Source organism: Thamnophis sirtalis, unplaced genomic scaffold, assembly GCF_051295495.1.
Source record: "Thamnophis sirtalis isolate CommonGarterSnake01/CBP01778 unplaced genomic scaffold, rThaSir2_p1.2 scaffold_8, whole genome shotgun sequence".
NCBI lineage: Eukaryota > Metazoa > Chordata > Lepidosauria > Squamata > Natricidae > Thamnophis > Thamnophis sirtalis.
In genome coordinates this window covers 59643148-59715236 of record NW_028261388.1, presented here as the reverse complement: position 1 = coordinate 59715236, position 72089 = coordinate 59643148, and the positions used below count along the sequence as shown (strand labels likewise).

Sequence of the window (72089 nt, the reverse complement as noted above, 5' to 3'; positions counted from 1 at the left end):
AGGGGATAGAAGTTTAAAGGCATGGAACTTAGTGAGAATATACACCCCCAATGGGGCAAATTACTGTTTTATAAACAATTTATGGAAAGATTAACTGGTTTCTCTTATTAAAATTGGTGTTTGATGAGGGATTTGAATGGATCACAACTGGATAGAATTTCTAAGAAATAAGAAAGGTCCATGGCAGACAGTTTAAGATAAAAGGTATGGGGGTTAGAGGAACTAGCAACAGGATCAGGTAGTGTTTCAGACATTTACTACTCTATTGCTGAAGTCATTTTTCCTGCAATAAGATTAGAGCAGATTACATTTAGTTTGTATCTATTGATAGCCCTTGTGTTATTGTGGTTGAAGTTAAAGTAGTAGTCCTAACAGGTAGGATGTTATGGCAGATAATCTTGTGTACTAAACTTAGGTTGGAACGTAGACGGCATAGTTCAAAGTTATCCAGACCTAAATATCAAGCTTGGTGGTATAAGGAATTTTATTACGAGTAGAGGAATTGAGTACTTGTAAAAAACCTCTGGATCCTCTCTAATGTATTAATGTCCAAAATAAAGACTGGGTTCCAGGCAGGTGAGCAGTATTCAAGGATAGGTATGGCAAAGGTTTTGAATGCCCTAGTTAGCAGTATAGCGTTACCAGAAAGAAAACTTTGTAAAATAAGGTTGACAATTCTGAATGCCTTTTTGGCAATGTTGTTACAGTGAGCTCTGGGGCTTAGATCTTTTAAAATGAGTACTCAGGTTTTGACAGAGTGTAGGTCATCTTAGATCATTTCCCACCAGCTTGTATTTGATGTTCTGATTTTTATTGTCAATGTGTAGGACTGAGCATTTGTTAGCAGAGATTTGGAGTAGCCAATCGTTTGACCATTCAGATATATAATCTAGGTCATTTTGTAAGGTAGTAGAATTGTCTGTGGTGTTAAATAGTTTTACATTGTTGGCAAAGAGGATGCAGCTGCTTATAATATGAACACAAAGGTCATTTATGTAAAGTGGAGTCTTGGTCCTAGAATGCTGCCTTGGGGAAACACGACTGTTAACTGGTGCAGGGTTTGATATAGTGTTTCCAGTTTTGACTACTTGTTGCCTGTTTGATAGGAATGCAGCTATCCACTTGTACAAAAATCCAGAAATTTGTTATATACCACTGAATCAAAAGCTTTGCAGAAGTCTATGTAGATTGCATCTATTGCTTTACCCTGGTTAAGTTGAGAGGTCCAAATGTTTTTGCAGTGTATGAGTTGCAGATTACAGGACAAATTTTTCCTGAAACCAAATTGCTTATTAGAGAGTAGGTTGTTTGTCTCTAAGTGGAGTATGATGGATTGGTTTATGATGGATTCCATGACTTTACAGGTGACGCAGCAAAGGGAGATTGGTCTGTAATTCTGTACGAGGCCGGGGTCTCCTTTATATGAAGACAGAAAATGCATCACCACATCTCTTAACTCCTAACCTCAAGCAATGTTCCCTCTAATTTTTTTTCAGTGTGTGCGGAAAAGTATAGTGTTCGAGCGGCACATCTTCATGCCTGAGCACCTGAATTTCTTTTAGCCATAATTGCCATCAGAGCAGATATTGGGAGGGGGGCAAGGAGGAAAAGGGTCCCCTCCCTCTCCCGCAGACCCCCAGGAAGGAAGGGAGGGAAGGGAGGGGGAGGGAAAGGAAAGAAAATGGGAAACAAGAAAAGGAAAGGAAAAGGGAATGGAAATAGAAAAGAAGGAAAGGAAAAAGGAAAGGAAATTGGAAAGGAAAGGAAAAGAGAAAGGAAATAGAAAAGAAGGAAAGGAAAAAGGAAAGGAAATGGGAAAGAAGAAAGGAAAGGAAAAGAGAAAGGAAAGGAAAGGAGAAAGGAAAGGAGAAAGGAAAGGAAAAGAGAAAGGAAATGGAAAAGAAGGAAAGGAAAAAGGAAAGGAAATGGGAAAGAAGGAAAGGAGAAAGGAAAGGAGAAAGGAAAGGAGAAAGGAAAGGAGAAAGGAAAGGGGAAAGGAGAAAGGAAAGGAGAAAGGAAAGGAGAAAGGAAAGGAGAAAGGAAAGGAGAAAGGAAAGGAGAAAGGAAAGGAAATAGAAAAGAAGGAAAGGAAAAAGGAAAGGAAATGGGAAAGAAGGAAAGGAAAAAGGAAAGGAAAAGAGAAAGGAAAGGAAAAAGGAAAGGAAATGGAAAAGAAGGAAAGGAAAAAGGAAAGGAAAGGAGAAAGGAAAGGCAAAGAGAAAGGAAATGGAAAAGAAGGAAAGGAAAAGGAAAAGAAGGAAAGGAAAAGAGAAAGGAAAGGAAAAAGGAAAGGAAAGGAGAAAGAAAAGGAAATGGAAAAGAAGGAAAGGCAAAGAGAAAGGAAAGGAAAAAGAAAGGAAGTTAGAAGAAGGACAGAAAGGAAAAGGAAAGAGTTCGGTGCAGAGAGAGAAGGGAGGGAGGGGGGATATTTTTAGTCACATTTAAAGACATTAAAAAACACTGCGCTGCAGTTTGAAACTTGTGCGCGGTGTTTTTTGTTACCTGTGCAGCCGCGCAGGCGCGCAGCTTAGAGGGAACGCTGACCTCAAGGCAAAGTTTTTTTTCCTATTCTCCATATTTCAGTTTAAAACAATCCCTAGCAAACTTTATTTCAAGATAATCCCTTGAAAAACATCCCAGGCAACAGCCTGGAGCTTTTTAGCCAACCAGTCCCTTGAAACAGATTAGAACTTGGTCAATTTCATCTGTTTCTTTCACCTGGATTAAGGCACAGCCTTGAAGAGCTGTAAGGATCTATAAATAGTAAAATAAACTCATCAATGTGAGCACTGCCCTACCACTTCTGAGGCTGCAAGAAAAACCATCCATAATTAGGCTTATGTTGAAATACACCTTGTAAAAATACTGATATTTTCAAAGTCTCCGATGACTTTGAAACAGAAGAGATGGTGGTTTTGCAATTAAACAGTGTTTCCTCATGGCAATCATTCAAATATCTGCCAGGCAAGCACACATAAAATGTTCATGGAAAAAAGAGATTACAAGTTGGCTTCATTTTAAACCTCTTTCTGACAGAGTGGAGAGTAAAATAGTGATGCTCCTCAGTAAGATGGACTAATGAATTAACTTAACATAATGTACTTTGTCATGTTCTTAAACTATATATCATTTAAAAAGTAAGGGAGGAAATTTTAGCACTATATAAAATGGGATATTTAATGAACACATTCCCATGGCATTACCAATTTTTAAGACAAAAATGTGGAATCAATGAAAAATACAAAAAAGATTACAGGGCAGTGACAATAAACTATGATATGTGGCAGTGGCGAGATTCAAATTTTATAACAACTGATTCTGTGGGCATGGCTTGGTGGGGCTGACTTGGTGAGCATGGCTTGAGGGGCATGTGACTGGGTGGATGTGGCTTGAGGGACATGTGATTGGGTGGGTGTGGCCAACTTGACATCATTCACATTGAAGGATGCCTTGCCTCACCCCACTTGCCTGGCCTCCCAAGCTCTTTTGGTCTTTGTCTATTAATTTGTCTACTACTGTGTCTGGTTGATTACCTAATGCCTGCCTGTCCTTTTGGATCCAGAACCCCCACAGATTCTTAACTCTATTATTCTCCACCATCTTCTATGGAAACTCCTTGATGGCTGGCTGGAGAATTCTGGGAGTTAAAGTCCATATATCTTTCAGCTGAGAGACACTGATCTATCCCGGGTTCTATCTAGTGTAGTAAAGTCCTGCTTCTATGGATCTGGTACTTAGTGTCTGTTCTTGTGCTATTATGATCAGTGATCAGTGCAGCCTTTTACACACACATCACTTTAGGAATAATTATAAAAATGTTGATTTCTCACTCATTTCTTTACTAGTAGTAGAAACAAAATAAGCAGCCATAAATGTCATCTAAAGTTGGAACCCTATATTTGGATTCTGATGCATATTTATTGTTGTGAATACTTTTGCAAAAACAGTGGTTGGGAAGATTTGCAACAGTTACAGTTGCAAGAAAAAGTATGTGAACCCTTTGGGATTACATGGAGTTTTGCATTAATTGGTCATAAAATGTGCTCTGAACTTCATCTAAGTCACAACAATAGAAAAACACAGTCTGCTGAAAATAATACTACACAAACATTAGATATTGACATGGTTTAATTGCACATAACATGTAAACATTCACAGTGCAGGGAGGAAAAAGTATGTGAACCCTAGGACTTAACAACTGGTTGACCCTCCTTTGGCAGCAATAACATCAACCAAACATTTCTTGTAGTTGCAGATCAGACCTGCACAACGATCTGGAGTAATTTTGGACCACTCCTCTTCACAAAACTCTTTCAGTGTAGCAATATTCTTGGGATGTCTGGTGTGAATCGCTCTCTTAAGGTCATGCCACAGCATTTCAATCGGGTTGAGGTCAGAACTCTGACTGGGCCACTCCAGAGGGTGTATTCTGTGCTGTTGAAGCCATTTTTGTGTTGACTTACTTGTATGCTTTGGGTCATTGTCCTGTTGCATCGCCTATCTGCGGAGCTTCAGTTGGTGGACAGATGGCCGTACGTTTTCCTGCAAAATGTCTTGATAAACTCTGGAATTCATTGTCCCATCAATGACAACAATCCGTCCAGGCCCTGAGGCAGCAAAGCAGCCCCAAACCATGATGCTCCCTCCGCCATGTTTTACAGTGGGGATGAGGTTTTGATGTTGGTGTGCTGTGCCTTTTTTTCTTCACACATAGTGTTGTGTGTTTTTCCCAAACAACTCCATTTTGGTTTCATCTGTCCACAGTATATTTTGCCAGTAGTGCTGTGGAACATCCAGGTGCTCTTTTGCAAACTTCAAACGTGCTGAAATATTTTTTGGGGACAGCAATGGCTTCCTCCGTGGTGTCTTCCCATGTACTTCATTCTTGTTTAATCTTTTCCTTATTGTAAATGTGTCAACAAAAAATGTTAGCATGTGCCAGAGATTTCTGTAGGTCTTCTTTACCTCATGAAGCATTCTGCACTGTGCTCTTGCAGGCATTTTTACAGGATGACCACACCTAGGGAGAGTATTAACAGTGCTAAACCTTCTTCATTTGTAGACAGTCTGTCTTACCGTGGACACATGAACATCAAGGCTTTTGGAGATACTTTTGTAACCCTTTCCAGCTTCATGCAAGTCAACAATTCTTGATCGTAGGTCTTCTGAGAGCTCTTTTCTGCGAGGCATGGTTCACATCAGACAGTGCTTCTTGAAACCAGTAAACAGCAACAGCAACAGCAGTTAGACTTATATACCGCTTCATAGGGCTTTCAGCCCTCTCTAAGCGGTTTACAGAGTCAGCATATTGCCCCCAACAACAATCCGGGTCCTCATTTTACCCACCTCGGAAGGATGGAAGGCTGAGTCAACCCTGAGCCGGTGAGATTTGAACAGCCGAACTGCAGAACTGCAGTCAGCTGAAGTAGCCTGCAGTGCTGCATTTAACCACTGCGCCACCTCGGCTCCACAAACACAGGTTTGTGTTTTTAAAGGGCAGCTGTCAGCAACACATCCAATATCATCACACTGATTGGAGTGAAGGTTGGCTCACTCCTGGCTCCAATTAGCTCTTGGAGACGTCATTAGGCTAGGGGCTCACATACTTTTTCCTCCCTGCACTATGAATGTTTACATTTTATGTGCAATTAGCAACATCTAATGTTTGTGTAGTATTATTTTCAGCAGACTGTGTTTGTCTCTTGTTGTGACTTAGATGAAGTTTAGAGCACATTTTATGACCAATTCATGCAAAACTCCACGTAATACCAAGGGGTTCACATACTTTTTCTTGCAACTGTAAGTTTACAAAGCACCTATTTCAAATAACTTTTCTTAATTGTGTAATTTTACTTGTCCTCCTCTACTGTACCACTACATTTTGGATTCAAATGCAAAAAATATATATTTTGAAGAACACAGAGAAAGGAATGCTGCATCTGTTTGCAATTCTTTAAGACAACTGCATGTTTTCCTGGGATTATGCAGTTTCCTGGGATTATGCAGCTGCCTTTCTTCCCCAGAAAAGGCCATATTTTGTTTAAAGAATTGCAGAAAAATGCATCTCTGTCCACCATAGCAATGCACAGTCCTACGTGTAATATGTTTTATGGAAATATAACCAAAATTTGACAAAATCAAAACAGTGAAAGAAGTAAAACAAGATCCTTTGAAACCTCACAGAACCAAACAACAGTTTTCATTCGAAGAAACAAAGCCATAATCTTAGAAAGACCAGACACATTAACAAAAGATGTTATATTTAATCACAAAAGGAAACCTAGTACAAGATTAAGATTAACAAAACAAATGGAAAGCCCCGGAAAACTGCCAGAAGCACCCATTAGAAATAACAAAAGCATAGATTCCAGACAATACAAAAAAAACAAATATTTACACACAATTACCCCCACAAACTTCTCCTCGTCGTTTTGACAAGATTAACCCAAGGACAGGAAGAACCCAGGAGAACAAGCAAGATTAAACCAAAAGACGGGAAAACCAAAATCAGAGCAATCACCATAAATAAACTCTTATAATCCTTAGCCTACATGAAAGCTTCACAGGAATAAAATGTATAAAATGAGACACAGTACCTGTATAATTTGTCTGCAAACCCAGGAATGCTCGAACTGTGTCTCCATCTTTCTTGCCTTCCTGAATTAAAATCCCTGATTTCAGGCAGCTCACTTCTGTGTAATTCTTTCTTCAAACATCAGTGAGAACTCCCAGCCACGACACAAACTGGGGAATTCCTTCTGACAATTGGCGACCACAAGGGGACTCCCAGCCAACCCAGCCACTAGACTGGGCCCAGAGATGATAACCCAGCTGGCATGGACCTTCTTTGTCCGAGGGAAAAATCCACGGACCCTGCCCGGGAGGCATTGGGTAATAAAGGGAGTCTTTGAGCCTTGCACTCAACACCTGCCTGAAAGTAGGTAAGTACTACTTTAAAATCCCTAGAATTGACAGGAGTGAAAGGTCTGTGTGTGTGTGGGGGGCTTTACTCTTGATAGCAGCTGGATCCGACCTCTCCAGTTCACCTCTAGTCGCACCTCTACCTATTGCTAGCTCCTCTGAGCCATGACTAGGAATAGGGAAAGCCAGATTTGAGACTTTCTGTTTAAAAGAAAAAAGCTGAGTGGGATGCAACTGCAGGTATAGGGGGAAGGAAAACCCTGTGTAAATTATGAAAGCAAAACCCCAAACTTTAGGAAACTTGAAGGAGGGCCAGAACTTGTCTGCCAGGGAGAAGTAAGTCCTCCTGGATTTTTTTTTCTTCAGTCCGAAAACCGTTGGAGTGGGTTCCCTTTGAGGGAAGTGCACATACTCTGTAAGGGAACCAGAGTCTCCCCTAGACATTTTTTTGTCCGCAAACTGATAAGCTTAGTGACCCAGATAAGCCAAAGTGAACCTCATATCAGAGAGGGAACATGGGAAGCTGTAGCTCAAAGGTCTTGATAGGAACCCTGTCAGGGTTCTAAATAGCATCCAAAAGTAAATCAGAGTCCAAGGCAAAGTATTGCTCAAAGTTCCAATTTATTAAGAAAACCATGTTGTCACACCTGGAAAATCTGAGTCTGAAAGTTTCCTGGTTTTCCCCACCCAGTTGAAAGTTCAAGATCTTGCTGCCACACTCATAAGTCCATCACATAGTCCAATCTTCCACTGCCTGCTAGCAGTTCCATCCATCCAGTTTCGGTCAGGTGCAGAGATGCAAAGACAAAGGATGACCTTGCCTTTCTAGAAATAATTTTGTTATGGCTACATAGCATCTAACTCCATACAACCCCCCCTCCCATTTTCCCACAATAAAAAATGCATAGTATCAACTTGTAAAGCATTTATATGCCTGTTATCAAGTTGACATTGGAGGAGAGGGGGTAGAGAATTCCATGCATACCTTCAGCTAGGATCGGATCTCAGATTTCTACAGAGGCATGTGAGGCATGAAATTTTACAACCCCCCTCGCTCCTGCAGACAGCTATAAAGCTTCCTAGGGTTCACAAACTTCTACAGACAATTCATCCCCTCTTTTGCGAAGATTGCCAAATCCATGACAGACCTCCTAAAGAGAGGGAGCCCAGGAACAAAACTTCTCCTGGGACAACCTCTACAGTGGGACCTAACCTGCCAAGAGGCATTCGAAACACTAAAAGAAATGTTTGCAAAGGAGCCAGTGCTGAAGCATCCTGAACCCAAGCAACTCTTCGTGATCCAGGCAGATGCCAGCGACATGGCAGTTGGAACGGTGCTACTCCAAAGAAACAACCAAGGAAACTTACAACCCTGTGCCTACACCTCCCGCAAGCTAACAGACACAGAGAGACAATGGGCCACATGGGAAAAGGAGGCTTTCACGGTGGGATGGGCACTGCTAACCTGGCAACACCTGCTGGAAGGGGGCAAGAAACTGTCAAAGTCTGGACTGACCACAAAAATCTGGAGGCCCTCAGGACCCTGTGGAAACTATCACCCAAACAAGTCCGCTGGGCTCAATACTTCAACTGTTTTGACTTTGTTTTAAAGCACATCCCAGGAGGCAAGAACTTTCCAGCTGACACCCCCGTCCCACAAGCCCCAGTACAAATGCGAACGGAACCGGCAAGACCAACTCACAAGTGACCTAACCACAAGACTCAGCCGAACTGCTAGCAGACCCCTGGATCAGTTGCTGCTCCGACATTATGGAACAACCTCCCCGTGGAGATCCGTACCCTCACCACAGTCCAGGCCTTCCGCACAGCCCTTAAGAACTGGCTATCCCGTCAGGCCTGGGGATAGGATTACTCTCACCCCGCCCGAATGTTGAGTGAATGTTGTGTTTTTATGATCAATTTCTTTTAATCACGATTTTTTTTTTCTTTTTAAGTCCTGTCTTGCACTCCCTTCCCTTCACTGTTGTAAGCCGCCCTGAGTCCCCTCAGGGAAAAGGGCGGCATATAAATTTTCAATAAAATCAAAATCAAATCAATCCCAAACAACCAAAACATTTTGACAAAAAGATATGACCTCACATGGAAGGGAGTAATAGAAGGTGTGGCAGGCCAAAGATCCAAAAGAAAAGATGGCTGCAGACCTGACATTATAATTATATTAATTCTACTTCATTTTAAAGACTGGGAAAAATGTCTCCCTCAAAGAAGCATATTATGAGAGATGAATAAACAATTCTGACATCCTGTTGCAAGCAAAATTAATGTGCCTAACCAATGGACTAATCTATGCATCCTATAGGATTATGTTTCTGATACTAAAACAACAATATTTCTATTTGCTTGAGATTTGCTTGAGTTGTGGGACGAACGGCAGATGCCAGTCCTAGCCAGTATGAAAAAGAAGAGAGCAAAAAACATACAGTATATAGGAATTGGGCTTTGCTGAGAGATGACACAAAGAAATAAATTTGGCCGGAAGATGGTACTTTTGACTTTCAAACCATAAAAGCACTTTAAAATCAAACCTAGCCAAATAACCTTTTTTTAAAAAAATTAGGATTTGTATGCCCCCACTCCCTAGAGACTCTGGGCGGCTTACAGATAAAAATGGGGGGGGGACATATAAAAATTAAAAAGAACAAACATTAAAATTTTACAACATACATACAGCTTAGAGTGGGGCTGGATAAAATCAACAGCCCCAGGCCTGCCGGAACAGCCAGGTCTTAATCGCTTTGCGGAAGGCCGGAAGAGTAGTAAGGGTCCGGATCTCCATGGGGAGATCGTTCCATAGGGCCGGAGCAGCTACAGAGAAGGCCCTCGCCCGGGGAGTCCCCAGCCGACATTGACCGGCAGATGGAATCCGGAGGAGGCCTAATCTGTGTGATCTTATTGGTCTCTGGGAGGTAAATGGCAGGAGGCGGTCTCTCAGGTAGCCAGGTTTCTGTGTTTCTGTTTCTGTTTATTAGGATTTATAGGCCGCCCTTTTCCCTGAGGGGACTCAGGGCGGCTTACAATCATTAGGAAGGGGGTGCAATTCAAAAATAAACAGTATGTGAACAAAGTAAAATAATAAAAACACAACTTGCATTCAACACTCAACACTCGGGTGGGGCAAATTAGAAGCTTATCCCCAGGCCTGTTGGGATAGCCAGGTCTTGAGGACTGTGCGGAAGGCCTGGATGGTGGTGAGGGTGCGTATCTCGACGGGGAGGTCGTTCCACAGGGTCGGAGCTGCAACAGAAAAGGCTCTCCTCCGTGTAGTCGCCAGTCGGCATTGACTGGCGGATGGGATTCGGAGGAGGCCCAGTCTGTGCGATCTTATCTGTCGGAGGGAGGTAATCGGCAGAAGGCGGTCTCTCAAGTACTCAGATCCACTACCATGAAGGGCTTTAAAGGTGGTCAACAACACCCTGAAGCGCACCCGGAGATCAACAGGTAGCCAGTGCAGCTCGCGGAGGATGGGTGTTATGTGGGCGAACCGTGGTGCGCCCACTATCACTTGCGTGGCCGCATTCTGAACTAACTGCAGTCGCCAGATGCCCCTCAAGGGCAGCCCCATGTAGAGCACATTGCAGTATTCCAGCCTAGAGATCACAAGGGCTCGAGTGACTGTTGCGAGAGCCTCCCGGTTCAGGTAGGGTCGTAACTGGCGGACCAGGCGAACCTGGGCAAATGCCCCCCTGGTCACAGCCGACAAATGATGGTCGAGAGTCAGCTGTGGGTCCAGGAGGACTCCTAAGTTACGAACCCTATCTGAGGGGTATAAAATTTGACCCCCCCAGCCTGATAGATGGAACATTAGCCAAATTGTTGGGAGGGAAACACAACAGCCACTCGGTCTTGTCCGGGTTGAGTACCAGTTTGTTAGCACTCATCCAGTTCTTAACAGCCTCAAGACCCCGGTTCATCACATCCACTGCTTCATTGAGTTGGCACGGGGCGGACAGATACAATTGCGTATCGTCCGCATATTGATGGTATTTTATCCCGTGCCTCCGAATGATCTCGCCCAGCGGTTTCATGTATATGTTAAATAGTAGGGGGGATAAGACCGAACCCTGCGGCACCCCATATTTTAGGGGCCTCAGGGACGATCTCTGCCCCCCGACCAACACCGACTGCGACCTGTCCGAGAGGTAGGAGGAGAACCACTGCAAAACAGTGCCTCCCACCCCCACCTCCCGCAGTCGTCGCAGAAGGATACCATAGTCGATGGTATTGAAAGCCGCCGAGATCAAGGAGAACCAGGATGGACGCATGGCCTCCATCTCTGGCCCTCCAGAGATCATCGGTCAATGCGACCAAAGCGGTTTCTGTGCTGTAACTGGGTCTGAAGCCGGACTGGAAGGGGTCAAGGGTCCTAAACCATGTAGGGCTTTAAAAGTAATGACTGGCACCTTGAAGCCAATGGGGAGCCAGTGCAGCTCGCGGAGAATAGGTGTAACGTGGATGTACCTAGGCACCCCCACTATCGCTCGCGCGGCTGCATTCTGGACCAACTGCAGTCTTCGAACACTCTTCAAGGGCAGCCCCATGTAGAGCGCATTACAATAATCCAGTCTTGAGGTGACAAGGGCGTGAGTGACCATCCGAAGAACCTCCCGGTCCAGATAGGGTCGTGACTGGTGCACCAGGCGAATCTGGGCAAAGGCCCCCCCTGGTCACAGCCGACAGATGATGTTCTAGCATCAGCTGTGGATCCAGGAGGACACCCAAATTGCGAACCCTCTCTGAGGGGTGTATAATTTCACCCCCCAGGCTAAGAGATGGAACATTTTTTTTCAACATTTTATTAAGATTTATAGGCCGCCCTTTTCCCTGAGGGGACTCAGGGCGGCTTACAATCACAGGGAAGGGGGTGCAATATCAAAAACAAACAATATGTGAACAAAAGAAAGAAGATAATAAAACACAACTTGCATTCAACAGTCAACACTCGGGCGGGTAAATTGGGAACCTATCCCCAGGCCTGATGGGAGAGCCAGGTCTTGAGGGCTGTGCGGAAGGTCTAGATGGTGGTGAGGGTACGGATCTCGACGGGGAGGTCGTTCCACAGGGTCGGAGCTGCAACAGAAAAGGCTCTCCTCCGTGTAGTCGCCAGTCGACATTGACTGGCAGATGGAGTTCGGAGGAGGCCCAGTCTGTGCGATCTAATCGGTCGGAGGGAGGTGATCGGCAGAAGGCGGTCTCTCAAGTACCCAGATCCACTACCATGAAGGGCTTTAAAGGTGGTCATCAATACCCTGAAGCGCACCCGGAGATCGACAGGTAGCCAGTGCAGCTCGCGGAGGATGGGTGTAACGTGGGCGAACCGTGGTGCGCCCACTATCACTCGCGCGGCTGCATTCTGGACTAACTGCAGTCGCCGGATGCACTTCAAGGGCAACCCCATGTAGAGCCCATTGCAGTATTCCAGCCTAGAGATCACAAGGGCTCGAGTGACTGTTGCGAGAGCCTCCCGGTTTAGGGAGGGCCGCAACTGTCGGACCAGGCGAACCTGGGCAAATGCCCCCCTGGTCACAGCCGACAACTGATGGTCAAAAGTCAGCTGTGGATCCAGGAGGACTCCTAAGTTGTGGACCCTATCTGAGGGGTATAAAATTTGACCCCCCAGCTTAAGAGTTGGAACATTGGCCAAATTTTTGGGAGGGAAACACAACAGCCACTCGGTCTTGTCCGGGTTGAGTACCAGTTTGTTAGCGCTCATCCAGTTCTTAATGGCCTCAAGACCCTGGTTCATCACATCCACCGCTTCATTGAGTTGGCACGGGGCGGACAGATACAGTTGCGTATCGTCCGCATATTGGTGGTATTTTATCCCGTGCCTCCGGATGATCTCGCCCAACGAGCGACTGGACCATCCTTGGGAGGGAGCATCAATAGCCACTCGGTCTTGTCAGGATTGAGTGCAAGCCTGTTTGCTCCCATCCAGACCCTGACAGCCTCCAGGCACTGGCACATCACTTCAACTGCTTCGCTGAGTTGGCATGGGGCGGACAGATACAGCTGCGTATCGTCCGCATATTGATGGTATTTAATCCCGTGCCGGTGAATGATCTCACCCAGCGGCTTCATGTAGATGTTAAACAGGAGGGGGGACAGGACCGAACCCTGCGGCACCCCATAATTGAGGGGCCTAGGGGTCGATCTCTGCCCTCCAACCAACACTGACTGCAACCTGTCCCAGAGGTAGGAGGAGAACCACCGTAAAACGGTGCCTCCCACTCCCACCTCCCGTAACCGTCGCAGAAGGATACCATGGTTAATGGTATCGAAGGCCGCTGAGAGGTCAAGAAGCACAAGGATAGAGGAGTATCCTCTATCCCTGGCTCGCCAGAGATCATCGATCAGCGCGACCAAAGCAGTTTCCGTGCCGTAACCAGGCCTGAAACCCGACTGAAAGGGATCCAGATAATCTGCTTCATCCAAGGTCCGTCGGAGTTGAGAGGCCACCACCTTCTCCACAACCTTCCCTATGAAAGGGTGTTGGAGACTGGACGGTAGTTGTTCAAAATGGCTGGGTCCAGGAATGGTTTCTTAAGGAGGGGTCTCACCCCCGCATCCTTTAAGGGGTGCGGGAAGGATCCCTCCCGAAGAGAGGTGTTAATTATCCTCTAGAGCCAGCCACGTATCACCTCCCTGCTGGTTGAGACCAGCCAGGAGGGGCACGGGTCCAGTATACAGGTGGAGGCACTCACCGCTCCCATGGCCTTGTCCACTTCCTCAGGAGTGACAAGTTGAAACTCGCTCCATAAAATCCGCTCAAGACCTTCCCCCGGTACCTCTGCTGGTACCGTCCAAGTCGAGTCCAGGTCCATCCGAATCCGAGCAATTTTATCCGACAGAAACTGGACAAATTCCTCAGCTCTGCCCTGTAAAGGGTCGTCTGCCCTGTAAAGGGTCGTCCGTCCCTTTCAAGAGGGAGCGGGCTATTCTAAACAGGGCGGCTGGGCACAATTCTGCAGATGCAATAAGAATGGAAAAATGTGCACATTTTGCCACCCGTATCGCCACTAGATAAGTCCTAATGAAGGCTCTTAATTGTGTTCAGTCGGATTCAGAGTTACTGGCCCTCCAGCATCGATCTAGGCGTCTCTTTTGGCGCTTCATCTCCCGGAGTTCCTTGGTGAACCAAGGAGCCCTCCTGGATCCACTGCCATGGAGAGGCCGTAAAGGCACAATCCGGTCTAGAGCCTCTGCTGCCGCCGAATTCCAAGCAACGACCAAGGACTCCACCGGACTGTGGATGAGAGAGTCAGGTATCTCCCCAAGTGCCATCTGAAATCTCATAGGGTCCATCAGGCGCCTGGGGCGGAACCACCTAATCGGTTCCCCCTCCCTACAGTGGGGGATTGGTTTCCGAAAGTCAAGCTTCAGTAGGAAGTGATCAGACCATGACAAGGGCAAGGTCTTAATGCCCTTCAAACCTAGATCACGACTCCATGCTCCGAGAGAAATACGAGGTCAAGCGTGTGACCCGCTGTATGAGTCGGACCCCGAATTACCTGAGTCAAGTCCATGGCTGTCATGGAAGCCATGAACTCCTGCGCCCCATCAGAACGTTCCCCGAGCGAAGGCAGATTGAAATCCCCCAGCACTATAAGCCTGAGGAACTCAATCGCCAGCTCAGCTATTGATTTGAGGAGCACAGGGAGGGCTGTTGTAACGCTGTTGGGAGATAGGTACAACAAGCCCACTTGACCCCCAAAGTCCAACTTCACCAACAGGGACTCACACCCGACAAGCTCCGGAGCAGGGATCCTACGAGGAACTAATGACCTTTGGATGATGGCAGCCATTCCCCCACCCCATTCTCTGGTGTCGTGGCTGATGGAGCACCTGAAACCCTTCTGGGCACATTTCAGTGAGGGGGACTCCTCCCTCCTGGCCCAGCCAGGTTTCAATAATACATGCCAGGTCTGCCCCCTCGTCTAATATTAGGTCCTGGACGAGGGGAGCTTTGTGAACCACAGACCTGGCATTTAGTAACAGCAGCCTGAGACCAGGGCCCTGACAACTCTTGCCATCTGGTCCTGGAGTGGAGCTAACAGGGCCGAAAGGAGGGATCGCTGTGACATAGTGAACCCTCCTTCCCCGGTAATGGCTAGCCCTGAAGCTCCCGTCGTACCTGCCCCTCCCAGTCATGACCATAATGCTCCAGCCCAACCCCGCGCCCGTAGACCCCCCTCTATCTTCCAAAGCCCCCGTTCTCCTCAGCAGGCCATACAAATCATACACTCCGGACTGGGAGGCAGAGCTGGGCCCCCATCCACTTCTGCTTCTGCACTCAGTGGAGGGGGCACCAGGCTGCACTCTCAGTCCACTCATATACACCCCCCAAAACTTTCTCAAGCATATCCCACTGTAATCATTAAAACATATAAAATACAATAATACAATAATATAATTAAAAGTGGGTACATTCATCTTCATTTGCATAACACACACTCCACAAACAGAGTTTGGCGCAGGTCTTAATTCCGCAGGGGTGGGTCAGCGTAAGTTTGGGTAGCCGGAGCTAGTAATGGTGCAGAAGGGAGAGTTCCTTGATCTCTCTTCCCTCCTGTGAGTCCGGAATGGGCAAGCGGGCCAAAGGGCCAACGGTCCAGAGTCTAAGGTGACCGGAGCGGTTTCAGGAGGGGTGGGTGGGTGCCAGTTGGAAAATGCGGTGAGTCCATGCCCGCGTCTCCACCACTTCCCGTCGTTTCCTTCCGCCTAAAGTGTGTAACACGAACCAGTCGCAAAAGTTGTCAGCAAGCCAGGAGATCTCTACAGCCGCTACAGCGCTGGCACTGCTCAGAAGATAAACCGGAGAGAAGAAGGCGAAGAAGGCACCAGTCAGGGCCAAAAATGGCAGCCGCTGGAGGGAGTAAACACCTAGTCCCCAGGCGCACCGCCTATCCAGAATAATGGCGCCAGGAATAAGATGGTCCAGAGAAAGGCGCTGTCTGAAGCGGCGCTCCTGAGGCAGCAGCAGCAGCAGATGACACTGGCCACAACAGAAGGCCAGTCGCAGAGCTCCCGGAGTCACAGTCCAAGCAGCAAAAAGTAGGGCAGCGCGGAGCCCCACAGCGGCAGCAGCAAGGTAGAAGAAACGCCGTGCCAAGAGGGAAGGAGGGGGGGTCAGAAGAACTGCAGTGGCGGCAGGAAACCAGCCCCCCAGTCAAACCAAACATTCCTGTAGAGCTCCCCACCCCCTCTTCGGGGCATAAACTGACACACCGGCACCACCCAGCACAAGTCCAACGCCCGGCACAAGTCCAATGCCTCCCAGGGTAATGAGGCCGAAACGGTCGCCACCCGTGCAATGCCGTCTCTGCCGCCGCCGACCAGCTGCAGCACAAAAGTACAGAGAAGCCGCCGAGGGAGGTAACACCATCCAGGAGCCACCCGAAGGCAGCCCCCACCAGGTAGTTGCCCCCCCCCCCCGGATAGCCCAAACGCTGGCCTCTTGCAGGAACCCCTCCTTTACCATATCCGAGGTCCTGGTCCCAGAGTTTATTCCGTTATTATTTTCAGTGAGCCAGAGCGATGAAGCTCGGCAGTCATTTCCCATTCTCACACATGTGCATACCTTACTGGTACTGCTGGGCTGAATTGTCCCAATCTAAAGAGCTGACAGGAAAATAGGAGACGGCCACAACAGATAATCCTTCCCCTGTAGAAAACATACATGAGGCAAAAATCACGGCCCCCTTACTGAGCAAACCAGTCCCAGGAAGAACAAGAGGTCAGCTGGAATACGTTCTAACACACATGCCATTCTCAGCATCCGACCTAGTAATGGCAACTTGCAAAGCATCCCTGGCCTGCTTCTGTCGGAACCCTGACAAATAATTTGGAAAACAGACACTCTAACTTTTAGGAATACCCCCTAATCACCATCAGGACAACCAACCCTGACCCCCTTAACCAAGAAATGATACTTTTTTGCCACAGAGATAAAGGAGACACAATGAGACCTCATTGCAAAACCTGACAGGGAAAGCAACTCACAAAACCTGTGACTAGACAAGGAAGACTTCAAAGCTACCTTCACTAGCCATGCCATTCCCTTAAAGAATGGTCCAGAAGGGGAGCCCATGCTCAAAATCTCAATAGGAGGAAAACCATATAAATGCTTAATAGACACAGGGGCAACCTCATCACTAATTACTACCCCCCCCTTTAAAGGTGCAGTAGCAATAGGAGCTAGGGATAATATAATGGGGGTGGGTGGGGAACAATGTAGAATATACCAACAAAATGAGGGTGGAAATTGGCCCCTTCTCATTTAACCATACATTCACAGTGTGCCCCCAATCTCTCCTATCCCTTTTGGGGAGGGATGTGTTATGCAAGCTGGGAGCCAAAATTTCTTGTAATAAATCAGGATTAACTCTGGATATCCCAGCGAAACACCTACAGCTGCTAGTAATAAATACAGAACAATTACATGATGACCTCAGGACTTTACCAGCCTTTCTATGGGGATGGGATAATACTAACATAGGATTATTAAAAGGAGCAATCCCAGTTAAAATTCAAGTGAAAGATAGATCACCTCCTTGCATTCCCCAATACAAGATCCCAGCAGAGGCAGTCCAACCCATAAGGAAATTAATAAAAGCCTACTTAGAATAGGGAGTCTGCAGGAAATGTACCTCCCCCACAACACCCCCCCCCCATTTTCCAGTAAAGAAATCAAAGATAGACAATGAAGGGAACCCCATCTTTAGATTTGTTCACGATTTAAGGATCGTGAACCACCACGTGATCCCTCGCAGCCCTGTAGTGCCAAATCCAGCAACTATAATTACCAAAGTGCCAGCTTCAGCTACGTATTTCACTGTGATAGACCTATGTTTCACTTTTTTAGCATCCCAGTATATCACGGATCCCAATATCTCTTTGCTTTCATTTGGAAATAACAACAGTATACATGGACTCGCTTGCCACAAGTCTACACAGAGTCCCCCACCTTATTTCTTCAAATTTTCAAAGCATACCTCTCTGTTCTGTCCCCCCTTCACGGCTCTTAATAAACAGCAAGATGAATAAACTTAAAAGGAACTTTCTTTATCAGTTCTCAGTTCAAACTGGCTTTGAGCCCAAAAATAACAGAAATACAGTCTCTTTCAAGCAGATAACAGAATACAAAACAACTCTTACAAGCAATGCACTTCTTCCAAAGTCTCCACGAATCAGGGTTACATGAAACACCAAAGCACTTATCCAAGTGTATCAAGCAATGTTGTACGAACCCAGGAACGCATGAAGGAACGTTGACTCCTGCGACTAGGGCGTGGCAGCATCCGTCCTTTTATCTCCAAACCTGCCTCTAACAAGCCCCAGCGGCATAATGAATCTTGTATCCCGAAAAGACTTAGAGAAGACATCTGCTGAGTCACAACACCTCTCCTCCATCTCCCTCCCACAATAATCAACTTTAATCCAATACATTGATGATTTCTTGCTGTTATCTCAGACTGAGCTAGCATGTAAATTAGACACACTACACTTGCTTAAAGCCTTAGCAGAAGGAGGACACAATGCTTCACCTTCTAAATTACAGTATTTAAAACAAGAAGTAACATATTTGGGCTACATCATCACACCAGGAATCAGGAAATTGGCACCCAGTTGAGTACAAACTATTTTAAGCATGAAACCACCTCAAACAAAATGGCAAGAGCCTTATTGGGCGTGCTAGGCTTCTGCCGCCCATGGATCCCCTCATTTGGGGAATTAGCCAGACCACTAATATAACTGACAGGAAAAAGCATGCCTGACCCATTGACTGGTCAAAATCTCTAGATCAAACGCTTTAAATAATAAAACAAACTTTAGCATCAGCCTCTGCACTTGGCCTCCCTGACTATAGGAAATCTTTCATCTTGTTCATCCATGGAAAACTGGGTGTCGCTTCAGGTGTCTTGTCAATATTTTTTAAAAAAATTTGTTACAAATTTTTAAATTCTTTCCCCCCCTTTTATATTCTCTCTTATACTTGATTTGTTTTACATCATATTACCATTCCAATTTCAGCCCATTAATTTCTTCCCATATTTCCATCTTAAGTTTAAATTTTTCTTAACACATAGACATTTTTCACCCTTTCAGAAAAAATATACCAAATTTATGATTACATTTTCCATTTGTTTTTCTAATTTCTATTGGTAGCATATATCATCACATTCAATTTTACTATGTGGGAAGTTATCATCCAGCCCTCTCCCAGAAAAATGAAATATCCTAGGAAATATTGAAAAGGCCGAATATTTCTCTCGATGTGAAACGAAAGAAACATGTTTTAAAAGACAGAATAGTTGCCTGTAGCTTCCTGCCCATCCCCACTGTTAATGGGCCATTAAGACGGCCAAGCTAGTCCACTTTACATAATAAAGACTTCACCAGCAGCTACAGGAAAGCATGATAATATTGGCCCTTTACTCAACTGACCACATAGCATCTGAGAACTCATCCATACCTGGATTCAAAACACAGCCTAGAGAGTAGCCCCTGCATGGCTCCATGGGAGTCTGACAACCAATCAGAATACATTTCTTACACAGGAACAGGAAACAGAGCGGTGGGACTGAACAGGTTATAAAAAGCCTAGCAAGCCCCTCCCTCAGCCTTTCTCTTCTTCTCCACCAACATTGAAGCATGTGATCACCTTTTCTATTCAGGGATCAAGCCATGTGGCCCTGTCCAACAATAAACCATCTTTCCAAGCAGCCTCCATGTCTCCAGTGTCTTTTTCCCTACTTGGAGCCGAACCCAGAAGGACATTTCTTTCATCAACTCTAACAAGCATTTTACTTAATTGGTTATCCACAATTAACAATGTTATTTTTTAAACTATATACACTGCTCAAAAAAATAAAGGGAACACAAAAATAAGACATCCTAGATCTGAATGAATGAAATATTCTTATTAAATACTTTGTTCATTATATAGTTGAATGTGCTGACAACAAAATCACACAAAAATTATCAATGGAAATCAAATTTAGCAACCCATGGAGGTCTGGATTTGGAGTTACACTCAAAATTAAAGTGGAAAAAAACACTACAGGCTTATCCAACTTTGATGTAATATCCTTAAAACAAGTCAAAATGAGGCTCAGTGTGTGTGGCCTCCACGTGCCTGTATGACCTCCCTACAACGCCTGGGCATGCTCCTGATGAGGTGGTGGATGGTCTCCTGAGGGATCTCCTCCCACACCTGGACTAAAGCATCCCCCAACTCCTGGACAGTCTGTGGTGCAACGTGGCATTGGTGGATGGAGCAAGACATGATGTCCCAGATGTACTCAATTGGATTCAGGTCTGGGGAAGGGGTGGGCCAGTCCATAGCATCAATGCCTTCATCTTGCAGGAATTGCTGACACACTCCATCCACATGAGGTCTAGCATTGTCTTGCATTAGGAGGAACCCAGGGCCAACCGCACCAGCATATGGTCTCACAAGGGGTCTGAGGATCTCATCTCGGTACCTAATGGCAGTCAGGCTACTTCTGGCGAGCACATGGAGGGCTGTGCAGCCCCCTAAAGAAATGCCACCCCACATCATTACTTTTTTTTTTACAAATTTTTTTTATTAGTTTTATTACAGAAAAAACACAAAAAGAAAAGCATCATCTTTCATTACATCTTGTAGAAAGCGTATCCATTGGTCACAAGTACATTTCGTGCGTTCTGTCCACAATCACATATATTCATTCAGTTTAAATTGTATATGTTAAAAATTTATTTATTTTACTCTCACCATACCACAATCATTTAGTTAAGATTTCAAAAACACAGCCACCTGCTGGCATTTTTTTCCCTTCCCCCAGTTCCAGTAAATCTGCCATATCTTTGTATCTTTATAACATATTCTAAGAAAAAAAAGTCAATTAGTAGGACATCTAACATTTCCTCTCTCTAACATATCTTTATTATTATTATAGTTAACTAGGGGTTATTTACATTTTTCTCTCCTCTTCTCTCCACAAACGCAAAAAACAACAATCTCTAAACAACAATCTATTAATATGTGTTAACAAAATGACCATTTAAAATCTAAAACAATCTAAAGAGAAAAGGAAAAATGTTGACATTTTTAGTTAATAATCACCAAAATATATGTTAACCTTCCCTTTTGTTTTTATAGTTGAAAGACAAAAAAAAAACAATTGTTTGCCATTTTTAATCCAAATTAAAATTTCTAGTTGATAATCTCCAAGATATGCATTAACATTCCCTTTTATTATTGTAATTAGAGAAAGACAGAGAAGAAAAGAAAAGAAAACAATTGTTTGCTATTTACATCACATCACCTCTTATTGTAATCCAAATTATTTATAGCTTCATAACAAGGTCTGAAACACAAATTTATAGGCTTTATCATTCCACCAAATCTCATTTGCAATTTGTGGCCTGGTTATTTATCCTAATTAAGGTTATCCTTTCATTGTTAATATCATGATATATTATATGTTAGCGACTAAACATACAATGATAATCTATAAGAATCTACAAAATACTAAAATTCCTACTTATTAACCATCAAAAATTAGCTAATTTTTATCATCAATTGGCATTATCAGCCAGTGCCTTTCCAGTAGCAAAATAATCCTTTCTCTCTCACCAGCAGTTGTGTCATTTCTCTTATTAGAATCTTTTCAGAGTTTAACATTTCTCTCTGCACTCTGTAGCTGAAAGGATCTCTCATGTAGTTTTGTTGCTCTTTAATTGTTATTAACGTAGGCTTAGCTTTGGTTATCAAACTTTTTTCTGGATATATTTGTCTTCTTAGTTCCATTTTTTCACTCTTTTTTTCCCTCCTGCATCTTGAAGTTGAAAGAAAGGCTCCAAGTTGTCAAAAACACTTTTCCAGCTTCCCTTCTTTTCACTTTCGCTCGTATTTAGTCCATTGATGGATTCATCTGACATCTTATCTTTATTTTCTATGTTTCCATTCTCTTCTTTGATCTCTGGGGCTCCAACCCCCTCCTCTTTAACTGTAGCACTCCATAAACTGACCGAGGGGGGAGCCAACGTCGTGACGACACATCGCACGGACCCGACAGTCCTGGTCCGTCGATGAAACTTTTGTCTTTGGACGGTCTGGTAGGACCTAAACTGTCCCGAAGAGATGGTGACAGGGAAGCCAAAGCCTTGCTGGTCACAGGGACATTGCAAAGTCCCTGTTTGACCCAAGGCTAGTGCTTCCAACTGAGGACAAACAGGCAGCCCCCAGGCTGGCATAGTCGGAGACGGCTCCTGAAGAAAGAGACGAAGCGAAAGCATTCCATCTGGTCAGGTTTTTTTTCTTTTTTTACTTTCAGAAGTTCTGTGTTAAGAAACTTTTTTTCTTAAAAAAAATAATTTCCTGCTCTAGTTAGTAACGATGTTTTGTGGATTGAAGTAATTGCAACATTTCCTGTCTCCCTGCTTGTAGTCTATGGACTGATCTTTTTTTTCTATTTTTTCCTTTTTACTACCCTAATTTTTTTTTTGTTGGCTAAATTAAACTTCTTCTCTTACTTCAACAAATTTTTCCCTCTATTGGTTAAAACTATATGAAAGATATTTAAGGGAAAGGAACAAATAACAATTGACTAATTATTGAACCTGGAAGCCAAAGTCTGAACTTTGTTTCTGTTTTGGATACAATGTATCCTTTGTTCTGCTTCACTTGGTTTCACTGACCTTGCAATGGAAGGGTTTGGAATTCGCTTATAAAACCTGATAAGACTTAAAGCACGAAACCTGTTTTGTTAGTGCTTCTGGTAAATATTTTGGCAAGAGAAGGAAAAGACAAGCAAGAATAAAATCCCTCCTATTTTAAAATCTTTGAAAGAACTGGTGTTTAAGATTCAAAATAAATACAGACACATTTCCTAAAATTTTGACAGGCTAGAGTGGCAGATTCCTTTTCCTATTTTTTTTCCTTTATATTTCTTTGCATTTTGAAAAATGGATCAATATTCAGAGGAAGAAAATCTAATAATCCAAAACATCCTGGCTGGACTTCAAAATATTGCAGAAAGACTTAAGAGATTTGACCCCACACCATTACTGACTCACTGCCAAACCGGTCATGCTGAAGGATGTTGCAGGCAGCAGAATGTTCTCCACAGCGTCTCCCGACCCTGTCACGTCTGTCACATGTGCTCAGTGTGAACCCACTTTCATCTGTGAAGAGCACAGGGCGCCAGTGGCGAAGTTGCCAATCTTGGTGCTCTGGCAAATGCCAAACGTCCTGCACAGTGTTGGGCTGTAAGCACAACCCCCACCTGTGGACTTCATACCACCCTCATGGAGTCTGTTTCTGACCATTTGAGCAGCCACATGCACATTTGTGGCCCGCTGGAGGTCATTTTGCAGTGCTCCTCCTGTCCCTCCTTGCACAAAGGCGGAGGTAGCGGTCCTGATGCTGAGTTGTTGCCCTCCTATGGCCTCCTCCATGTCTCCTGATGTACTGCCCTGTCTCCTAGTAGCGCCTCCATGCTCTGGACGCTACACTGAGAGACACAGCAAACCTTCTTGCCACAGCTCGCATTGATGTGGCATCCTGGATGCGCTGCACTACCTGAGCCACTTGTGTGGTTGTAGACTCCGTCTCATGCTACCACTAGAGTGAAAGCACCATCAGCATTCAAAAGTGACCAAACCATCAGCCAGAAAGCATAGGAACTGAGAAGTGGTCTGTGGTTACCACCTGCAGAACCACTCCTTTATTGGGGATGTCTTGGTAACTGCCTATGCTTTCCACCTGTTGTCTATTCCATGTGCACAACATCATGTGAAATTGATTGTCAATCAGTGTTGCTACCTAAGTGGACAGTTTGATTTCACAGACGTGTGATTGATTTGGTGTTACATTGTGTTGTTTAAGTGTTCCGTTTATTTTTTTGAGCAGTATATTATTAGCAGTATTAACATATTTCATTTTCTAGTAATACATCTCTTCTTTCTCTTCCTCCTTTCCTAGCCATTTTCTTTTAACTCATCTCTTGCTGTCCTTTATGTTCCATTTTTCATCAGTTTTCTGTTTGTCCTTCTAACCCCTGCTCTTACATTCCTTTTTTTCTTTTTTTCTTTTATATGTATTATATCTTTTCTTCAGAATTTTCCCTATCATTCTTCTTTGAATTATTTGAGTAACCCTCCCTAGGATTTCCCTTTTTTGCTTCTCACTGTTTCTCTCTTTGTTTTTGAATTGTTCTTTTTTTGGATAGCATTTTCCTTTTTCTCTCTTTGTTCTTTTTGTGTCTCTATAAATCTCAATAGAATTATCTAACTGGTTTTTATTTTCAGCTTTTTTTTCACCCATGTTAACCTCTTGCCTCTCATTTGTGTTATCTGTGGGAGACAAGCCATGGTAGATGCTATGAGGAGGGCATGGTATGCACCAGGAGCCTATAGCGAGGCAACAAAGGTGGCAAGCACCTGTAAAACCTGCCAGGCAAATAACATCACCTTGAGAAAATCCATCCATGAAGGGGGAAGACCCTGGGCACAAAGGCCCTTTGAAAAAGTACAATTGTATTACATAAAGCTACTAAAGGCAAATGGGCACCAGTATGCAGGGACCAACTAACTCACTGGGTGGAGGCCTTCCCATGCTGCCATGCAACAGCCCTTGAAACATCCAGACACCTCCTTAAAGATATTGTGCTCAGATTTGGGGTCCCAAGTGTTCTGGACATGGATAGGGGCAAACATTTCATAGCTCAAGTCCTCACCAATATATGTCAAGCCCTTGGCATCACACAGAACCTCCATGTACCATATTCCAGACTTCTTCTGGGGGCACAGAGAGCGAACAAAGAAGTGAAGACCCTACTGGGCAAACTCTGCCAAAAGACACATCTCTCTTGGCCACAGGTGCTACCAATTGTGCCTTTTACATTAGAACTAGATCCTGACAAGATATAGAAATCTTACCTTTTGAAATCCTCTTTGGTCTCCCCCCTGACACACTACAAGGCCTAGACCCACAATCCCGCAGTTTAGATAGGGGGGATATGGTTTTCTCTTCTCTTACAGCCCTACAAAAAAAAACCTACACATCCTTTGGACCCAGAGTGCCCTGACACGCCCGCCCCCCAAGGAGGCTCTGCATCCATTTGAACCAGGAGATTGGGTGTGGATCAAATTCTTCACCAGAACCTCACCACTGCAACCCAGGTGGAAAGGGCCCTATCAAGTTGCTAACCATGCAGATAGCCATCAAGATTGCAGAAAAAGACTCCTGGATCCACTTGACACATGCGAAACCTGCTGTGGTGGATCACAGTCCATCTCCAACTCTACCTCCTAAAGTGCCACCAATGAAAATAAGAAGAAACCCAGAAACTGAACAGTGGACCCTAGAAACTTTATTTAATATTCCACAAGTTGGGGAGAGAGAAAATGATGGGGATTGTACTTTGTAAAACTATTTTTATCTTTATGCTTGCAACTTATGTAACACCTTTGCTAGAACCCAGCCTTTTTCCAGACAAAGGAAATATTTGGGAGTACTTAGTTACTGAAGTTCTCAACAATACAGATTTTTGCCAACTGGAGGAAAATCTGTAACAGATATCCTCACAACATGTTTCATGGGAGTAGTTTCAGCACCATGAGCTATCTTCAATCACACTAGACTCAAGGATTTTCAATTGACAAATTTAGACTCTAGTATATTCAACTGGGGACCCCCCCTCTGTCATGAAAGACCACACTATGTACACACTCCAAGTTACTGCAACCACTGACACAGCCTTATGATTTAACCTCAGTGGATGCTCCTTCTCGAAGGTCCAGGAATGCACCAACCTAAGCCAGACTTTATATGCAACCACACAGAAAACATTCCATTTTCTTACAGCTACATAAAACTTCTCCTGGTTGGTTTATACTCTGTGGATTAAAGGCTTACTCCTACCTCCCAGCCAATTCCATAAGGGAACCTTGTACCTTAGGCTGATTAGCCATATTAATGCCCTCATTACAGAGATGACACAAGAACTCTTGTGTTTTTCACATCTTGGCTTCAGATGGCAACTTCAAAGTCTCTCACAAAAGCTGAGTATGTAGCATTAGCAGTATCACTAGTGGGAGTGCCAGGGCTTGCAACATGAAACTCTAGAAACTTGAATAGTCTGGCATGTACCCTAACAAAACGTTTGAATTCAACTTCCCATGCCCTAGATGTCCCGAGTAAAGAACTGAGGCAAGTAAGGCAAGCAACCCTAGAGGACACAGCAGCCATAGATTACCTCTTATTAAGACACAACAGTAGATATAGTTCATACCTTTTTTAATGAAAATTATCAGTACTTTTGATCAGTAACGTCATCAAAGTAAACAAACCCACGTGCTGATTACGTCACCAGATCATGCCCCCTAAGCGGAAGTGACGTGCACAGCCCCCACCCTCCGGATGTGACGTGCATAGCCCTCCTCCCTGGCTGAGGTATGCATAATTGACCCCACGTGGTGCAGGTTTCACAAGATCATAACCCTAGCTGGATATGTGTAATGGCCTAAGCCCATCATGATGAGTAGCCCTAACAGATAAGGTGTTGTGCAATATCCTAGCCCTATTTTTCAGATAAGACATGTTGAAACTTACCCCATCAAGAAAGATGCCAAGACGCTGTGTACATGATTAGTTTAACCCTAGATTAGTTCTATGGACATTCAAGGGTGGTGGGAGGGGGGGTTGTGAAATAAAAAATGTTTTTTATTTGTAATCAATCTCCTAAGGGCTGCATTTAAACCCACTTTTTTCCCAGGTATTTATTTCTAGGCAATGTTGGTTTTAATTTTTGTTGAGACATGGGGTCTGCATTTAACCATTTTTTCTCTAAAAGGTATTTATTTCTAGGTAGATTGAAGCCCACCAACAGGAAAAGACAAGGACTATTAACAGGAATTAAAATGTTCACAATAGGCAACCCCGCCCGGTTGCATGCAGTGGATAAGCCTGTTCATTCATGCCTGGGATATACCCTGACATGCCTTACTTGCCCACCCACCCCACTCCTCTGTGATTCTGGGCATGCGCAATAGACATGTGTGGGGCATGTCCGGACATGCCATACCCGCCCCACCCCTCCCCTGTGATTCTGGGCATGCACAAGGCGCGCTTGTCATTACAAGAGCTGGTTAGTTTGCCTTAATTTCAGCAGTCTCTTGAAGATGGCAACCTCTGATTCCAAAGATGTTTTTAAAACAACAGCAAAAGACAGCATTAAATGCTCTGACACAAGATCCCTGCCACCAGAATGCAACAAACCCTATATGGCAACCTCAGGGGGCAAATTAATGTTTAGTTTGTGCGCAACCTGCACAGAAAAACTGCAAACCTCCCCCTGTAAACACAGTGATGAGGAAAGAGCTCTGACCGGAACATGGTGCACTGTTGAATTGAATGTAGCCTTAGAAAAAGGTTACAGAATTGTTGAAATCTATGAGATCTGGCATTTTGAAAGAACTTCAAATGAGCTATTTTCAGGATATATGAACATGCATCTCAGACAGAAACAGGAGGCCAGTGGTTACCCTGAATGGTGCAAAATAGATCAGGATAAAGAGCAATATATTCAGGATTACGAAAAGATGGAAGGGGTCCATTTACGATGTGACCACATTGAAGTAAATCCTGCCAAAAGACAGATTGCCAAACTCTTTTTAAATTCATTGTGGGGCAAGTTTGGCCAGAGCACCAATCACCTGACCACATCAGTGGTGTCAAACCCTGAGGAATTATTCAAATATCTTTTTGTGCCCTATTATGATGTTTCTTCATGTGAGTTTGTGGATACAGAGACAGCTGTCGTGACGTGGAAAACAGCCAAGAACCAACCCACCAAATCCTCATGCACTAATGTATTCATTGCCAGCTTTACGACCGCTTATGCACGGCTAGAATTATACAGACTACTGGAGGAGCTGGGCGATAGGTGTCTGTACCATGACACCGATTCAGTCATCTTTGTAAGTAGAGAGGGGGCGGTTGGATGATGAGATGCGCAACATACTTCAGAGGCATGATTTGAGTGAGGATGTCAAGATTAAGCTCTACAATTCTGTACTGCAAAGGTATCTAAGAGTGACCAGGCAAAATAAGTCTGAAAAGGACAAACTGAATCTCATTTATCCACTTGGGGAGCCTCAAGCACTTCCAACATTACCAGAACAGCCGCCACAAACAACTCCACAGACCACCGCTATGGATGATATCCTAAGCGGTGTGAGCACTCGTTATAGGAAAAATGCAGAACTTTTGCTGAACAAAATGAAACAACACCAGGACGTCTCAACCTGGGATGATCGGGGTACCTTTTTATACAAAGGTGTACCTATTCCCGGTACTAATATTTTAGACTTGGTGAAAGGCGCCTTGCAACACCGAGCCCCTACTAAGAAGCGGAAACCTAAAGGATGGGATGATTTTATGAATGCTATGGCTGAAGTGAATGTTCCAACTTCTGTGTTGGGGTCTACTGCTGTTAAAGAGCAAATAGAAAAGTTGAAAGATACTCTGGTTGTTAAGGATGAAACTACTGCTAGCCCCGACTCTGTTATGACAGCACCTTTTGGGGCTCAGAAGTTTATGTTTACAGGCACACCCACTAACCCTTGGACAATAAAACCTAGAAGTCAACTCAGATTTGGTGACTGGCTCAATTTTTAAAATGAATAAAAACACAGTGAACATTAAAACATTTAAGTCTTTTTCTTTATTTTACAGTAAGGCATGCATACCTGCATGCACTGGTGACGGTTACAGGGTCCAAGCCCCCTCCCCACCTTTATAGTTTTTACAAACAGCTTTACCATTTGATCATTTTTAATATCTGCATTGGAGTACATCTTTAAAATATTTTTATAGGTCACTCCTTTAGTACGGTTCAGTAGAAAAAATGCACAGTGTTGTCCACAGGTCACAGCACTGGGGTGTTGCAATTGGCGTTGGTGAAATGTGTACTTCTCAGCTTGCTGCTCCAAAACATCACTATGTTGTCAGGAAAGTCATGGCTATCCGGAGGTCTTCCATAAGAATCAAAAAATTCACCATATCCTGGAGATGGAAAGTAGAGGGCCAGCCAGTGCTCCCCAGGAAGAGTGTGATGATGGGTATTTATGATTAATCCAAAAGGTCTTTTGGTGATCTGTCTCTGGGGTAACAGGTCACAAGGGTAGACCCCTAGAAAGGCCTTATTTCCAGAGAACAAGTGGAGGAGCTGCTGTGTGTCCATACTAACATATAATCAAAAAGTACATTCTGTGTGTGACTTATTTCAATAAGGTTTTCAAAGATTGCATAGAGTATCATGTTAACGGTGTTGGGGAGGGGCTATGCAAATCTAATTTCGGCTCTGAGGTTGCCGTTCTTGATCAATGAATAGTGCTCAGAGCATCCCTGATCAGGACTCAAGTCAAAACAATACAAAGTAAAGACAGACTTCCGGGGAAGGACTTGGCCGTCGGCAGCGGCTTAATTGAGCCGCTCCCAGATTTCTGGTCCGTTATCTAATTAAACATCCTTTAGATAACTCAAACTTCAGGCAAGAAGATTGCAGTGAGCGGCTCAGCCGGTAAGAACTTTTCCTTGCAGTTTGCAGCTTTTTTTTTCTGCTGCAAACGAGGGTTTGTTTTTTTTTAAGCTGAGTCATCCCCGGCCAGATTTCTCTGCTGTATTAACGGCACAAGGCGAAGAACCCCCTCTTAGGACAAATTATTGAATTTTTTTTAATGAAATTAATACAAGCAGAGCTCATATTTGAGAACTTTACGTCTGTTTTTTTAGGAAAACTCAAGCTTCAGTGTTAAAAAGTTTCTTTTGTGTATTTATTTTCAAGATGGCAATTCCCCAGCTTTTGTATTTGCAATGATGGTATATTTTGGCAGCCTTTCACGATCTAATTAGCCTCATTCCTTTGAAGACTCTCCCTTATCTAATTAAAAGTTCTCAAAGGCTCTTTGTTGACACAGAGACATTCCAAACAGGGTTTTTCTCTGTTTTTTGTTTTGTTTCGTGAACTGTTTTGGTGTAATGCCAGCCTTTTGAAATCCTCCGTAAAATTCTTGGCAAAAAAGGGAGAATTTTTTTTCTTTTCTCTTCTCGGCATAGTGGTTTGATTAAGTGCTTGAAGCAAAGATATTATGGCATCCAAATCGAATCCTGCGAAATTACTTTCTAAATCTGCCTCTCCCATACCTGGCACAAAGTCGCAGCCCCCACCTTCTATGCCCCCTAGTGGAGATGTATTAACGAAAGAATTTTTGCTGGAAATGTTCAGAGAATCAAGGGAACAGAATTTGGAAGCTCTCAGAGAGTTCAGAGATGAAATAAGGAATGAGATAAGCAATGAGATAAAAGTCTCATATGATAAATTTGATACCAAGATTAGCAAAATGAATGATGATATGATGGGAATTGTAAATGTACTGACAGAATATATTTCTGGAATGGAAGATAACTTAGAGATTCTCAATGAAGCTAAAACTAATTTGACATCTAAAACTGAAGAGGTGGAACGAAAAGTTGAAAATGCTGAAAAACAAATGATTATGATAGAGTATAACCAGATGGAACTTGCATTAAGAGTTAGGGGGCTGCGCGAAGAGAGACAGGAGAACTTAAAGCAGATGTTTTCTGAGGCCTTTGACTGTCTGGTGGGAAGACCGGGATCCAATTTTGATTGGCAGATTGATAAAATTTTTCGCGTCAATTCTTGGGCGGCAAAACAAAAGCAACTCCCCCGAGACGTGGTAATATATTTTGTTACAAGAGAATCCAGAAATAAGATATTACAAGAGTCCTACAATACCAAGCTTCAAATTGGCGGACAGGATTTGATGGTTTTGAAAGAGATACCACCTCAAATGCTAAGAGCCAGAAGAGATTATGCTTTTTTGGTGGAAGAGCTCAGAAAGCGCCAGATACAGTACAGATGGGATGCCCCGTTTGGCATTATAGTTACATTTGATAAGCAAAGATATCGTCTCAACTCTGTATGGAAAGCTCGAGATTTCTATCATAAGATTTTGAAAGTGGGGCACCCTGAACCATCGGGATATGGAGAAAAACCACGAGCAGGACAAGAGAAACAGCAAACTACACAATCACCAGACAAAACGTATCATCTCCCCCTCCCGGAAGGGCAAGGGGTTAAGGAACAAAGATCTAACCATATGACCACCAGACAAACAGAAAAACAAGCCACAACGCAACAATCTCCACAATCATCGGCCATTGATCAAGGAGCTACAGCAACAAGCTCAGAAGCTGTGGGAGGAGCCAGACCAAAGGTGAGACAGGCCATGCGGAAGGCTCTAAAAAAGCTTCAGGCAACCAAAAATGACAACTAAGATTTTGACATGGAATGTTAATGGACTGAATTCTCCACAGAAGAGAAAGAAAATATTTCATTATCTTAAACAGTCTAAGAACGACATAATTTGTTTGCAGGAAACTCATATCAAAATAACTGATCAAAAATATTTGTTCAATCCCAAACTTGGTCAACATTTTGTGACCTCTGCTACGGAAAAAAAATGGTATAGTAGTATACTTAAGGAAAGACATTAAAGCCGAGCTAATCGAAGCAGATCCCTTTGGAAGATATATCGCATTAGATTTAATCTTAGAAGGGAAAAAGACATTGCTTTTGGGAATTTATGCTCCTAATCAACAACAAGATGGATTTTATAGAAATCTCCATGCTAAATTAGTACAGTGGGACTTTAAGTTGTGCATACTATTGGGTGATTGGAATGGCGTGATTGACACCAAAAGAGATAAGAAGACATCTCGCCCGAATACTAAATTCCGAGCTAAATTACCCAAATCCTTTTTTGACATGATGGACGACTTCGAACTGCGAGACGTTTGGCGTGAAAGGCATGCAGAAGAATATGACTTTACCTTCTTTTCCGACAGACATCAATCTTTTTCAAGGATCGATTTTATATTAATTACTAATGATTTACTTTCTAGGGTGAAGAAGACTAAGATTATGGCCAGAGTCCTTTCGGATCATAACCCAGTTTGGATGGAGCTGGGAAGGGTAGTTCAGGCAAGAAGGTCTTGGAGGCTGAATGAAAATTTATTCAGATATGAAAAGTATGTTAATGATTATAAAAAATTGTTATCTGAATACTTTGTTTTTAACATGAATAAGGGTACACCTATGGAATATGTATGGGATGCAAGCAAAGCCTATATGAGAGGAGTATTGATAAATATAAACAAAATACACAGACATAAACAAGGGCAAAAATGTAAAGAATTGGAAGAGGAAATTAAAGGGAAAGAGCAGGAATTAATACTGAACCCAGGTGATACAAAGACTAAAGAAGCAATTTCCATATTAAAATCTCAATTTGATATGCTGATCTCTGACCAGGTAGCCACCAGTTTATTATATGCCAAACATAATACTTTCTGCAATGCAAATAAACCCGGTAGGTGGTTGGCTTATCAGATTAGGAAAAAAAGGAAAGCTCGAAATGTATCCAAATTGTGTTACAGAGGGAAGGAAGTGTTTCAACAGGAAGAGATCCAAAAGGGATTTCGAGAATTTTTTACAGAGTTGTATAAAGGGGACAAAATTAGGGACTTAGACATAAATAAATACTTAGATAAAGAGAAAATCCCCCTAGTTAGCGAAGAACATAGGTATAGATTGAACCAACCAATAACCTCTGGGGAAATCCTGCAGGTAATCAAACAATTAAAGCTAGGGAAAGCACCAGGTACAGATGGCTTAACAGCTGTTTACTATAAAAACTTACAGTTAGAAATGGTAGAACCTCTTAGAGAATTATTTAATAAAATTCAATCGGAAGGTAAAGTGCCCCCTTCATGGAAGACAGCGTTCATATCGTTGATACCCAAAGAAGACCAAGATCTTACTCAGCCAAAAAATTATAGACCTATTTCATTACTTAATGTAGATTATAAAATTTTTACTAAAATATTAGCAAATAGGTTAATGGTGGTTATCCAACAACTGATACATACTGACCAAACAGGTTTTATACAGGGCAGACAGATGAAGAGCAATGTCAGGTTAATTATTAATGCTTTAGAATACTTGGGAAAGAATAATCAAATCCCTGCCGCATTCATATTTTTGGATGCTGAGAAAGCCTTTGATCGAGTCAATTGGCAATTTTTGTTGAAGATACTGCAAAAAATGCAGATAGGAGATGGCTTTTTAAGGTCAATTGGTGCAATATATCAGCAGCAAAAAGCCCAAATTATAGTCAATGGAAGTTTAACAGATTCCTTTCAAATAGAAAAAGGTACAAGACAGGGTTGTCCTTTGTCCCCACTATTGTTTATTATAACTTTGGAAGTATTGTTGAATAAGATACGGGGCTTGGATGCTTTAAAAGGGATCAAGATCAGACAGCAAGAATATAGAGTCCGCGCTTTTGCGGACGACTTGGTTATAATATTGAAACAACCGCAGGAATCCAGTAAGGTCTTAATGAATATGATTAATCAATATGGTCAAGTCTCTGGATTTAAAATTAATTTAGGAAAAACCAAAATATTAGCAATGAATATGAATATCAAACAGAAGGAAGAATTGGGAGCGATGTTAGGATGTGAGGTTGTTAAAAAAGTCAAATATCTTGGAGTTAATATTTTAACTTCAAATAGGAAATTATACAAGCATAATTATGAACCACTCTGGCATAGTATACAAACGGAGATGAAAAGGTGGGAGAAACTGCATTTATCTTTGCTGGGAAGGATAGCGGCAGTGAAAATGAATATTTTACCAAAATTTTTATTTTTGTTTCAAATGTTACCAATACTCAAAAGAGATGTGAATCTTTTAGAATGGCAGAAGGGTATCAACAAATTTGTATGGGCAGGAAAGAAGCCGAGGGTAAAGATGAAAATAATGCAAGATGTACGTGAAAGAGGAGGATTGAAATTACCAAACTTAAAATTATATTATGATGCAGTGGTCTTATCTGCAATTAGTGATTGGATCAATTTAACCAATGACAGAATATTGAATATTGAGGGACATGATTTGGTATATGGTTGGCATGCTTACTTGTTATTTAACAAAAAACTGGATAAGAATTTCAAAAATCATATTTTAAGAAATGCCTTATTGCGGGTTTGGAAAAAATATCAACATAAACTAAATGATAAATTGCCCATGTGGGCAATTCCTAGGCATGCAATTGAAAATATGAATATAGAACAAAAACACAATAGAACCACTTATAGACAACTCCTTATTATAGAAAGAGGGGTGTTGCAATTAAAATCCTTAGAGGTACTTAAAAAAGAGAAGGTAGTTCAAACGTGGTTTCAGTATGGCCAATTACAGGCCAGGTGGAAAATAGACCAAAAAACAGGCTTTGTAATAGCTGAGGATAACTTGTTTAAACAAATAAGAGATCAAAGTTTAATGCACATAAAGAGGATATATAATGTATTAATACAGATGGATTCAGAAACGGAAATGGTTAAAGACTGTATGATAAAATGGGCTCAGAATATTGAAGAACCTATAATGCTGGACACATGGGAAAAAAATATGGGTAAGAAATGTAAAATTTACACAAGCACAAAATCCGAGAGAAAATTTTTATAAGATGTTCTATAGATGGCACTTAGATCCCAAAAAGCTTGCTTCTATGTATTCAAATGTTCAGCCTAAATGTTGGAGATGTGGTTCTTTTGATGCTACGTATTTTCATATAAGGTGGACATGTCGTAATGTTAAGGCATTTTGGATAAAAATTTGGTGGATCCTGCAAAATATCTTCAAAAAAAGGATAAAATTCACTCCCCAGCTGTTTCTACTAGGTATATGTATTGACTTTGTAGCGGTAGAGATTAATTTGGTTCTGTACTTAATAACGGCAGCAAGACTCTTGGTGGCGCAATACTGGAAGAAGAAAGACCTGCCTACAATTCAAGAATGGACTTTGAAGGTTATAAACGTAGCCGAAATGGCAAAAATTTCAGCATATCTTAAAGAACATTCAAACGAGAGATATAAACGAGACTGGAAAAAATGGATTGATTATATACAAAGCAAATACGGGACTAAGAAACTCCAGATAGCTTATGCTTAAAATCAGTAATAACTTAAACTGTTAAAAATTTGGGTAACAGCAAGAAGCTGAGTTCAATGTAGAGATATTTTAGACTGTGATTGTCAAAAAGTTATACCATGTATGGGCTCTGGGAAGTCGGGGGGAGGGAAGGGAGGTGGGGATCTAGGGGGAGGGGGGGAGGGGGAAATATAATATGTGTTAAATTTTAAAGTATGATTGCACTTGTGTACTGTGGCTTTTTAATGTTAGTGTCAAAACAGAACAAATTGAATATATTGGAAGGTAATAGAAGTATACCGAAGGGAGGAGCTGAGTGAAAGAAGAAGGAGGGTGGAGAGGGTGAGAGAGAGGAGGAGGAGAAGGAAGGGAGGGAATGGATTAAGAGAGGGAGTGATAGGGTTAGGGTTAGATGGAGGGGGAGGGGAAGTAGGTGTAGAGGGGTATGAGAGAAGGAAGAATGAAAGTTGGAGGGGGATGAAAGAGGGTGTATGGTGGGCTAAGGCGGTATATTGGGTTTGTATTGTAGGGGGCATTTTCTATAAAAGTGAGGGCTGTGTTTATTACCCAATGTTATATGCCTCGGTTATGCACAGTAAACATGTGATTGTATAGAATGAAATGGAAATAAAAAGACTTGTGGAGAAAAAAACAATACAAAGTATACCTTCAGTTAAACTCTTCCCGGCTGATTAATATCGGTCTGTCTTTCATGCCTTTGCCTGTTGCTTGCACCATCTGCATGTACTCTCTCACAAAAAGACCATGCTTATAATCGGGCTGAAGAGGCTTTGCGGGGATCTGTTCGCAATCACAATGCAGGGTGCAGAAATTGACATTGCAGTGTTGAAAATTGAATGGATTTCTTTCATAATCCCCAATAAAAGCGGCATTGTTCACAAACCCAATCACTAATTGTTTAGGCAGTTGACCCAGAAATAGATTTTCCTGATTACACACAAGACTACCTGCAGGAATGCTGTAAACCTTTATCCCTACTCGATCAATGGGGTATTTGGCATTGGCGGTTAGCAAAGCTTCTGCATGGCCAAGGCGCACTCCCGGGGCTATTTTCACACATTTTACAAAGAGAGAAGCTGCCAGGAGTTGCACTTTGTAATTCTCATTGCCATCCTTCATCAGGCAAAATTCATTTCTGCTTCTTGTGAGTTTGACTTTCACATCTATGCCATTAATTAGCAGTCTGTCTTGAAAAAACAGATCACTATGCAGAGGCCAAAGCAGGTCCCATTTTTGACTACCGACTGTGTGTCTCGCTCTCGCTTTGAAACCAGAGTTCCCAGCCGCTGTCAGTAGAGTACTCTCCATGAGATCTGAGTCATCTTTGTAAAATCCCCCAGAAGTAAATTGGGTGCCCAATGCATCACCACCAAAGTTGAGAATCAGTTCAATTACAGCCCTATACGAATAGCAATGATGGCTCTGGGTAATGAGTCGATCTCCCAAGGTAACATCCAGTTGGTTAAACAGAGATGCTATGGAGTAGTTGGCCAGGGCCACCCTTGCCCCGTCATCAATATCCGACCCGTCCGCTTTTACAATCTTGCAACTCACATACAGGAGGGTGTTGTTTAAATCCATGTAATGCTCACCATACCCCGTGATGAAAAATTCCAGGGGTCCATTGGGCGTTAGCGCTGATAAAGTGGGGATCTCGATATAGGTACGATGTCAGCCTCTGCTTTGCTGTTGCTTCGGCTGCCATGAAACGGGGAGGGAGGGCATGATATTTGAGTGGGGTTACTAATTGTGCTGGAGGAAGTTTCTGGAGCTCAGCTGCCTGTCAGACTACGCATGCGTAGGAGATTCCCGCCAGGACTAACGGCACCGACATTCCATCTTCGTGATGCCTTTTGAAGTTATCTCACACCTGACACTTGGGAGAATTATGATTGGACTGTAACTGTGATGCCAAGGGGTGGGGAATGGGCTATTCTATATATCAATCGCTTTCGCGCCTAAATAATCAGACTTCGCTTCGCTATGCCTTTAATCATTTATAATTAGTAAAAGTACACTTGATTTCTATTCATGGAGTCTCGTGGTCTTCTTTCCTAATTACCTAATGGAGAGGTCCTGACAGTAAGCGAAGTCTCACTCACACCCCACTAGGAGATTTCAACCTTCCGTGGGGGGTGTACTTACAAGAAGGAATGAGAAGGATGTCTTTGTGAGCAAGCGATGAAGAAGAGATTGAAAGGGAAACTGCAGACCCATCATTACCTGGGAGAATGGCTGGCCTAGGAATAACGGACCCTGCGATTCCCCCTCGATGGACCTTAGGTGTGGGGCAAAAAGAGGACAGCAAAAGTTGGGATGCTGGAGTTACTAGGAGAAAACAAAGGGCAAAGCCAGCCGACTTGGAGGAAACCTTGCCCGAACGGAAACCCCGAGAAAGAGACCAAATGGAGGAGATTGAACAAAGGTACTCTATGCAAAAATTTAGGGAGGGTGAAGAGGCCGAGGGAGGATGGGAGCAAACAAACCCAGAAACAGCTTCTCCCCCCCCAGCCAGGGTGGCTGCCAGAGTAGGGGGGCCCCTTAGAAGACGCAGAATGGCAAAAGTCCCTCCCTTACCTGTAAAATATGACGGGAATTCTAAGAAGCTGGGTCTCTTTGTTATACAAATTTGGAACTATATGGAAATTTATGGGCCCGATTTAGAAACAGATGAAATGAAAGTGCGAATGGTGTTACTTGCTTTGGAGGAAGAGGCGGCCGAATGGATGATCAGCTTGCACCAAAGCAATTCCCCCCTCCTGAGGAATTTTGATGCTTTTATGACTGCGTTTAAAAGACGATTTGATGACCCTCTAATTGAGAAACGGGGAAAGATGAAATTTATGGCCCTCAAGCAGGGAGATAGACCAGTGGCTCAATATATTCAGGAGTTTCAACAGCTTTCTTGTTATATGAGAGGCTGGTCTCAGGATGCCCTTTTGGACCAGTTTGCATTAGGATTAAATGAGGACATTTACCAACAATGTGTTCACCTTCCCAAGCGAGTTACAGCTTGGTATAAAAATGCAGCAGACGTTGAGCTCGATTTGATTAGACTTCAATGTGCGAGAGAGGAGAAAGCAGGAAGATCACCCCCCCCCCAGCTCAAAAAACCCCTTTCCGAATCAGGAGTGAGGGAAAGGGAAGCTCCACCGGCAAGGGCAAGCTGCTCACATGCTTCCGTTGCAGGAGGGGAGGCCATCGTGCCACAGATTGCCGCGTTAAACTTCCTGCAACCGCCACGCCCCCTGCCAAGAGGGAAGGGAAGACGAGCAAGGCCCCAGAGAAGAAGAAGAAAGAGGCTGCTTTCGCTGCCGATAACACCCCCCAGCGCTTCAGACAGGAGGTGGAGGAAGAAGCAGACGTCACCCCCAGCTCCTCTGATGACTCCGATGACAACGCCTCGCCTTGCTGGGTGAGTTCAAATAAAGGCCCCATGTTGATCCCAATAGAATTAAGGGTACCACCCGATGGGGTGTCAGAACAGCTTCCTGCCCTCCTTGACTCGGGCTGTTCGAGATGTATGATCAATCCTGCAATGGTGGAAAAACTGGGCCTGAAATTAAGAACTTTGAAAACCCCTATTGTGTTTTGCCAAATCGATGGATCCATTGCAGGGGGTGGCCCAGCCCATTTCTATACTGAACCTCTAGAGATGAAAATGGGCACCCACGTAGAATTGATCTCTTTTATTGTGGCTCCTGGAATGGAGAGACCCCTGATTTTGGGCCTCCCCTGGCTTCGTAAATGGAACCCTCGCATTAATTGGAGGGAGGGGTGGCTGCGCATTCGCACCAGCACAGCTCCAGATGGGGAGGGCGATACCCCAGAGCCTACTGGCTCCAGCCCCGCACTGGCTGCCAGGGGCCAGGAGAGAATTGAGGGGGAAGAAAAGATTCCAAAAGAGTATTGGGACCTGAAAGGAGTTTTTAGTGAAAAATCTTCAGATAGGCTTCTACCCCACAGACCTACTGATTGCTCCATCGATATTTTGCTGGGGGTTAAACTTCCAAAGCCCCAAATATATTCAATGTCCCCTAGGGAGATGGAGGAAATGAGAAAATTCATTGATAAAAACTTGGAAAGGGGTTTCATCGAGCCAGCACGACCCAAGGTAGCTGCACCCGTATTGTTCAGAGAGAAGAAGGATGGCTCCCTGAGATTATGTGTTAATTTCAAAAACCTGAATTGTATCTCAGCTCAAAACCTATACCCGTTACCGTTGATGAAGGACATGTTGGCCCAATTGGGAAAGGGCCGCATTTTCACTAAATTGGACCTCAGAAAAGCGTACTATAGAGTCCGCATAAAGGAGGGGGATGAGTGGAAGACGGCTTTCAACTGCCCCCTCGGTTGTTTCCAGTTCCGGGTGATGCCCTTTGGCCTGCAGGGGGCGCCTGCAGTCTTCATGCAATTAATTAATGAGATTTTGCATGACCATCTTTACAAAGGCATTATCGTATATTTGGACGATATCCTTATTTACACTCAAACTTATGACGAACACGTCACGTTAGTCCGCACTGTCCTGAAAAAGCTCCGGGCCACTGAACTGTATACCAAGTTGTCCAAGTGTGAATTTCACCAGGAGAAGATTGACTACCTAGGGTATCGTATCTCCCCCGCTGGTATTGAGATGGACCCCGCTAAGGTGAAGGCGGTCATTGAGTGGGAGGCGCCCCGTACATTCAGACAATTGCAGAAATTTTGGGGTTTTGCCAATTTCTATCGTCAGTTCATCCCTTCTTTTGCCAAAATTGCGCTTCCCATCACTAACTTGTTGAAGTCCAAAGGTGGGCCTAAACCTAAGCCTAGCAAGCCGCTGGACTGGACCATGGAATGTCAGGCTGCTTTTGAGAAGTTGAAACGACTCTTTGCGGCGGAACCGGTTCTGAAGCATCCGGACATGGACAAGCCTTTCGTCGTTCAAGCTGATGCCAGCGACGTGGCTGTTGGGGCCATCTTGCTTCAGGCCAACGACCAAGGTAATTTGCAACCATGCGCATAGACCTCCCGTAAGCTCACGGACACAGAGAGGCGTTGGGCAATCTGGGAGAAAGAAGCATTCGCAGTGCGTTGGGCTTAGGCCACGTGGCGCCAATTTCTAGAGGGCGCTAAGCACCCGTTTGAGGTGTGGACTGACCATAAAAACTTAGAGGCTTTGAGGACTCCAAGACGCCTCTCCTCTAAGCAGATGCGCTGGGCTCAGCATTTCAATCGTTTCAATTTCACACTCAAGTACATCCCGGGAGGGAAGAATTTCATGGCTGATGCTTTGTCCAGGCTCCCTCAGTACAACTGCTCTAAGCTGAGTATTGTTCAACCCGTAGTTCCCGCATCCAGCCTTGCTGCTCCGGTTGTCACTCGGCAGCAGGAGCGCTCAAAAGTAGAAGTGCCTCAAGATTTTCTTTCTGACCTCAAGCGGGCCCTTCCCCAGGATGACTGGTTCCAGCAGCATCAGAGTGAATGCACAATGAGGGACGATTTACTGTGGATTGGGGCTAAACTTTACATCCCTGCCTCTCTTCGTCTCGTTGTTCTCCAACGGGCTCACGATTCCAAGTTGGCAGGTCACTTTGGATTTGTGAAGTCACTACATTTGGTGAAGAGGCAGTTTTGGTGGCCCTCTTTGAAAAAAGACATTGAACTTTATGTTGCCAGTTGTCCGGTCTATGCAGCCGCTAAACGGCCACCAGGGAAACCACAAGGCCTCCTCCAATCTGTAGCCCACCCTGTCGCCCCTTGGAAGGAAATTTCTATGGACTTTATTGTCGAACTTCCCGAGAGCCAGGGGCACACCGTCATATGGGTGGTTACTGACTTATTTTCAAAACAAGTTCATTTTATTCCATGCCACAAGATTCCTTCTGCGAAGGCACTTGCTAAGCTCTTCATTTCTCACATTTACCGTTTGCATGGGGTGCCTGATCGCATCATTTCCGATAGAGGTGTCTGTTCACTTCTGTTTTCTGGAAGGAATTTCTTAAGCGCATTGGCTCCGCCCAGGGTCTAAGCTCCGCCCACCAAACTCAGACTAATGGGGCTTGTGAGAGGACTAATTCTGTTCTAGAACAATATTTATGTTGTTTCATCAATTATCAGCAAGATGATTGGGTGGACTTGTTGCCGCACGCTGAAGTGGCCTATAATAATTCTGTCCATAGCAGCACTCGGTTCACTCCTTTTCGTGTTGTGTTTGGTCAAGACTTTGTTCCTATTCCTGAAATTCCCCTTGAGCAGCCACAAGTTTCTTCCGTCTCTGAGTGGAGTGAGCGATTGAGCCATGTTTGGCCTTTGGCACTTAGTACTTTGGATGCTGCGCATCGTGCTCATAAGAAACAGGCTGATAAGAAGCGTGCGCAATCTTACCAGTACAAAGTGGGTGACCAGGTTTATTTGTCCACGAAGTTCCTTCAAACTACACAAAAGTCTAAGAAATTGGGGCCTAAGTACGTGGGCCCATTTCCCATCATCAAGGTCATCAATCCTGTTTCGGTTTGTTTGCAGCTACCCAAACATCTCAACCGTGTTTATCCAGTTTTCCACGTTAACCTCATTAAACCGCTTCGTGTCTCCTCTTTACGTCTGCCTGTGGACCCACCGCCTGCCCCCCTGTTGATTGATGGTGAACGACATTTTGAGGTTCATGAGATTTTGGACTCTAGACAGCGACGGAATCGGATACAGTACCTAGTAGCTTGGAAGCATTTTCCTCCATCTCATACCGAATGGGTGGACAAGTCCCATGTCCGCGCTCCCCGACTGCTTCGACAGTTTTATTCTGCTTATCCTGACAAGCCTTGATTCCCCCCCCCTCTTTTTCTCTTCTGTTTTTTGTTGTTCGTCTGTTTGTTTGTGTTTTGTCGTTTTCCAGGCCTGAACGCCTTTTTCCGGAGGACGGCCGGATGTCAGCCTCTGCTTTGCTGTTGCTTCAGCTGCCATGAAACGGGGAGGGAGGGCATGGTATTTGGGTGGGGTTACTAATTGTGCTGGAGGAAGTTTCTGGAGCTCAGCTGCCTGTCGGACTACGCATGCGTAGGAGATTCCCGCCAGGACTAACGGCACCAACATTCCATCTTCGTGATGCCTTTTGAAGTTATCTCACACCTGACACTTGGGAGAATTATGATTGGACTGTAACTGTGATGCCAAGGGGTGGGGAATGGGCTATTCTATATATCAATTGCTTTCGCGCCTAAATAATCAGACTTCGCTTCGCTATGCCTTTAATCATTTATAATTAGTAAAAGTACACTTGATTTCTATTCATGGAGTCTCGTGGTCTTCTTTCCTAATTACCTAATGGAGAGGTCCTGACATACTGTTTTCAATACTGGTCTGTGTAGGTGCCAGTTGAAAAAGATCCAGTTCAGATTTGACACATTCCTCTGAAGCAGAATGAATAAATGACATAATGTATTAGAATATGTCTTCCTTGTCACAAGGTTTCCTCTTCTGCACACGTCTCCTCTTGGTATGACGGGGCTTTTTCACAAGTCTTCTCTTTTTAAATGGAATAGGCGGTCCCGATGCGTAATTCTTCCTGGCTATGGCCAGCCCTGATCCATCCTGCCCATTCTCAACAACACGGGATACAAGATGCCTCGCAACATCTCTGGCGATGTTTTTGGCAGCAGATTTCACATGCGGTTTTATGATTTCTAATCCTCGCCTCAAAAAAGGCATTGCTTTTTGAAAAAGTCCACGGAACAACCCTCCTAAACCGGTCCCATACATAATGGGGGCTCCTCGGAGGCCTGGAAGGCCAGCCCCAGCTTGTGCCCTGTAGTAAGCCACATAGTCTTGAGGTCTCCCGTGCTCCTTGTTTACAACTATCCTTCACTTTTCCGAGGCCTAAAATGAAGCTTGACAATCACCTTCCCGTGATAAAAATGCACATCTTTGTCCTGGTCATTTTTGATTTCTATAGTAACGGTATTGATGTGATGTTTGCTGACTGGCACATAATGTTCAGTTCAGTTCAGTTCAGTTCACTTTATTTGTATGCCGCCCTTTTCCCTGGGGGGACTCAGGGCGGCTCACAGTTCAAAAGGGGTGGGGGAAGGACAAACAATTTACAACATAAAGCATTACATCATTTAAGAACTCAACAGTCATACAATTCGAGTAGGGGTTAGAATCTTTAACCCCAGGCCAGCCGGGATAGCCAGATTTTAAGTGCGGCGCGGAAGGTCTGGAGGGTGGTGAGGGTCCGGACGGTCATAGGTCATAGTTATGAAATCATTGTCTTGCCCCTGCACAGGTACACAGCATAGTAACGGCACATAGAAGCCACCTACTATCTGGAGCTCTACAATGTCTGTGTAAACGTATAAGGTGCTGAATCCAGGGAACATACCTAACAGATGTCCAAGTTCACAGCTAACTAGAATGGTATGTGGTTCATCTCCTTTAAGATTAATTTTCCGACCCACTGAATCATAATGTAGGGTTGTCTTAGGTCCATCCTTGGCATTTGATATAAGTTTGTTCATATTTTCTAACAGTTGTTGGATGCTATTATAGTACCCGCTTCACAAAGAAAAATGCCATTTCTTTCTCTCATTAGCAATTTCAAAATATCCAGGAGATGTTAATGTTTGCCAGCTATGTGGATATTGTATCTCTGCTAGACCTACTTCCCACGGCCCTGAAAGATCCAACGATCTCGCTAATTGAATAGTAAAATTAGAATTTTTGTTTTGGGGGAAAATTGCTGCTGATGCATTGCTGGGGAGGGTGATGTAAAAATCTGACATTTCAAAGATGTTGTACTTCAGTAGCCTTAACCCAACTGTTGAACTTCTCTGGCCAGCCATTCCATTTGACTAGAAACTCTCTGTGTCTCCCCCACCCTCTTTTTTGGATAATTTTCTCTATTCTGTATATACGCTGTTGGTCAGCTGGAACCTTTTGGAGCTCCTCAAAATAAAAAGCCCCCTCTACTGGGTCACCCGCGTAATCATTTAATCTATACACCACTCTTTCCCCCCTTGTCCCCAGTTCTTTGACGACAAATATCTCATCCGTATAGGTTTGCTGATACCCCTTTTCAAATTTACCCTTCAGTCTAGATACCCTGACATGATCCCCCGCCTTAAGACATTTTTCCTTTCTTTTACTTTTTAAACTTACCCCATAAAGTCTCAGCCACACATCCCTTTCGTTAGGCAAATTTACGGTTTTAGGAGCAGTCCCAATGCTACGATGGTAAGTGCTATTGTACCCCTGAAGAATGTCTGCCAAAATGTCCACATACCGATGGGTATTTCTAGCTGTGAAATATCTCCAGAGTTTGTTTTTTAGGGTTCTATTAAACCTCTCTATAACCGCTGCTTTAGTTTCACTATGTGTGACAAAATGCTGAATGCCATAGCGTGCTAAAAGTTTCTTCAGCGCCGTATTCAAGAACTCTTTTACCTGAATCTGTTTGTATTTTTCGGGGTGCATGTCCTGTTTTAAAGATATTCTGGAAGGCGGATGTAACTTCCCTCCCTGATTTATCAGATAAAGGGGAGGCCCAGGCATATTTAGATAACACATCGATAACTGCTAAGATGTATTTTTTTCCATGGTTTTCTTTAGAAATTTTGGAGACATCTATGAGGTCGGCCTGCCATTGATGATCTAAGCCGGACATTACTGTTTTATTTCTAGGAAAATTAATTCTTGCAGGCTTATGAAGCCTATAAGCATCTTGCCCTGACAGCCACGTCTTGACTTGCTTCATGGTCAGGTTTTTATCATGTTTTCTAGCTTCCTGGAAAAGGGTATTTACTCCTCCATAACTCCTTACATATCTTGGAGTATAATAAATATGGCTTAGAACCTTTTCATGCTTCATTATATTGAAAGAACACTGACAAATGGGGCAAGCATTGACATTAACACAATCTTTTATTGGCTATACAGAGTTCAGAGGGTCATGCCCCCTCCATCAGAAAAATATCCCTCATCACCACTATCAGAAGCAGAATATAGAGGTGCATAACATGCTATTTTACAATTCGTTGAGTCTGTATCCCACAAATCATGTCCGCAGCCGCAAGCAAACCAGTCTTTACACAAATTGCAGCTCTTTAACTCACTGTTTAGATAGCGTGGTCTCTGGGATAGCTCAGAACCCCAGTTATAGTCTAGATCATAAGAATCTGCAGAAGCTTTATGACCGCGGCAAATAGCACTGGAATATAAAATCGGGGTGTCTTGAAGAGTTTGCTGTCTAGGAGTTATTATTTTGGAGTCTGCAAAATATAAACCACATCTTGTTAGTGAGTTATCCACTCCAGTGTCATTTACAACATCATAAATAAAAAAACATATTTACTTACCATTGCAGGGCGATAATGAAGCATCATTCGCTGTTTCACATACTGTCCGGTAAGTACTCTGCACATCATCGTTAAAATTACAACACTCCATGCTGCAGCCATGCAAAACAGGTCTGAAGAAAAAACTTTCTTTATCATACCCCTTGCAATAGGGTTTGTTGCATTCTGGTGGCAGGGGTCTTGTGTCAGAGCATTCGATGCTGGCTTTTGCTGTTGTTTTAAAAACATCTTTGGAATCAAAGGTTGCCATCTTCAAGAGACTGCTGAAATTAAGGCAAACTAACCAGCCTTGCGCATGCCCAGAATCACAGGGGAAGGGGTGGGGCGGGTATGGCATGTCCGGACATGCCCCACACATGTCTATTGCACATGCCCAGAATCACAGGGGGGTGGGGGGTGGGGCGGGTAAGACATGTCCGGGCATGCCCCACACATGTCTCTTGCGCATGCCCAGAATCACAGAGGAGTGGGGTGGGTGGGCGAGTAAGGCATGTCAGGGCATATCCCAGGCATGAATGAACAGGCTTATCCACTGCATGCAACCTTGCAGGGTTGCCTATTGTGAACATTTTAATTCTTGTTAATAGTCCTTGTCTTTTCCTGTTGGTGGGCTTCAATCTACCTAGAAATAAATACCTTTTAGAGAAAAAAATGGTTAAATGCAGACCCCATGTCTCAACAAAAATTAAAACCAACATTGCCTAGAAATAAATACCTGGGTAAAAAGTGGGTTTAAATGCAGCCCTTAGGAGATTGATTACAAATAAAAAACATTTTTTATTTCACAACCCCCCCTCCCACCACCCTTGAATGTGCATAGAATTAATCTAGGGTTAAACTAATCATGTACACAGAGTCTTGGCATCTTTCTTGATGGGGTAAGTTTCAACACGTCTTATCTGAAAAATAGGGCTAGGATATTGCACAACAACTTATCTGTTAGGGCTACTCATCATGATGGGCTTAGGCCATTACACATATCCGGCTAGGGTTATGATCTTGTGAAACCTGCACCACCTGGGGTCAATTATGCATACCCCAGCCAGGGAGGAGGGCTATACACGTCACATCCGGAGGATGGGGGCTGTGCACGTCACTTCCGCTTAGGGGGCATGATCTGGTGATGTAATCAGCACGTGGGTTTGTTTACTTTGATGATGTCACTGATCAAAAGTACTGATAATTTTCATTTAAAAAAGGTATGAACTATATCTACTCACAACCATGGCTGTGAAGAGTTTGAGGGGATGTGTTGCTTTTTGCAAGAAAACTCAGGGCTCATAGAAAAAGATATTTAGTACCTCAAAGAGCTAGCACAAAACATTAAACATAACCAACTCTCCCTAGACCTGTCTTGGCTACCTGACTTACATTGGCTGAAAGTCCTCATTATAAGCATAATCGCAGTCACAGTCCTTGGACTTCTCCTGTGCTTCTCCTGTGGCTTAAAAACTATTGCCCCACTAGCTCAAAACAAATCACAAATGGAAAATAATTGGCTCTAATGATGTTTCAATTTGACCATGAATACCAAGTATACTTGGATACTACATTGTCCCAGCCCAAAATGAGGGATTGTAGTAAGTTTTAGAGAAATATAACCAAAAATGGACAAAATCAAAACAGTGAAAGAAGTAAAACAAGATCCTTTTAAACCTCACAGAACTGAACAACAGTTTTCATTCAAAGAGAGGAAGCCATAATCTTAGAAAGACCAGACACATTAACAAAAGATCTTACACTTCATCACAAAAGAAAATATAGTACAAGATTAAGAATAACAAAACAAATGGAAAGCCCCGGAAAACTGCCAGAAGCACTCATTAGAAATAACAAAATCATAGATTCCAGACAATACAAAAAAAAAAAAAATTACACACAATTACCCACACAAACTTCCCTTCGTCTTTTTGACAAGATTAACCCAAGGACAGGAAGAACCCAGGAGAACAAGTAAGATTAGACCAAAAGACAGGAAAACCAAAATCAGAGCAATCACCATAAATAAAGGAACTCTTATAATCCTTAGCCTACATGAAAGCTTCACAGGAATAAAATGTATAAAATGAGACACAGTACCTGTACAATTTGTCTGCAAACCCAGGAATGCTCGAGTGTCTCTCCACTTTTCTTGCCTTCCTGAATTAAAGGTCTCTGCTTTCAGGCAGCTCACTTCTGCATAATTCTTTCTTCAAACGTTGGTGAGAGCTCCCAGCTGGAAAACAAACCACAGAATTCCTTCCGACATACGCTTATAATTTTTCTGCTTTTTCAATGTTGAAAGAAATGTCCTTCTGGGTTCAGCTCCAAGTGGGGAAGAAGACACTGGAGACATGGAGGCTGCTTGGAAAGATGGCTTATTGTTGGACAGGGCCACATGGCTTGAGCCCTGACCAGAAAAGGTGATCACATGCTTTGATGTAGGTGGAGAAGAAGAGAAGGGCTGATGAAGGGAGCTTGCTAGGCTTTTTATACCCTGTTTAGTCGCACCTCTCTGTTTCCTGTTCCTGTGTAAGAAATGTATTCTGATTGGTTGTCAGACTCCCATGGTGCCATGGAGGGGGCTACTCTCTAGGCTGTTTTGAATCCAGGTATGAGTTCTTAGATGCCATGTGGAGACCTGAGTAAAAGGCCAATCATGCCTTTCTGTAGCTGCTGCTGAAATCTTTATTATGTAAAGTGGGCTAGCCTGGCTAGTCTTAATGGGCCTATTGACAAAGTGGGGGTGGGCAAGAAGCTACAGGCAACTATTCTGTCTTTTAAAACATGCTTCTTTTCACATCCAGAGAAATATTCTGCCTTTTCAATATTTCCTAGGATATTTCATTTTTCTGGGAGAGGGCTGGATGATAACTTCCCACATCAAGACAGGTGGACACACTTTTAAACAAAACAGTGGTTACAGATAGCTCTCTTTTTCACATTGCAGGAAAGTTCAGAAATGGCTCAGTGAGTTAACAAATGACTAGCTGATTTTGAGCCAGTCATTCCTTCTCTCAGCCAAGCCTATCTCACAGGACTGGAGTGGGGAAAATAGGAGGAGGAGGGATATTTGGAATGTTTGCTACATTACTTATACAAATAATGATGGAAAATAAATAAATAAATAAATAAATAAATGATTTTTCTGGAGGATGTTGTTTTTCTTTGTGGCAAGTCAGCTTCCCATTTTAAAAAGAAGTTTAAACATATTTTGAAGAATGTATAAATGTGGAGTAGATAAACAGCCAAGCAACTAGCGAGGTATATACAGGCATACATTGGCCATTGAGTGATACAAATGGGGACGTCAGATAATTGGTAGAGCATATAAATAAGTCATTAAATCATCATTCTTTATCTTCTTTCTTAATACTGAAAATCCACCTTTCTCAGCGGACCCTTTCTGCAAATTCAGACAGCTTATCAAAATAGTCAACATGAACAGTTTGTAGGAAAAATTATCACATGAGCTTATTTAAATAATTGGAAAATACAGTACAAATTAATTGTGTAGAAACAAGGTCCAATATTTTTATTTTCATTCTGAATTCTAAGGTACTGCTAGGGATAATGCAAGACGTGAACAGCAATTTCAGTGCCTCCAAATTTCCCACCCCCTACTTATTTCTTTGTTAATAGAATTTGTTTCTACTAAATAATAAAAGGTCTACTTATGTACTTATGCTACAAGTATGCAATTTTAAAATTTCTAGTTGTGGGAAATATGGGACATAACATTTGGGTACCTTATGATCAAACTGGTTTCTGTATGCTTTTCCTTCTAGACAAAACTTCTGTCTCACAGGGAATCCTCTCTTCTGACACTAGCCAGGAAGGTGAGTAGCCTCCCAACCAGAGGGGCAAATGTCCTCCCAACCAGCGTGGCCATGCAGCTTCCAGGCCAGGCAGGCGAGCCTCTTCCTGCCTAATGTGGCCATGCAGCCTCCCAGCCAAGGGGAAGAACATTCTCCCAGCCAGCGCAGCCATATGGCTTCCCAGCCAGCGGGGAGAGCATTCTCCCAGCCAGAGCAGAAATGCAGATTCTTATCCAGGGGTGCGAGTGCCTTCCCGGCCTGTGTGGCCATGCAGCTTCCCGGCCAGGTGGGTGAGCATCTTCCCGGCCAGTGCAGAAATGCAGCTTTTTATCCAGGGAGGTGAGTGCCCTCCCAACCAATGCAGTCATGTGGCTTCTCAACCAAGCAGGTGAGTGTTCTGCCGGCCAGGTAGGCGAGTGTCTTCCCAGCGAGTGCAGCCATGTGGCTTCTCAGCCTGGCTGGCAAGCATCCTCCTGGCCAGGCAGGCGAGTGTCTTCTTGGCAAGCACAGCCAGCACGGCCAAGCATCTTCTCAGCTAGGCGGGCAAGCGTCTTACCAGCCAGTGCAGAAATGCAGCTTCTCATCTGGGGGGGAGGGGCGAGCGTCTTCCCAGCCAGCATGCCCATGCGACTTCTCAGCCAGGCAGGTAAGTGTCCTCCTGGCCAGGCAGGTGAGCGTCTTCCCGGCCAGCACAGCCATGTGGCTTCATGGTTGGGGGAGGCAAGCATCCTCCCAGCCAGTGCAGCCATGAGGCTTCTCACCAGGGGGTAAGCCAAAGCGGCCATGTGGCATCTTGGCCAGGACGGTGAGCACCTTCTCGGCCAGTGTGGCTATGCAGCTTCTTAGCCAGATGGGCCAACGTCATTCTCAGCCAGGCAGGTGAGCGTCTTCCCGGCCAATGCGGCCATGCAGCTTCTCAGCCAAGGGGGCAAACATCCTCCTGGCCAGTGCAGCCATGTGGCTTCTCTGCCAGGTGGGTGAGTGTCCTCTCAGACAGATGGGCAAGCATCTCTCCGGCCAGTGCAGCCATGTGGCTTCCTGGTCAGGGAGGTAAATGTCCTCCTGGCCAGCGCAACCATGTACCTTCCTGGTCAGGGGGAGGGCATTCTCCTGGCCAGTGTGGCCATGCAGCCTCTCAGCCAGGTGAGCAAGTGTCTTCCCAGCCAGGGCAGCCATGCAGCTTCCTGGCCAGGGGTGGCGAATGTCCTCACGGCCAGTGTGGCCATGTGGCTTCCCGGCCATGGGGGCAAGCAGCCTCTCAGCCAGGATGATGGGAGTGAAGTGGCTTGGTGGGGGGAGCGATGGCAATGAAGTGATGGAGTGCAGTATCTAAGGTGGTGTTGGTGCCTGAAGGCACTCTCTTGGGCGGCCGGAGAGGCTCCCGAGGATGTGTGAAGCCCTGCTTGAGCTGCTTGGGAGTCCCAAAACTGCCACAGCCATCTCTGATTCCCAAGTGAGTCCCTCTATCCCGGGCCAATGGGGCACCACCCCCTCTCCCTCAATCAGCATCAAGAACCTAGTCAAAACCATTGTTTTGACTGGGCATATCAACATATCAACCTCATCTGAGGCGAGTGGCTGGGAGGGGCAAAGAGCGTGGCTAGGCATGGTTAGCTATCAGCTTGAATACCGAGTGAATAAGCAGGTTAAGTAATTGCTGGAGTGCAACCAATGGGATTTTGATGGCATTTCTCTACTGCAATAACACTTAACAGAACTTCAAATACACATATTCCATCCATCATTCAGGTTAAGACCTCCTGCAAGTACCAACTGCTGTCCACAGAACACACCCTTTGGTTTCTCTTATTAAGTATGACTGGTTTCCCCATCCCAGGTGTGCATAAACTGACAAAAATGAGGTATGAGGCCAACGAGAGAGAAAGAGAGAGAGATTAGGTGGTTTCGTGTCTACGGCATCTCCCTGTTTCTAGCCTGATGCCTTAACCACTAGCCCAATTTGACTCTTACTCATATTTCTTTGCAAATATGGCAAAGGCTGGTTAAGAAATCCTCTTTCATATGCGTTATCGCTGCGTGCAAATGTGTCAAATAGCAGCTTCCCTGTCTATCACTCGACCTTCTCTTTATTCTCTTTCAGCCCTACAGTCAATTAGAACGCTTGTGCCGAATATTGGCCATCCAGCTATCTCAGCCTGTCCCTCCGCAAAAATTTAGGTCTGGGAGAGTGCCCGATGTCTCATCACTAGATTGCACTGGTCCCGCTTTTCCTTCCTACACCCAGATCCTTGCAGTATTTCCGGTCGATGTACAGGAACTTCATGGTCCTACAATGTCCTATGATCCTCTTTTCCTATGAAATTTATTGAGCTTGTCTTTAAAACTCCTTCTTTATCGTGAATGGCCAAGCGATCAATCACTCGAGCTAAATCTCCTCCCTCTTCCGCATGACAGTTTGAAGTCACTGCGATGGCAGGGTTTTCACCAGCACAGATAGTGCCAGTACAGACTTGACCTTCAGAAAGTGGCCACACCTTCTTTCCGCTACCGTCATGATATCAGATTTCTGAGTGGTTGGTAATTTGGTCAATTACGATGAAAGGCGGGACATTTGGCATGTAGATGCCGGATGCGTTTTCTTCTTCCTGACTTGAACAGTGGTCGGGGCAAACGTGAGGATGATGGCGCCTCGGTGGGGAGTGCTGTGGGTTGTCTCGGTGGTTCTGGCAGGTAAGGTTCCAGGCTTGTTTTCATCAGAACGGGGGACTGGAAAAGTGGAGGCGGCGGTCCCATGAAGCTTAGTCGCCCTCCGGGCAAGGGGGAAGGCGGAAAGGTCAGACGCTGGATGTGGATGAAAACGGGAGAGGGCGAGCGTGATCAGTCATGGGAACCGGTGAGAAGGCGAAGCCGGCCTGCAGCAATTCGAAGCGTCGCAGAGTGTTTAAGGGGAGGCCCGGAGGGTGATTGGTAGCGAAAACTCGGGGGCCGATAGCCGAAGGAGACCGTTTTTTCTGAGTTGTCATCTCCAGAGTTGATGGCAGGAGATGATGGGAGTTGTGGCTCCTACTGGTCGGCCTGGATAAGGGCGGCGGCTGTGAGGGCGGCGACGGATGTTATAGTGGGATTGCTTTGCCGTGGTAATACTGCTGTTCTAAATTATGCAGTTGTTGGGCACATTTGGCGTTGGATTTGTTTATTGTCAATAAACTGAACTCTGTGTCATGGTGACTTTATTAATTTGTTTCGTACACATGAAAATAGATGCTGTTGCTTTGTCATTAGCTGCTGCTTCGTGCAATTCTTTGAAGCCATAGACTCTATATCTGTTTCGCAGCTTCTGTGGTTACAGTTTTGAATGCAAACAACGTGAGGAAAAAATTCCTGTACTAATTCCCACCCATTGAGAGATGGGTCTTATTTTAAAAGTTATCAAACCAAGCTGATTCTTGTAGATTATACATAGCAGTCTAAAATTATACTGATCAAGATTTAAATTATAATTTTTCCCAACAATCAAGCTTAAAAAAGAAATTTTCAATTAAGATACAACTCAGAAAGCAAATACAGTTGTTTCTCTATGTTGGATCAAGTGCTTTTACACTATGTTAGAGGACAACAATGTTTTAAATTAACAGATTAAATGTGGATAACCCGTGATTACCTTTTCTAAACACTTATAATAGTTTAGCAAGCTGAAGCTTTTAAGAATATAAAATGGGACTGGAACTCATAGTCTCCTGGTTTCTAGCCTAGTGCCTTAGTCATTACAGCAAACTCTATTTTTTGTGGACACTCTGAAATGGAACCTTTACAAATTGAAATGACATATTAGCTAGCTAATATTTACTGATGCTGTGGTGTTGGTGTAAATTTGTTGGTGTAAATTAGTATCATAGAATCCCATGTGTTTATTGTCAATACTTATTCTGTGTAATACAGCTTTGGATGTAGTTTTGACCTCCCTCCAAGGTTAACATGGTCAAAATTACAATAATTCAATTATACCAACTGCAAGTTTGTGTGTGGAGTAAAAACATGATTCTGAAGGAAGATCCATTTTACACTCATAGCAGGTTAACAAGAATAATAAAACTGAGCTTTGGGCCAAATCTTCCCCATTGAAGTATGTAAATTAGCATTTAAATTGCCAACATAGAACTAAAATTCTTGAACAAATATTAGAAGATTTTCTATATTTTGTCTATCCTAACCTATTTGTACTTTTTTGCAGATGATTAAAATGCTTGTGGCCAATGGTATTTTCTAATGAAATTAACGAAAGTGCTTTAGAGTAAATCTGAAATTGTTTAAAAAAATTATATAATAAATTATACTATTTAGCCATGGATCCTTTTCTGAAATGCGTGATGTAGAAACCACTTGATAACTGGTCATTCAGTATGTTTATATATATATGGGTGCATTCTGCACCTTGAGTATACGTTTAGGAACATCTTGTGCGTAGATTATTTAAAATCATAACATTTACTGTAACTTTCTTCTTGTCTTTTCCTGTATCAGAATGCTGTAGTAGCATTTTGGAATCCGGGTGGGAATAGCAATTGTCATTGTTCTCTCAAATAGTTAAAATGTACACAGATATAAAATAAATAATTATTTTCCAGTAGACATTATTCTTTTAATGGCACTATATTCAAGTTATTAAATAAATCACTGTAGTTGTTAAGTTAGTAACACAGTTGTAAACTTATCTGGCTTCCCCATTGATTTTGTTTGCCAGAAGGTTGCAAAAGGTGATCAGATGACCTCAGGACATTGCAACCATAATAAATATAAACCAATTGCCAAGTATCTGAATTTTAATCACATGACAATGGGGATGCTGAATGGTCTTAAGTGTGAAAAACAATCATAAATCACTTTTTTCAGTGCTGTTGCAACTTCAGATGGTCACTAAACAAATGGTTGTAAATTGAGGATTACCTGTTCTGCCTTATATATTTGTGGAAATGACTTTATCATATTGCATTCTTATTTCAGTTGTTTCTGCCAATGAATTCAGTGTATTAAGAACTCCTGAATCTGTTATATTTCGAGAAGGAAATTGGCCAATTCCTGGAGAACGAATTTCAGATGTGGCAGCCTTATCCATGGGCTTCTCTATTGAGGAAGTATGTGACTCATTACTGTATATCTCTTCAGCCACAGTATTCCTTGCCTTTTTTTTAAGTGATGCAGATCTGTGCACTATCTAGGGGAATTCAAAATCAGATTATAAATTTATTTATAATTACCAGTATGTCCAACATGTTTACCAAAATCATGAATTGATGAATAGTACTGCATCTGTTCTTTTCATTTAAATAGTGTAATAAATTCATTAATACAGTTTCTAATGTCCCATATTAAGATACATAAATTCACCTAAAACATTTTTTTGAAAAATATATAATGTTTTATAAAAGAAAATTTGCATTGTTACAGGATCTCTCTTGGCCTGGGTTAGCAGTAGGTGATCTCTTTCGGCGTCCGCGAGCTACTGTTCTTGTTACTGTAACTGGGATAGACAAGCTAACAATGCCTAAGAATGGAATATCTTACCCGGTTGAAAATGTAAGTACATTATAGATTCTAGTGTATTAGTAGCAAAACTTCCATATAGAAGAACAAGGAAGTATGGTTTCGAGACTGCATGCTTTTGTTATGAGTTGGTGTACAGAAACAGAATGTAAATTTTGGAAGTCACATAGAAGATACTTTTTTTCTTTGAACATTTAGAATGTTCAGTAAATTTATACAGCAGTTCTTTCTAGAAGCTCTGTATGGAAATGATGTACTGGTAGAGGTTTCCATCTGAGAATGAGAATGTATAGAAATTTTCCCATTCTTTTCAGAAAGTAGCAGAAAGTATTTTTTTTATCTTAATAATTAACATATTTTGCTTTCTTTTTCTTCCCACATGAATAAACTATTCGTGTACTGGGAGGAATATAGTAAATTATGCCATTTATATACTGAAGTGAAAAAAATCAATCTGGCAAATGGAAATATAATATATTGAGGTTAGATAACCTAGGGCCCTCCAGATGCTTTGCAGTTTCCAGGAATCCCAGCAAATTTACTTAATTGGGGTGGGGGTTGGGGTTAGGAACTGTAATTCAGAATCTTTGGAAAGTTCTCTATTGACTAATGCTGCAATAAATCAAAGGGGAAAAAAGCTAGACCGGAGGTATATATGAGCTAATGCCGATTTAAATAATAAATTTTTATTTGAGTAAAATTTCACTTTCTTCCTTTAAAGCAGGTGTTTTTAGATTATAGAATAATAATTACCTCTTAAATAGAAAGATCTATGTACAGTTAGAAGTAAAGCTTCATAAAAACACAGGTTTATGTAACTTGGACATGCTTTTTTCCATAATTTCTAACCACTTTAATCTGAATGTTAGTACTGTACACCTTAATTTGTATTACCTTATTTGAATATGCATTATTTCTCATTGTTTGTTCTTCAGTTTCATCAAAATAAATTGCTTGAAGATTCTGAAATCTTCATTATTTTCCATGAAAGAAATGTTTGGCTAATCTTAAAAGATCCTAAGATAGCCCTAATGAAAATATAACTAATGTTTACTCTACTTACTTCAGAAAATTACGCCTTTATTCATTCTAGTCTGTAATGTAACCCATTACTTTTTAGAACTACATGGTTCTTCATTTTGGGGAAAGCTAGTAGTTACAAGCAATTGAAAGTCTTCCTAAATATATTTCATATTGATTTTTGTTTTTCTTGGGACAATACAGGTAGTCCTCGACTTACAACAGTTCATTTAATGACTGTTCAAAGTTACAATGGCACTGAAAAAAGTGACTTAGGACCATTTTTCACACTTTTTCACACCATTGCAGTATCCCCATGGTCACATGATTTACATTCAGATGCTTGACAGCTGACTCACATTTATGATGATCAGTGTCTTGTTATGATTGACTTTGAGAGTCAATGGGGAAACCAGATGTACTTAGCCATGTTACTAATATAAACTAATATAAATTGATTCACAACAAATGTGGCGAGAAAAGTTGTAAAATGGGGCAAAACTCACTGAACAAATTTCTCACTTAACATAAATTTTGGCCTCAAATGGGGTTGTAAGTCAAGGACTGCCTACACAGAAACAATAATATATGCTGAAAGTTATTATTTTCCTGTTTTCTATAGATTTCAATTTCTTTTATTTTAGGCAGTTCCCTTCAGCCTGGATGGGGTTGCAAATGCAATACATACTTTATTTTCTGAGGAAACGCCTGTAGTTGTCCAATTAGCTCCTAGTGAAGAAGTAAGTTCCATATTTTTTTTTACAAAATAATAAAAAAATATGACCTTTAAATGCTTCTGAGTAGAGATTGTTCTTAGAAATTTCAATATTAGGAGAGAGTTGAAGACTCTTTTAACAGTGCAAGATTATAATGCATAATGATGGTTCTTTCAGAGAGTTTATATGGTGGGAAAAGCAAATTCTGTATTTGAAGATCTTTCTGTCACACTGCGGCAGCTTCGGAACAGACTTTTCCAAGATAACTCCATTCTTGCTTCCCTTCCCCTCAACTCATTAAGCAGAAACAATGAGGTAAGGCAAGACTTATTCAAATTGTCTTGCTTGACAACTATTTTAATTGATGTTATGTATGTTGCGGAATCCCATTTTGTCAAATCTATATTTTAGATAAGATCTGTTTTAGGACATGGAGTATTTATTAGTTTATTTCAGTTTCACATTTGCCTGTTTAACATTTTTATTGAGTTATAAAGTATTATAAAATACAAAATAAATAGAAAAGCAGTGGGAGTGGGGGAAAGGGAAAGAGAACTAAGGAAAGATAAGAAAAGAAAAGAAAAAGAAGCATTGATTTCCGACTATTTCTGTTACAGTAAAATAAGCCATTAACATCAAATCACAACTTTTTGCTTTTTCATAATAATATGAACAAGCCATTTCTATAAAGATATAAATTTGATCGGTAAAACCAAAGTCTGAGTTTCATTCTTTTCCACATAAGCACGAAGTTCAGAAGCGGTGTCCATACAGAAACAAAAGTATTTGTGTTCTTTAATCAAAGTGGTCAATTTTGCCATTTCAGTCAACTCCATCAACTTCTGCAACCATTCGCCCATAGTAGGAATTGAAGTGTCCTTCCATTTTTGGGCAGTTTTTGATAGGTAAACCATTGGGAAACATAACCTTCTAATTCAAGTTCTTATCTCGGATTTAATATTGGATCACCAGAGTTGAAAGATAAAATTTTACCGTACATCAACCAGTCTGGCTTTGCTATAATTTCTTTTCTAAAAAAGGCTTCCTGTGGTGACACACAAAGGGGCAACTTCGTTCAGAGCCTTATTTTATATTTCTTCCAAACTCTTAGTATGGCACATCTAACAAAATGTTTATTAAAATCAACATTAACTCTACTTTTATCATACCATAAGTAGCTGTGCTATGCAAATCTTAATGTATGGTCCTCTAGTTCAAGTAACCTCTTATCTGGAGGCTCACCCATTCTTTTGCCCAGGTCAAACAGCATGCATCAAAATACAATTTCATATCTGGTAGACCTACCCCCCCCCCCTTTCCTTAGCATATTGCAGTAGCTTATATCTAATTCTTGGTTTTTTCCCTTGTCACATGAACTTAGAAATATCCTCCTGCCAGTGTTTAACTAGATTGTCAGTTGTAAGTATTGATAACATCTGAAATTTAAAAAAGCCTCTTTGGTAAGAAATTTACAGAAATTCTACCCACTAATGATAAATGCAATTTATCCCATTTTTGTAAATCCCGTTTAATATCCCTCCAAAGAAGGACATAGTTATTTTGAAACAGTTTTATATTTGTATTTGTTAACATAACCCCTAGGTATTTCACCTTTTTCTCAACCCTAAAACCTGAGTTTTTATTCAATATATCACTATCCTGAGAAGACATATTCTTGATTAGCATTGTTTTCTGTTTATTTATTTTTTAACCTGCCAAATCCCCAAACTCATTCAGTTTCCTCATCAAGTATTCTATATTATTTTTGGGTCCTGTAAAAATATAACGAGATAATCAGTGAAGGCTGTCAATTTATAAATTTATTTCTTAATATTTATACCCCTTATTTTATCATCTTGTCTAATACTTCAATTCAGGATTTCAAAACCAAGATAAATAGCATAGGGAACAAAGGACATCCTTGTCATTTATCCTTTGGAATTTCGCATTAGTCAGTTAAATCACCATTTATGATAATTTTTGCATTCTGTGATGTGTAGCTCATTTTAATTCCTTGGATAAAATTAACTCCAAAGTCCATTTCTTCCAGCACCTTAAACCTAAAAGCCCAATTTAGGTTGTCAAAGCCCTTCTCTGCATCTAAAAATATTAATACAGCCTGTTTTTCGTATGGTATTGTAAGTATTCAATAATATTTAAGGCAGTCCTCTAATTACCTCTTAGCTGTCTTTTCGGTAGAAAGCCTGTTTGGTCTTCACGTATAATATACCTGTAGAATCTTTTTTAGCCTTTCTGCCAGAATGGCAGCGAAGAGTTTTTAATCTTTATTTAATAATGAAATTGGTCTATAAGTCTTTGTAATATCTTGACTTTCCTTTTGAAGCAGCACAATATTGGCTTCTTTCTATGTCTTGGGTATATTTCCCATCTGTAGTATATCATTCATTGTGTCCGTTAGTGGTTGAAGAAGTTCATCCTTGAAGCACTTATAGCATTGACTTGTGAGACCATCTGGGCCTGGGGTTTTGCCTGGCCTCATTTTTTTTTATTTTTTTTTGATAGCTTATGATACCTCAAAAGCAGTTATTGGATCGTTCACAAGTTGTCTCTAGGTTTGTGATAGTTTAAGTAACTGTTGTCTTAAAGGGTATTCATCTATTTTTAATATATCAAGCTTCTGTCTTTTATACAAATTTGAATAAAAATTATGAAATGACTTTTTAAGGAGTTCATTGTCTGTTATTACATTATTGTCTTGCAAATTTTTCAATCATTGTCTTCTTTTTTTCCTTTTCTTAATTTATATGTCCACCATCTGCCTGGTTTATTTGCAAATTCAAAATATCTTTGTTTTGCATAGTTTAATTTTGTTTTTATTTCCTGTACAGTTAACATAGTTAATTGTTGCCGTAACAATTTAATATGGTATAAAATTATAGGATCCATATATGTCTTTTGCAGCTGAATTTCTTTCTGTCTGATTTTGTCCAATATTCTTTGCATCTTTTCCTGGGATTTTTTTCTTCTCTAAGCGATTATACTATATAAAATAGCCCCTCATAACCACTTTACTAGCCTCCCATACTGTTGTTAAGTTTGTCCCTTTACTCAAATTATTCTCAAAGTATTCCTGCAGATTCTTTTTACAGTCTTTTACAATTTTTTATAAAATAGTTTCATTTAACCTCCATCTGAAACTCAAGCTTTTTCCTCTTAAAGCCAAAAGCACCATAAGGTCAGAGAAAGATTTAGGCAGAATGTCCACTTTCAAAATTTTATTTGCAAGATTTTAGTTATCCATATCATGTCAATCCTTGAAAAAGATGTATGTCTTTCTCTGGCATCTTCATTTGTATATCTCCATGAATCTATCAGTATTACATGTTCCAAAAATAAGGCCAAGCCTGATTTTTGGGGTGGGCCTAAATATATGCCCTCCCCTAAAAACAAGCCCTAGTGAAGGGGTGGATGTGGGCAGCACAGGAGGCAGCCCTTCCCTTCCCTGTCAGCTAATGGCAGCTGGGCCCCTTAATTCTGAACAGCAGATCAGCTGAGCTGATAAGGCGCTGCCTCTCTCTTCCCAGAGTTCTTACCGTTTGCTCGCCTCCCATCCATCCATCCTCCTCACCTGCAAACTCCCACCCCGCTCACAAGAAAGCAGCTGCCCAGCACCTATTGTCATGTAGTGCCCACCCAGTGCCAGACCTCTCCCACTCGCAAAATGTGTTCACAGCTTCTGGTTGCCCCTTCCAGCCCACTTGACTTTCAAGCAAAATGGACCACCCCTGCTGTGCTCCTTTGTGCTTCCCCAAAGAGCTCTTCGGAGACCAAAAGTTGCTGTTGCCAGCCCAAGACGCCTTTTATAAGAGGTGGTTCAAATTTGGGACTGGGATGAGCTCAACGGAGGGGGCATGGATGGGTGCCTCCTACCATTCTTCCAACAAGTAGATTTCTTCACCAGGGAGAAGAACCGACTTGCAGGTTTCCCTCCCAGTCAGATAAAACCTTGCCCCAGCAGTGCGTGAGGCAAGCACCTTCAATGCCTTTCTGCCTCGCCCCTTCCCTGTCAGTGGCAGGCTTGTGGTCCCACGCTGAGGTGTTGCTCTCGGTTGAGGAGAGGCATCGAAAGTGAGCAGAAGCAGCGCTGGTGAGTGGAGGCTGGTGGGTGGGCGCAAATTCACAAGGGAAGCTGCCTTACTGACTTGTATGCAGCTGGAATCTCTTGGCGCTCCGCGGCCAGATAAAGGAACCCTCATGTGTCCCGAGCTTCACCACAAAGGGGTTAGTTTTCCCCAGCCCCATTGACCGGGCAGCGGGGGGGGGGAGCAGAAATTTTGCAAACTTGTTGAAAGGGGCGGGAATCTCAACTTTCATGAAGTTCCATCTCGGGAGCTGATGCATAAATGAAGGCTGGACCCTTTGTAGGATCAGAAGCTGCTTGGCAGGAGTCACATGCCAGGTTAAGTTTTCTGCCATCACCATCGCTCGCTGCCTCCTCACCCAAAATAATAAGCCCCCCTCCCCCCAAATAAGCCCAAGCTCTTATTTCAGGGGTCAAAAGAAAATAAGACCTTGTCTTGTTTTCGGGAAAACACAGCAAATTATCATCATCTCAAAATCTTAGATAATTTACCCTGAGAGGGTTTAACCCTTTTGATGGATGTTCTATCCAAAACTGGTGTAGACAGTCATTTCCAAACCCCCAACATAAGTCAGTTTCCATATGAGAAAGGCAGTAACTGATCCATTAAATGAGCAAAAAATTTGCTTCTATCATCATTTGGCCTATACACGCCCACCACTATTGATTTTATTCCATTAAGTTCAATTTCCACTGCTACAAATCTACCATATTCATCTGCTACAAATAACTTAGGTTTGAATTGGGATTTCATATACAAAACAACTCCATTAAAATTTTTTACACCAGCTGATATAAATTCATCTCCTAGTCGTTTATTTATCAAATATTTCTTGTCTTGTTTCTTAATATGTGTTTCTTGAAGACAGACTATATCCAAATTAAGTTTCCTCAAATAGTGAGGAGTAGCGCTTAGATGGGGCATTTGCTCCATTAATATTTCACATGATAGACATGTTTAAGCACCATAATAGATTCCTGTACAACTATCTTGGCTACATCTTCTTCCTTTCTACTCCTCTCTGCCACATCTTCTTCAATGCCACCTTTGGGGTCTTGCTCAACCACTAGCTTCTTTTCTATACCCATTTCTCCACATGAATCTGGAATTAATTTATATCTGATCAAAAAATTCTTAGCCTGCAGTATGCTGCAGCTGCCTAAAAAGCCTACACAGTTCTAGGCTGCATATACAAAGGGATGGAGTCAAGATCACGTGAAGTGTTAATACCACTTTATAATGGCTTGGAAAGGCCATACTTGGAATACTACATCCAGTTTTGGTCACCATAATGTAAAAAATATGTTGAGAAGGAAAGAGTACAGAGAAGAGCAACAAAAATGATTAGGGGAGTAGAAGCTAAAACATATAAAGAACAGTTCTAAGTGAGGGGACACAAGTAGTGACAATGAGGAAAATATGAAAATACCGTATTTTTCAAAGTATAAGACACACTGGAATATAAGACGCACCAAGATTTTGAAGAGGTAAATTTTTTAAAAAAGTTTTTGCACTCTGCAGATCTCCCAAACACTCTGCATGCCTCATTTTTTGTGACAAACGGGACATGCAGAGAGTTTGAGAGGCCCGCAAAGCGCTCCTGGGGACCGGGGGAGGGAGGCAAAAATGAGCAAAAAAGGCCCATTCCCCCCCCCCAAAAGGGGCATGCGTAGTCTTTAGGAGGCTTGTAGAGTGCTCCTGGGAGGCTGGTGGGGAAGCAAAAAAAAAACCAGTCTATTTTTGGCTCGTTTTTGCCCTCCCCAGCCCCCAGGAGCACTTTGCAAGCCTCCCTAACCCTCTGTACATCCATTTTTGTGAAGGGAGCAGGGTTTTGGGAGGCCAAAAATGCTGTGTTCAGTTATAAGACGCACCCAGATTTCACCCTCTTTGGGGGGGGGGGGGCAGAGGTGCATCTTATACTCCAAAAAATACGGTAATTTTAAGAAAAAGTCCTATTCTATTCTCTATGGAATTCACCTAAATCTTTGCTCATGGTATCAGTGGTGGGTTCCTACCTGTTCGGACTGGTTCAGCCGAACCAATAGTTGTTTGGTGGCCTGCGTCACTGGAACTGGCAGCGACCCAGGCCTTCCACGCCCCCAAACTAGTTTTCCGGGTGGCACTGTAGGTGGTGTCATCTTGTTTTTTGCTTCTGCGCATGCGCATAACAATTTTTATTGTAATGCACATGCGCACACAGCGCATCAAGCATGCGTGCGGCACGGTCACAAGCAAACTAGCAGTAGTGATTGCCGGAACCCCTGGTAAGTATCACCCCTTCTGATTTATCCCAACAGAATAATATTTTTCTCTGCTTCAGTTTATTTCAGTTTTACATTAAGTGATTTGTTTGTTAAGAGAATGTATGGGTAAGTCCTGCATGTGCTATCCATGCTAAATTAATATCAGAATTGATTTTGAGTCTTTTTATTATAAATTGAAATGCTTTTTCAATTCGCCTTTTTGCATGTGTGCTTGTTTTTATGAAGACATGTTTATTTCATAGGTTGATCTCCTCTTCCTGTCAGAGTTGCAAGTTTTGCATGATATCACAAACTTAGTAAGTAAATTCTACAAACAAAATTCTACTATGTGGTTGACTGTGTATTTTCTGACTAATTATTCAGCTGGTTTAGAACATTTTAAATTAGAAACAATGGAGAATGTGTAGTTTACTGGCTAAACTGGCCTTCTTGATAAATTCCTGGAGAAGCAGAATATGGGATAAAAAGTATCGACATGTTCCAGCACTTTCACTAAAATGGAATGTCATGCTGCCATGATTCTAGCTCTTCAACGTTTGTATATAAAGGTATCTTTGACTTATGTCCATCCCTAATGGTCTGAATTAATGACCACCTGAGAAAGGGTGCTTTATGTCCTGTAGAGCAGTGTCACCAACCAGTGGTCCTCAAGAAAATGTTGGTGGTCCACAGAAAAATTATTTGCATATTTTATATTGCACTAAATACTATTTATCTTTTTTAAAAAATCATATTACTGATCTGCGGTATTTAAAATTATAAATTTAGGGGTCCCTGAGGTTCCAAAGGTTGGTAACCCCTGTTGTAGAGCACTTCTGACCACATGCAAAATGTCCTATCCACCTCCTCCACCACAGCATTGTGACCATGATCTAGGTGTTTAGCAACTTGTTTGTGCTTATGACTGGTTGTCTAGTGTCCTGCGAACATGTGATTCCATTTGCAATCTTTTTTGCTGCTTTCCCAGAAAGTCAGTGGGGAAGCCAGCAGAGAATGTGGCAAGCTGCTTCCATCTGCTAAGAGGCCTTTGTCTTGTCTCTTGGGGCTATACAAAAGGATCATGGCTTATGTTGTCCCAGTGCACCTGTCATTAACATCAACCATTAACATTAACTTCCATCCCATGTAGATGCATCTGTAGGATTCTAGAAAACCATTACTTAAAATAGCTAAAATGTTGCTTTCTAAAATTGAAATGGCTACTTTTTACTTTGATATTCTTTTAATTATTGTATCTATTGCTTCCCAAGCTTTCTAGACACAAACATCTGGCCAAGGATCATTCACCAGATCTATATTCTCTAGAACTTTCTGGGTTGGAAGAAATAGGTAAAAGGTATGGGGAAGATTCACAGCAGTTCAAGGATGCTTCTCAGATTCTTGCAGACTCTCTGCAAAAGGTTGGTAGAGCAAAAATGCTGGTAAATAATGTTGCTTTTTCTTAACTTAGAATATAGAAACAGGTATGAATAGATTATGCAGTGATTTATTACTGATACCTGTTTGGTTTTTTTCAAATAAAATTTTCTTCAGCTTATAGTTGTTGGTCAAATAAAGATATACCATATTTTTCAGAGTATAAGACACACCTTTTTCCTCCTAAAAGAGGGTGAAAATTTGGGTCCATCTTATACACTTAATGTAGCCCCCACCCACACTCCAGCCCCAATGCATTGGCCTCTGCCTCTAATTTACCTCTTTGCAGCAAATGGGGCTTTCTGAGGCTTCAATAAATTATAGCAATCCCTGCAGCCTGTAACAGTTGGTGATTGGGAGAAATTGAAAGTGAAACTTGCTGTTTGCCCCACTTAGCAATTTGCTGGGAGGCAGATATTTTTTTCTTGTGCTAATCAGGCTGTTTGCTGCAAGCAGGTAAGTCAACAACTATAAACACCTATAGAATGCTCTAATTATTAGACTTATTTTTTAAAGACTGCTTTATTAATATTCTAGATAACTTAACAAAATGAAGAAGCTTTTTAAAATAAATACTTGATCTGAAGAGGCCCCATGCTATTGTTTTAAAAAGTGCTATTCTTTTAAATAGCAGAGAATAACTATAATTCCAGAAAGCACATCAATTTTAACAGCATCTGTACAAGTATAGTCTGAAATATACACTACAAACAGTGTATATTGTCTGTACTGTTTGTTGCAAGGAGGCAAATTGCTGAGACGCAGAGCCAAAATCTAGCTGTGTCTTATAATTCGGAGTGTCTTATACTCTGAAAAATAGGGGTCTTAATTCATTATTCAGTCATATAAGGTAATTCTTGAGGTATAACAGGCCACTTAACAAACATTTGAAATTATTACAGACCTCCAAAAGCTACATATGATCCTATTTCAAAATTATTGCAGCAGGCCTGCAGTTGTTTGCCCTTATGATTTACCACAAGGTTGCTGCAGTGTCCTTCCGTCTCTCTCCCCCAGGGTTCCCTTCTGAAACCCTGCAGCATTGCCTACTCTCCACATATCCATCATGTCCCACACTTGGCTTCTGAAGCTATCTGGAGTTCAGGCTGTGGAAGAGAACACGCCATGTGTCCATGGATTGCATGGCAGCAAACAAAATGCAACCATTTTCTCCTGCCCATTTGTGGACAGGGCAAAATGGAGAACACTAAAAAATGCTTTATCCTGCTGCTTTAGAGAGGTCTGCATAGTGCTGCAGAAACTTCTGAATGCTACAGAAAGTTTCTGCTGCAGACCTTGGTAAGGCAGCAGTTTGTCCTGAAGCTGTGTGATGGTGGCTCTACAGTGGTCCGCCATTTTACCCCGCCCATTTGTTGGGGGGGAGGGGAGAACCAACCTAGAACTGAGCAGAAATTTCCTGACAGAACAATCAATCAGTGAAGTTGTGGGTAATCTATCACTGCAGCTTTTTAAGAAGAGATTGGACAGCCATTTGTCTAAAATGGTATAAGGCATGAATATCAAACTCAATTGCCGGATTGTGATGTATCGCAAAGCTTTTTGCCTTTGTGAAGCGAGGATGGGTATAGCCTGCTAGTGATGTATCCAGCCAGTGGGCCGCCAGTTTGACAGACCTGGTATATGGTTTTCTGCTTGAGCAGGGGGTTGGACTAGAAGACATTCAAGGTCCCTTCCAACTGTTATTCCAATATAATATTTTAGTTGTGTGCCCTTTCTCATTTGTATCTAATTTCAGCCGGCAAATTCTGAATTTTTGGCTCTTTCAGTTTGCAGATGAGATGTACAACATCTACAGTGGGAATGCAGTTGTAGAAGTGGTAACTGTGAAGACTTTTGATACTCCCTTTGTGAGAAAATCCAGATCTATTCTACAATCCTCAGAGGTTATACAAACTTTTGCATTTATTTTGATAGTTGGATAATAAATCTTTTTTTTTAAATCTCATGCCTTTTAGTGAAATAACTAAACAGAAAAATGCAGACTATTAATGATAACCTGTTTATGCTTTATTCTTTATTTTTTTTGCCCCTTAGTACATAAGTCTTAGAATAAAACACAGTAGTTGTAAATGCACTTGAATATAGTCACTTGAGTCCAGAGTAATATAATGCAAAAGTTGAATAATTATTCAATTTGTCTATCATTTCTATTTTTGTGACTTAATGATTTGACATAATAATCTACAGCATTTTCTCTGAACCTCAGAAATTAGGAAAAACATTTGATTTACTGAAATTCTTTGTCACTAGATTTCCAAATTACTTCTGTGAAGTTTAAAGCAAATTTAAAAATAATCTAAAATCAAAGATTACTGATGAACCTATAAAATATACAAACATATCTAACTTTCCAAACATTTTTTTGGATTTATTCATTAGGTGAAACATCCCCTTAATCCCATGAATTTACTGGCATGTAAAGATTGCTTGGTTTTTTATGTTGAAAGTACTTCAATAGGCCTGAACACTGGCCTAAATGCAATAGATTGATGTTCAGCAGTGATAAATACTGTATAAAGTCTGAATCTGGATAGGAAAAAAATCAGATGCATTGGAATATTGTCACTTAGAGAAAGATCTAGGAATCCTGGTGGTCTACCAGTTGAGTGTGAGTAAGCAATGTGCTGCAATTGCTAAAAGGCCAATGCACTCTCAGGCTGCATTTATAGAAATGTTGCACCCAGATCACAGAAAGAAATGTTTCTGTGCTGTTTAGACCAGACATTATTCTATGACTAATGAGGGGCAGCTTGTTTTAAAATGGGCCTGAAAAAATTGGCGCAGGTTTAGGTGATATCGAAGGGTCTGGAAGCTAGTCTACATGAGGAACTGGATGTATTATACTTTCAAAAGATAATATTAAATGGAGATTTGACTGTGATATGCCCATGAGGCTGTCCATTATATCAGGGGTAGACTGTTCTCTGTTCAAGAGGCAGGACAATGACCAAAAGGTTGATATTAAAAGAAATTAGATTAATGCTGAACATTAGAATGAATTCCATAAGGGTAAAAGCTACTAACCAGTGGAACAATCTACCTAAGCAGTTGTATTCCTCCTCATTGGAAATTTTCATATTGGTGCTAGATAGCTACTGGTCAGGGATTATTTAGTAGATTCCTAATTTGGATTAAGATAAAGATTCTTCCAACTGATACTCAATAACTTAATACGAACAAATTTACATTAATTGCACATAAATTGTACATTGTTTTACAATTAATTTTCTAGAATACTCCTTGTGTTTCTTTAGAGTGATTTATGATTTATTGTATATACTTTACTCATTCCTTTGTTCTCTCCTTGTTATAGAGCAAGCCTGAAAATCCATATAATCTGGGATATGCATATAACTTTAACTATGCTGTTGTCTTCAATATAATTTTCTGGATCATGCTTGGACTGGTGTTAGCTGTGATTGTTATCTCCTACAATCTGTGGAATATGGATCCAGGCTATGACAGCATTATTTATAGAATGACCAACCAGAAAATTAGAATGGATTAACCTTTCAATGCAAATCTAAGAGGAGAAATGCTTTTTCAGTATTCTAGCAGCATTCAATATGGACTCTTCATAGTGTGAATATTTTTATGAAGTATACATTTGTTTTGTGAGGATATATTAAATGGTAATAGTGGGTGTAGCCAATGTTCAGAGTTGAAAACAAGCAGTACTACACAACCATGAGCTAATTCCAATTAAAGTGTGCATTTTGCTGTAGGGGTGCTTCTTTATATTGCTTATGACTAAGCAATTGTTTTCTTACACTGAAAGTTTAGGATGTTTTCTTGAACTATGTTATAGATTAATAAAGTAATTCATGGGCTAAATATTTCAAATGTTAGGATTTTAATCCTATTAAGATTGATAATCCAATGTAAAAGTTTCTTTAAGCAGAAGTACCCTTTTAAAATACAACCTTGCTGTACCTATATGTATATTCACCCTAAATGTTTATTCAAAGTTACTGTGTTTCTTAAAATAATGAAATTACCTGAAAGAAGAGAAATACATATGGGTACATCTGTATTAATAATTGTAGGATCTTGTGGTATTTATGAGTAGTGAATTCTGATGAAAAATTCAGTTATATGTCATGTTCTTTTGTCACATGACCAGTTAACAAATGGTACATAGTGGCCTGTGTTCTGTACTTGACATGATGTATTTCAGTTCTTGACATACTCTGAAAAAAAAACAAAGAGGCTGATATTTGAGTGGAATGTTTTATTGGGCATCAAATGCTAGGTATAACCATTCACTGAAGATAGTATAGGCCTTGACTTCAAATAAATCTGCTTGCAGTGCAGAATTAATATTAAATAAATGTAATGGCTTGAGATGCTTGAAAGATTGTTGTTATGGTAACACTGCACAGATTCATTTACTGTAAGGAAATGAACAGATGTTCTACAGAGAATATAAAGTATTTTGTGTAGAAAGTCATCAAACATTCCATTTGTAACTGTACTTAATTAAATGTTATACTAGTGTATACATTAATAGTCTTTAATTTACAAGGTTTAATGCATTGGTATATTGATATTCAACTGCTATAATAGAGATATCCAACTTTCTTCTAGATCTTGTAGCTGGCACTATGAATATGCTAAGTCTTGGTTATTTATATTGTTCTAGTTAAACTGTCCAGGTGTATTTTCAGTTAATGTAAACACATATAGGTAAAAAAATTCACAACCATGCACATGATTGAAAATACTTGAATTCTAGTTCCAGTTGGGACAATCTTTCCTATTGTAAAAACAGATTTTGTTTTGTTTTGCTTTGCTTTAGCTATATGATCAGAATGGTGAATTATAATTTCTTTCTGATGAATTTGACCTCTTTAAAAAAAACAAATTTCTGACAGTAGTCATTGGAAAAATGAGGGAGTTGGCCTGCAAATCTGAAATTAATCTGAAGCTTGAGAAAATAAATAATATTTAATCTTTAACGTATTTAAACAAGTTCCAATTGGAAAACTGGCGAGTAATGGATTGATGTAATAGTACTACTATTATATTAGTAACGTATAGTATTAAAAATAATACCATAGGCCACTAGCAATAATAGCATGATAGGGTCAAGAATTACACTGATTTCCCTGTAATAGTGTCAGTTTATAGATTGTTCATTACTGATATGAATAAAAATATTTGTTAAGAGGTGATGTCTATAGGTTCTAATAATTCATCTAAAACAGGTGTCAAACTCTCAGCATCCCATTGCCATCACGTGATGTATCGTGCTGTTTTTCCTCTGGAGCTGGGGTGGGTATGATGCATCTGGCACGCGGGCCACCAGTTAGACACCCTGATCTAGAGTGACAATGTTAAGATTTGAATGAGATTTGAATTAAAAGAAATACATATTTAAGCCACATGTGAAATGAATAATTTCAATACTAATAGAATTGATCAGTGTTAATATTGACCTTGGATATGACAAAACATCTACTTTAAAACTCTAAGCATAAACTATTTTTAGCTACTACAACAACTGAGAAAAGATCAGTTTGCCCTAACATTGTTGGTACATCTGACACCAAAATATTGTTAACTTGGGCTAAATTATAAAGGAACGTTTGAAAGAACAAGATGTACTCATTCATATTCAAGAACTTTAATTTTACAGTTGAAGTTTGAAGAACTTAATCAAATATTGTTCCTCTAAATATTAGTCCTATACTGTATTAGAATCTTTTGAAATGTCTGCTTCTGGTTGCGACTTTCAAATAATCATGCATGCATTATCGGATGTTTAATTTTTAAATTTCTGAATTATGTGATCTTTTATAGCATATCTGTTGGTAGAATAATGAATAAGATCTTTTTTTAAAAAAATGTTCTTCTATATTCATACCCAGGTAATCGTAAAGTATGCCATGTATTTTCTGCACAATTATCCAATACTGAAATCCTTTTTCTCAATCCTTTGGGAAAAAAGTACTATTTAGTTCAAGAGGGTTTGTTCCTATATGTATGGAGAAATCTACAGCCCTTTACCTACTAGATACTATTTTTTAGGTTCAATCTATTGTTTGGAAAACAAAAAGAAATATATGTGATTACTGAGCCTATTGTTAACTTAAGTTTATTGGCTGTCCAACTGCAATGGATCCTTGGTTTCTTTCGGTTCAGAGTAAATATTTCAGTCTCTAAATAAATCCATGTTCTCTCTACAAATAGATTGCAGTTCTTTATGTGCTGGAAAGCAGCCCATTTAAACTTTGAGGCCTCCAAGTTGTAGTATTAAGAGAATAAAACATCTTTCATTTGTTCCATAATGCTGACTATAAAATGTATCCAAAATGAAAGGTTGTTTTTTTAAATGTCTAGAACTTTTCCCCTTTATCATCAAATTATAAAGTATTCCATGTTGCTGTAGTTCAATTGAAAACAGAAAAAAAATTGGCTAGCATGGTTCTACTCCAAGATGGCATGCTAAGGGGTGGGGGAGATTTGTTTCTCCAGCTGATGAATAGCTGATTTTGCTGGCAAAGTGGGTTCTTTGGTAGCAGGCTGCCTGATTGAATGGGAGCAGCTCGGAGTGACCCAAGACAATTTTCAGATGACTGTGGACACTTCTGGGGAAAGGAATCCTGGAAGTTGCAATTCCTACTAGGAGCGGGGAGAGACGGGTCTCCATCTTCCCTCTCAGCTGTTTTTTTTTTTTTTTTTTAAGGAGGCCTTGGTTTTTAACTGCAAGTTTTAAAGTTTTTTTCTCTTACTTATATTTTTAATTTTGAAAGTTAACTGACTGGTTGAAAACTGGTTTACTCTAACCTGGAGTGTCAGAGCCCACCGGAGAGTCCAGGACTCCCTGCAATACCCTCCTGTCAAAGGCTGCCTCCGCAGAGGCGTAGACGTCTAGTCTGTAATGCTTAATAAAGGGAGAAGGAGAAGCCCAGGCGGCCGCCCGGCAGATCTCCTCTATGGGTGCCTGGGTGGACCAGGCTGCTGAGGTGGCCGCACTTCTGGTGGAGTGCGCCGTGATGCCCTCTGGGACCTGGAGTCCCCGTGCCCCGTATGCCTGAGATATGGCTGCTCTAATCCATCTGCTGATGGTAGCCAGAGAGACCTTGGCTCCCCGGGAGGAAGGTTGGTAGGACACGAAGAGGGCCTCCGAACGCCTAAAGGGGGCCGTGCGCTTCAGGTATATGCGCAAGGCTCTTCTGACGTCCAGCTTGTGCCAGGATTTCTCCCTCTCCCCGGAGGGATGGGGACAGAAGTCCGGTAGGATTATTTCTAGAGCCCTGTGAAAGGGGGAGTTGACCTTGGGCATGAAAGCCGGGTCGAGTCTGAGGATGACCCGGTTATCTAAGAAGGTGCAGAGATCCGCCCTGCTGGAGAGGGCGTTGATCTCAGAGACCCTTCTGGCCAAGGTGATGGCGACCAGGAAGACGACCTTAAGGGTCAGAAGCTGAAGGGAAACCTCCCTCAAGGGTTCAAACGGAGCTTCCGTCAGGGCCTGAAGAACCGTGGGAAGGTCCCAGGTGGGGAATCGATGGACCACTGAGAGTTGGCGCAGTGGTTAGAGTGCAGTACTGCAGGCCACTTCAGCTGGCTGTTAGCTGCAGTTCGGCGGTTCAAATCTCACCGGCTCAGGGTTGACTCAGCCTTCCATCCTTCCGAGGTGGGTAAAATGAGGACCCGGATTGTTGTTGGGGGCAATATGCTGACTCTGTAAACCGCTTAGAGAGGGCTGAAAGCCCTATGAAGTGGTATATAAGTCTAACTGCTATTGCTATAGTTTCAGATTCACCGCCCCCTTGAGGAAGTGCTTTAACACCAGATGCTGGGACAAGGGGGGAGCGTTCACCCCCCCTAGAACCGTAGAGAGGGCGGAGACCTGTCGCCTAAGTGTACTGGTGGCTAGTCC

At 42.1% G+C, this 72089-nt stretch overlaps 2 protein-coding genes across 2 annotated transcripts; one reads left to right on the top strand and one right to left on the bottom strand.

Moving 5' to 3' along the window:
* Window positions 1–35682: 35682 nt before the first annotated feature.
* Window positions 35683–36615, bottom strand: LOC148044436 (uncharacterized protein F54H12.2-like). Its single transcript, XM_087722117.1, has one exon. The coding sequence runs from the start codon at window positions 36613–36615 to the stop codon at window positions 35683–35685; it is 933 nt and encodes a 310-aa protein (XP_087578243.1).
* Window positions 36616–51702: 15087 nt separating this feature from the next.
* Window positions 51703–69373, top strand: ATP6AP2 (ATPase H+ transporting accessory protein 2). Its single transcript, XM_014053385.2, has 9 exons — window positions 51703–51853; window positions 54125–54255; window positions 54569–54697; window positions 56329–56424; window positions 56578–56715; window positions 63010–63063; window positions 64018–64167; window positions 65971–66087; window positions 67518–69373. The coding sequence occupies exons 1-9, from the start codon at window positions 51802–51804 to the stop codon at window positions 67710–67712; spliced, it is 1062 nt and encodes a 353-aa protein (XP_013908860.1). The 5' UTR covers window positions 51703–51801; the 3' UTR covers window positions 67713–69373.
* The last annotated feature ends 2716 nt before the right edge of the window (window positions 69374–72089 follow it).

Excerpts from the sequence above, each read along its gene's own strand:
- LOC148044436 (XM_087722117.1), bottom strand. The coding sequence starts at position 36,615 with ATGGATTTAAACAACACCCTCCTGTATGTGAGTTGCAAGATTGTAAAA.
- ATP6AP2 (XM_014053385.2), top strand. The coding sequence starts at position 51,802 with ATGATGGCGCCTCGGTGGGGAGTGCTGTGGGTTGTCTCGGTGGTTCTG. Across the intron at positions 54,698-56,328 it reads TATCTTACCCGGTTGAAAAT|GCAGTTCCCTTCAGCCTGGA; the intron begins GTAAGTACATTA and ends CTTTTATTTTAG. Across the intron at positions 56,716-63,009 it reads CATTAAGCAGAAACAATGAG|GTTGATCTCCTCTTCCTGTC; the intron begins GTAAGGCAAGAC and ends TTTATTTCATAG.